Source organism: Camelus ferus, chromosome 11 (assembly GCF_009834535.1).
Source record: "Camelus ferus isolate YT-003-E chromosome 11, BCGSAC_Cfer_1.0, whole genome shotgun sequence".
In the NCBI taxonomy this organism is placed as follows: domain Eukaryota; kingdom Metazoa; phylum Chordata; class Mammalia; order Artiodactyla; family Camelidae; genus Camelus; species Camelus ferus.
Genome location: NC_045706.1, coordinates 87,007 through 139,721, shown reverse-complemented (window position 1 = coordinate 139,721; position 52,715 = coordinate 87,007). Strand labels below are relative to the sequence as shown.

Below are 52,715 nucleotides of genomic sequence, written 5' to 3'. Positions count from 1 at the left end.
GCTGGAGAGGCTGTGGAGAAAAGGGAACCCTCCTGCACTGCTGGTGGGAATGCAGTTTGGTGCAGCCACTGTGGAAAACAGTATAGAGATTCCTCAAAAGACTAGGAATAGACTTACCATATGACCCAGGAATCCCGCTCCTGGGCATATATCCAGAAGGAACCCTACTTCAGAATGACACCTGCACCCCAATGTTCATAGCAGCACTATTTACAATAGCCAAGACGTGGAAACAGCCTAAATGTCCATCAACAGATGACTGGATAAAGAAGAGGTGGTATATTTATACAATGGAATACTACTCAGCCATAAAAACTGACAACATAACGCCATTTGCAGCAACATGGATGTTCCTGGAGAATGTCATTCTAAGTGAAGTAAGCCAGAAAGAGAAAGAAAAATACCATATGAGATCACTCATATGTGGAATTAAAAAAAAAAGAACATAAATACAAAACAGAAACAGACTCATTGACACAGAATACAAACTTGTGGTTGCCAAGGGGGCAGGGGGTGGGAAGGGACAGACTGGGATTTCAAAATGTAGAATAGGTAAACAAGATTAAACTGTATAGCACAGGGAAATAGATACAAGATCTTATGGTAGCTCACAGTGAAAAAAAATGTGACAATGAATATATATATGTTCATGTATAACTGAAAAATTGTGCTCTACACTGGAATTTGACACAACATTGTAAAATGACTATAACTCAATAAAAAATGTTAAGAAAGAAAGAAAGAAAATTCCAGGCTAATATCCTTGATGAACTTAAAGGCAAAAATCTCAACAAAATACTAATAAACCAAACTTGACAGCACATTAAAAGGTTCATACACCATGATCAAGTGATATTTATCCTTTGATGCAAGGCTAGTCCAACACATACAAATCAGTCAATGTGGTATACCATGTTAACAGAATAAAGGATAAAACCATATGACCATCTCAATAGATGCAGAAAGAAATGTGCCAAATAAAGTATCCTTTCACAGCGAAAGCTCTCAGCTGTTAGATACAGAGGAGAGGCACCTCCGCACGAGCACCACACATGACAAGCCCGCAGGTAGCATCACCCTCAGTGGTGATGAGCTGAAAGCGTTACCTCTAAGATGAGGAACAAGACAAGGATGCCCACTCTCACCACTTCTATTCAACACAGTACTGCAGGTCCTAGCCAGGGCAAGCAGGCAAGAAAAAGAAAGAAAAGGCAACTAAATTGGAAAGGAAAAAGTAAAACCGGCTATGTTTGCAGATGGCATGATCTTGTATAGAGAAAGCAGTAAAGACTCCATTAATCAGCTCCACAAAAATCACCCTGGCATTTGCTGCAGCACAGGTGAACCTGGAGAACACATGACAAGTGAGATACGCCAGACAAAAATGGCCAGCACTGCACATTATGACTAATATGTGGCATCTAAACAGATGTTTCATCACACAGAAACAGAGCGGAATGGTGCCTGCCAGGAGCTTGGGGTGTGGGAAATCGAGAGATGCTGATCTAAGGGGACAAACACACAGTTATAAGGTGAGTAGATTCTGAGGATGGAAGACACTACCTGGAGACTGGAGTTAATGACACTGTATTGTGTGCTTGGTATTTGCTAAGAGAGTAAGTATTAAGCATTCTCACCAATAAAAGAGTAACTTTGTGAGACGGATGAATATGTTTTTCAACTTTATTGTGGTAACTATTTTACAGTGTGTGCATATATCAAATCATCATGTTGTACACGCTAAAAAACCTTTGTTGTGCAAACAAAGTGTATATACTTACATTTATCAATTTCCTAAATAAAAGTAGGTGAAAACACCTGGCTCCATCTCAACTCTCAATGAGCACCCCAAGTGAGAAGCTGACCCCTTTTCTGATAAAAAAGGATGGAGGATTAAGACATAAAACCCCTATGCTGAGTCAGGGTGAGTGGACCCTTGCTTAGATGCAAACTGGTAGGTGCCCTGGCCAGGAATGGAAGATGTCCAGGCAAGGTCAGCAGGATGGGTCTCAGAAGACCAGGCAACCAGCCCACATTGATTCCACATTTAATGTCCCAGAGGACGGAAAAGTCCCCAGCTGTAAGATTAATGTTTCCAGGAGGGGGCAGCCTGCAGCCATTGGTTAGCACTGGCCTGGGTGTGTGGTTTGCCCAGGGCAGGGTGGCTTCCATTCCTCCCCATTTGTTAAGCACTTGTTAAGAGGAGTTGTGATGATCGGATGAAGTCTGCACTTGCTCGCTGTGTGAGGAAGGTAACAGTGAAAGAGAGCGATGTCACCAGGGGCCACGGACACAAGGCCATTAGCACTCCAAGGTGCTGAAATCTGGTGATGTCCAGTAACAGCCTTTGGCCAACGACCAACTAATAGGGGTTACCCTTGACTTGCGTGTGCTTCCTTTTGGGAAGGAAAGGCAGTGTCTGCCCTGAGCAGAGATGATGGGTGAGTTTGTTCACTGGCTGGGTGCCATGACAACCTCATTGTCTGACATGTCAGCTCTGCACATCCCACAGTGGTCCGTGCTGCTGCTGCTGGTCAGCCAGTCCCTGGCGGTCACTTCTAAGCACCAGCCCCTATTCCAGCAGGTGCCAAGGGCGTCCTCAGTCCTTACTTGGTCGTGTTTAGATCTGTCCCCTAGATGCTGGTCATCTTCTCCAGAGAGTCCTGAACTCATGGGCTGGTTCTGCTTAATTAGGGAGAGCAGGTTCTGTGCTAATTGGTCCCTGAGGGCCCTGAGCACCAACTGTGAGCCATGTCTCTGCTGACTTCAGGTGGTATAGAGCTTCTCTGGCCCTGGTCACGGATCTCTGGCTGACCTCCTCTCGACAGCAGATGCACTCACTATACTTCAAAAAAAATCAACACTATCTCCTAATGGCTGCTGATAATTCTCCAAAGTTTTTCCTTTGGACTGAGAAGGAAGTTTCTTGAGAAGATACCAGGAATTCCAGACAGAGTTTTCCATCTTTTGTAAGCACCTGCTATAACTGAATGTGCGTTCTGTATATTGTGTGTGTTTTATGTATGAAAACAATACTTAGATTTGAGTAGATGATTATATTCTGCCCTGTGACTAAGAGCCATGAACCCACTTTGGCTGTCATGTTTAAGAATGGAAGTTCTGTAGTTATATTTAAAAATGGAAAATGAGTAATGTGCACAAAATGTGCTATGAAATCACTGTCTCCATCTCTCTCTTTGTGTGTCTCTGTGTCTCTCTGTTTCTCTCCCAGTGTAAGAGACTGTTGGTTGAAAAGTGTCAGCACTTTCCACACCAGTGAGCACATTCCAGTTGGTGGTCTGGGTGTCAGTCATGGACCACCCTTCACAGGAACACGTCTCTGTAATATTTAGTCAAAGTCCTAATGTCTGAGATGCTGCCTCTAAAGGCTCAGGGCACAGAGACCAGGTCTAAGTCAACATCATGAAGTAGTTTGCTGGCCCCCAGCTTTATGCAGACATGCGACAATCTTCTTTGTTAATTAAGGTGCTATGATCTAAGTGGTGAAATGCTTTCAGGAAGCATTCATTGAAATCAGCACAGTGCCCTACACAGGGTCGCAGTCTGTAACAAGCCCAGACATGCGCACTTCCATCTCTGTTTGGAAGCTGGCATGCTTGAGCCCGAGTACACCTATTTCAGGTTTGTCTTGGGGGGTCTTTTTGATTCAGCTGAAGAGTTTTGTGGTGATTTGTCCCAGATTTTGAGGGGCCTGCTGTGGGCTGTGCTGGGGGCAGGCAGCAGCAGGATCTGGGGGACCCTGTTGTGGGCTGTGGTGGGGGCAGGCAGCAGCAGGATTGGGGGGCCCTGTTGTGGGCTGTGGTGGGGGCAGGCAGCAACAGGATCTGAAGCTGAGTCAGGGTTCAGTCCCATCCTGGCCCCTGGCTGTCCAGAGACCAGGGGTGTGAGGACCCTTGGCTCACCTCAGTCAGTGCTGGCTGGATATGGTCAGTGTAGGAGGAGACACTGAGATTTTGGAAACAGGTTCTTTCCCATTTAGTATGTTACCTTTTCCCCTGGTTCCTCCTCTGATCCCTGACACTGTCGGAGTGTGTGAGTGGGCTGTAAACACAGATTTTCAAATAGGAGACAGAGCTCAGGACCTTCCTTCCTGGGGCTCCCAGGAAGCCCACCCAACCCCACCCGACATGTGCTCGGTGCTCCAGGAGGGCTGGGGAAGGACATGCTATGCACACTGACCAGGACTCAGAGTCTGGAGACCTTTGAGTGGCCATCGCAGTCACTGGCAGAGACGGGGTGGGGCTTGGAGCTCCTCCACATCTCCAGGCAGCAGCTCATGGCAATTTCCCAGGTGTCCAAAATTATCAGGGGCACAAAGCCCCATTTTTATCACCGAAATAGGATTTGAAATTCTTTCTAGTGTGTCACACACATGTTTGCAAGAGGCAGTGTTCAGAACAAGTTCAAACCGTGAGCCCTTTCTCTACAGCCAGTGTCAGAGCTGCCCCTGTGCTCCTGCAGGGACCTGGCCTGGTGCCCACTGGGGCTGTGATGAACGAGACTCTGGTCACTGAGTTCCTCATTCAGGGGCTCTCAGAAACACCTGGGCTGCGAATGCTGCTCTTTCCCGCCTTCCTTCTCCTGTACACGGCGGCCCTCTTGGGAAACCTGCTCATCGTGGTGCTCATCAACTCCAGCCCAGCCCTGCACACACCCATGTACTTCTTCCTGGTCAACCTGGCCGTGGTGGACATTCTCTGCACCTCCACGATCCTACCTAAGCTGCTGGCCGGCATGGTGGCCAGCAAGACCATCTCCTACGGGGGCTGCACGGCCCAACTCTTCTTCTTCACGTGGTCCATGGGGGCCGAGCCTGCTGCTCTTCTCCGCCATGGCCTATGACCACTACATGGCCATCTGCCGGCCCCTGCACTACTGTGCCCTGATGGGCCCCCAGGCGTGTGCGCTCCTGGTGGCGGCAGTGTGGATGGTCAGCCTGACCAACACCAGCGTGAACACGGGCCTCACCCTGAGCCTGCCCTTCTGCCACTCCAACGTGGTTGAGCACTTCTTCTGCGAGATCCCACCTATGCTGAAGCTCTCCTGCGCCCCGTCCGGCCTGAACAAGGCCATGACCTTCACAGCAGATGTGGTCCTGGCCATAGGGAACTTCTCCGTGATCCTGCTCTCCTACGGCTGCATCATCGCCTGCATCCTGTGCATCCGCTCGGCCGCGGGCAGGCGGCGGGCCTTCTCCACCTGCTCCGCCCACCCCCTGGTGGTCTCCACGTACTACTCCACCATCATCCACACCTACATCTGCCCCACGTCCAGCTACTCGCTGGACAAGGACAAGCTGGTGTCGGTGACCTACACGTCTGTGGCGCCATCCTTGAACCCCCTCATCTACTCGCTGAGAAACACAGAGGTCAAAGCTGCGCTCAGGAGGCTGCTCTCCTGCCGCTGAGGCCGCGCCCCACGCTCCACCCCTCAGCTCCCGCCTGGAGGGGCTGCCCAGCACAGATCTCTCTAAGGTAGGGCTTGTTTGAAATTATGGAATCAGACACTTAAAATGGGTGCTTTTGTGGTAAATAAATTATACTCACTAAGGTTGTTTTTAACAAGAAAGAGGGAAAAGAAATAAGTAGTTGAAGGCAACTTTTCAGAGCTTGCCATCCTGTCCCTGGCACTCACCTAGCACTTGGGTAGCTGTGGTTCAATTTCCGCTGCTGCCTAGACATTTCAGTGGTTTCCCGGCCAGTCTTCAAGCCCCACCGTGAACAGACCCATCTTTCTAGCACTAGCAACTATGAAGCGTTGCTTCACCCAGCCCCATCTGAGACACAATTTGTTCAGGCAAATTTGCAGCTCCAGTGAGGGGGGTCACCTAAAGAGGGTCCCCATGTTTCTTCTCAGCGTGTTCCAAGCAGGTTCTTCAGTTTGGGCTTGGGAAAACCAGAGTTTTAGTTGAAAATAATCAAAACAAGACAGGTTATGTAGCTTCACTAAACATGCCACAAGGGCAGAAACAACAGATCTTGTGAGGGTCACGCAAGGTCATGTCACCTGTGAACTAGGCTGCCCTTCTGACTGGCAGCATTCCTCTGGGAAAGGGGTCCCTGGGACCCTCTTCATGGTTTTCCCAGTCTTCTTGAGTCCATGGGATTGCAAGAGATCAGCTTCCTTGACAAGAAGCATAATGTTCAATTGTATCAAAATCTGTACCTGAATTGTAAAGGCATCTCTCTGATCCTGTTCCCCAAATGATGACCTCATTTCTGTCAGCCTGTGTGTCCCTGAGCTCTTGCACAAGTGTCTCTACATGCCAGACTCTTGACTATGAGGAACAGGGTGAGGTGTCAACAGTGAAAGGTCCCCTATACACACGAGATAGAGAATCATCTGTCACTTGTATACTGAGTGCTCAGTCTTGAGGGCCGTGGGGGTCAAAGAGGAGAACCCTCTGGGCCGTCAGCAGCATCATCCTGTAGGAGAGGAAGGCCTTAGAGCAGACAGGTAATCTCTCTCTCTCTCTGTCTCTCTCCCTGTCTCTGTCTCCCACCCCCCAGATTAGTCTTAACAAAGAACCAGAGTTTGACTTTGTTGATCTTTTCTTTTTATGTTTTTTAAAATTTCATTAATTTCTTCTTTTATGTATATTGTTTTCTTTCTGTACCTTTTTTTTGTGTTTAATCTGCTCTTCTTTTTATAGCTTGTTGAGTGTGTTCTTTTGATCACTGATTTTCTGCCTTGTCTTTTTTCCTAATATGTGCATTAATGCTTTTAAGTTTCCACCTTAAACATGGTTTTAGCTGCTTCCCACTAATTTTGATGAAAATTTCATTGAAGTTCACTTCATTTTATAATTTAATTATAACTCAGGTCATTTACATTATAATTTAGTTCCAAGCATTTTCTGATTCTCATGGAGATTTCTTATTTGATCTGTGGATTATTCATATGTGTTTTCTTCAATTTCCAAACTGGTGGAGATTTTCAGTTCTCTTTTTGTACTGATTCCAACTATATTCCAATGTGATTAGAGACACTGTATTTTATGTTGTCAGTGCTCTGAAGTATGTTGAGATTTGTTTGATAACTCAGCATCTGGTCGACTTTGATAAATCATGCACGCTTGAAAACTATGTGTGCTCTGTAGTTGAGGGTTGTACTGTTCTTTTTACAACACGTATGTTCACTTAAAATTTTGACGTTCAAATCTTCTCTAGATAGTATGTTTTTTAATCTGTTTCTTTTGCTAGCTGCTGAGAACGTGTTACAAATCTCTCATTATTACTGTTGATTCATTATTTCTGTTGTAAATTATATCTTTTTAATTTGTATATTTTGAGGTTATGTTATCAAGCACATTCAAATTGAAAATGGTTTCATTTTCCTGGTGGATCAAGCCTTTTGTCATGATTAATTTTTTCTTTGTCTCATATAATGATTCTTGCCCTAAAGTCTGAAGTTTTGAGTGTAGCCCACCAGCTTTCTTTGGGTTAAATTTATGTAGCATAACGTTCCCTTCCTTTTTGTAGTCCTTACATTTATGTCTCCTGTTACCATCACACAGCTGATTTTTCTTAATACAGAGATGTAGGCTCTTGTATTTAGTGTGTTTGTATTTATAGAATTGCGGTGTGTTTATCCTGATGGTTTACAATGCACTCTCTAACTTCCTTTTTGTCTCTTTTGCTTTCATTTAAATCAATAAGTATGCTTCATTATTTCATTTCCTTAAAAGACAGCAAGCCTTTTGTCTTCCAGCTGGCCCTCGGACTTCCTCCGCACTGCCGCTGTTTCACTAGGACGTCGGCGGTGCCTCCATGATCTGCATTTTTGACAAGCTTTGAAATTTCCTAGTCTTAACTCTTCAAATATTACCCTTCCTCCGTTATCCTTTTTGGATGCCTGTTGGATTATGTCCCACACTTAATTTCATGCTCATCTCGCTGTTTCCATCCTGCTGTCTTTCGTTTTTTTCAGTTTGGACACTAACCTCTGAACTGTCTTCAGTTTACTGCTTCTCTTTTGAGGTGTAGCCAGTGTTTTTTGTTTTTTTACATTATTTTACTGAATTGTGTTTTACATACCATAAGCTGGAACAGAAGTCTTATCCAGAGAGCCCAGCACTTTCTATGTACTTCTGTGCACTTGTGTCTCCACGTGACCACACCCACCCCAGTATAAAGGGCACTTTGATCACCCGACACTTCCCTCTGCCATCTTCCTGTCAACTTTCTCACCCCACGTGTAAACAGCTCTTGACTCCCAAAACGTGGCTCGGCTTTGCCTATTCTTGAGCTGCATGTAAGTGGCATTACAAAGCAGCACACTTGGTGTCTGACTTCCTTGCTGTGTAATGTTTCTGAGGTCCATCTGTGCTGCCCCTGATCGAATGGTTCATTCTCTTTTCATTGCAAAATAGTAACTCATTATTTGAGTAAAGGAGACAATAGGTCTGATCTTTGGAAACCCAGGGAGATCTCCCGGGAGGGGCCCTTCAGGGCTCACTGGATGCACACCCTGAAAAACCGCCCTGAGCCCTGTCCAAAGGGCTCTGTAGGTAGTGAAAGTCACTGTACTTTATTTAATACCTGACTTTTTAATCTTAAAAGATTTACTAAGCCCTTAAGCATTGCTTACACAACTAGTAAAACATACATTTTGTACATTCAGTTCTCTTAAACATGAAAACTTTTCTTAGACTCAATCAAATCCCATTGAGCTAAATCACAAACATAGGTTTATTTAAATGTCTACTCATTTAAATGCCTCAGACCCCGTGGGTCATCGTACTTGGCCAAACAGTCACAGTGGTGAAGAGCATGTCACACCATGCCTGAGCCGACTGCAGAGCCCTTCAGGTCACAGGCTTGGCCGTGTTTTCATCTTTTTGACTTTTATTCCCTATTTTCCTGGGCTTCACTCATTGACTGGGCCTGAAAAGGGAAGGAGTACCATCTGAGATTAGAAGACCACAGGTCCGAGCTGTCCCGCTCGATTCCCAGAGACTCGGCCCAGTGGCAGCACCGGGAGCTTCAGACGGCAGGAGGCCTCTCGGCACCAAAGCTTCCCTATCTCACTCTGGCTTGGGCTCCCCGACTTCCCTGGGCGTGATGTGTTTTGTGTCTCGTGACCACCCCATGTAGTGCTGTCCACATGCACCGCTGCGTGTTCTGTGATGTTACATGGGTCCTGGCGCATCCCTCTGTTCCACGTGATGTTACGTGGGTCCTGGCATGTCCCGCCATTCTGAGTGATGTTATGTGGGTCCTGGAGTGTCCCTCTGTCCCATGTGATGTTGTGTGGGTCTGGCGTGTCTCGCTCCTACCAGGGCTGGCTGGTGTCTGCATCACTGCTAACATAAGCAGGTGAGGGGGCCACTCTAACTCATGGGGTCTCTCTTCTTAATACATTTATGAATAGAAACCCATTTTATTAAAATCCTTATGAAATGAGGCTAATTTAAAAATCACGTCTCACTTGAGTCGCCGTTTCTACTGTGATTATCCTCTGTGCACCTCGTATAATGTTTTCCTTTTTGAGCCTCATGACGAATGAAATGCTGGGTCAGTCAGTATTTCCACAGACTCAGCTTGTTCCGATCAACCAGAATTGACTTTTGAATACTCAGATGATTACAATTTGGTCGGTAAATTGAGCACAGTAGTGGGCTTTTTCACATGAATTTTACAATCAGTTGGTCAGTTTCTACCAAAAAGCTTGCTGGGTTCATCAGAATTGCACTGAATCTATAAATTGACTTGGGGAGAATTGGTGTCTTGACAACAGAGTCTCCTGACACATGAACACAATGCATCTCCATTTATTTAGATTTTCTTTAATTTTTTCACAATATTTTGTAGGTTTTAGTGGTTTTTACAGCTTTTGTCAGAAATATCCCTAAGTTAGTATTTCATATTCTTAAAAACTTTCATCGAGTACATTCGACACGTGACAGTGTGTGCATTTAAGGTGTGCAACGTTACTCTGACGCATTTGTGTAGTGCAGTGTGATTGCTGTTGCAGCAATGGTTATCACATTATGTGTTTCTGATGCTGTTGTAAATGATACTGCTTTTTAAATTTCACTTTCCAGTTGCTTGTTGCTGGTTGTGGAAATGCAGTCGGTCTATGTGAACTGACCTCATCTGCCACTTTGCTGAACTCGCTTCTCCTGGTTCTCCGCTGTCATCATTCCCACAGAACGTTCCACGTGAGGACAGGCCTGCTCCCTGCTCTCCAGGTGGGTCTGCGTCTCCCTCTCGCCCTGCCATCCTGGCCAAGGTCTCTAGGACAACAAGGGACACAAACGGTGAGAAGGGTCTTGTTGGCCCTTCCTAGATCTTAGGCAACCACCGGGCGTTTCATGTTGAGTGGGACGGGAGCTGCTGCGTTTCAGAGGCACCCTGAAGTGGCTGAGGGTGTCCCCTGTTCCCTAGTTTGCTGAGCTCTTACTGGCAATGGATGTTGAGTGTTGTCAAATCCTTTCTCTGTATTTAGATGATCATATTTTGTCTTTATTGATTTTTTTAGTATGATGAAATAAGCTTATTGATTTTCAAATGTTAAACTAATCTTGCATTCCTGGGAACCCCCCCCCCCAGTCACCATGTTTATCCTGTTACTACGTTCAGTTTATGAAAACTGGGTTTAGGGTTTTCCTCTCTTCAAGAGGGACTGCTCTGCGGTTTACTTCTCTAGTAATGGCTTTGTTTTTAATCAGGGTTATGTTGGCCTCATAAAATTAGTTGGGAGATATTCACTCCTCTTAAATTTTATGAAAGAGTTTATGTAGAATTAGTGTATTTTCCCCTTAAACTGGTTGAATACACCAGTGAAGTCATCCTGGCCTGGAGTTTTCTTCGTGGGAAGGTTTTAAACTACAGATTCAATTTCATCATTAAATATAGGCCGATTCAGTTTACCTATGTCATCGTGTTTGGGCTTTGGTAGTTTGGTCTTTTGAGGAATTTTTTCATTTCACCTAATTGTTGAATCCTTGGCATGAAATTGCCCATCACATTCACTCACCATCTCGGTATCTGCAGAATCTGAGGTGACGTCACCTCCCTTATCCCTGGCGCTGTTGTAAGTGTCTCCTGCCTTCTTCCTGGCCACCTGTGGGGGGCGGTCCTCTCAGACAAGCAGCTTTTGGTTTTGCCGGGTCCTCGGTTGCTCTGCTAGCTCTGGGCTCTGCTCTGCTTTTTGGCGTCTTTCCTGGCTCACTTTGCCTTTTTACTCACCGGGCTCTTTAGGCAGAGCTGTGGTCCTCACGTTGAGATTTTCAAATTATCCTTTAGTAATACTCTTTAGTGCCGTAAATTTCTCGTAAATTCTCTTTCATCAACATTCCTCGAGTTTTGATATGTTGTATTTTCATTTTCGTTCTGTTCAAATACTGACGTTCCTTCTCCTACGTTTCAGCCTGGAAGCCACGGGGCTCCGCTCTCACCCTCCGTCTCCCGGTCTCACTGTCCTTCGCTGGCTGGTGTCCAGGGCCTTGGAAACCCTTTTTCATGTATATTGTCTACTTTTTGTTGTTTAAGCCTCTGGGTAAATCTATTTCTTAGTACCCATAGGGGTTATTTATAGCGTCTTCATTGTTGTTTCACTAAAAAAGTCAGCCAGTAAATGGAATCAGTGAAACATTTGTCCACTTAGTCCTCATCAGGCACTCAGGGGAGCAAACTGTTCCAACCGAGGGGCCCAAGCACCCCCTCCTCACGTCTGCATCCTGCTCCAGGCGGCTCCTGCCCGCGGCCCCCTTCATGACCCTTCCTCCCATCTCTGCTCTCCTGGTCTTGGCCTGTCTCCCGCGCTGTGCACAACGCTCCCTCAGACACAGCCCTGCAGCCAGCCTGAATGCTCTGGGCTTAGAGCCGTGCAGTGTCCGGGGAAACAACAGTCAGGAAAGCCATGCTCATTCCACCCAAACCCCACCTTGTTTCTTTTTCCCTCTTGGGGTTAGGTGAGTCCTCTGCCTCCTCAAGAACCCAGGGCTTCCTGCATTTCTCTGCAGCTACATTACAAGGCACCCAAGTCCATCACACTGAGTTTAAATGGCAGATCCAGAAGGGTGACAGAAAAGGATGCTGTCTTCCCATGTGAACTTTGGAGCCAGGAGACCAGGCCCAGCTCTCGTTTCTACCGCTCACTAGTGGTGACTTTAGGAAGATCATTTCTCTTCTTTGGGCATATAAGCATATGTAAGAGGCGTCTCTGCATCTCCACTTCCTCACGGTGGAGTCATGCTGAGCGTGCTGCCTCCCTCAGGGAGCTGCTGGGAGAATTAGGTGCTGTGATACACGTAGCCATTAGCACATGGTAGGCACTTGGTGTAAGTGTCATCCGGAAGCGAAAGTGAGCTTTGAGTGGTAGCCCCAGAAAGGGCAGACTCCAGCTCAAACTCCTTTTTCGGATTAATACATTTTTTTCAAAGAAGGTGATGATGCTTTGACTTGGAGTCTTTGGATAAAAAATAAAATACTTCACTCTTTGGTCAAGGCGTAATTATGATGTAACAGTTTTTTGTTTTGGTATGAACATGGAATTATTTTTCAAACGTGTCGTGACCTGACGGAACCTCGGGAACTTAGTCATTATTCCAGACGCCCTACACGCACTGTCGAGTTTCCGGAGGGTGGTTTACTTTCATTTTTTCCTTTTTTACTTTTCACGTCAGATTTATGTTTGCATAGCTCACCAGTCTCAATGAACTGAAGGTCATTGCTGAGAAAAAGTGAACCCCGACACGTTTCGGTGTCCTGAAATCTCCTACATGGTAGTGATCCGACCAGTAACAGGGGAAGGTGCCAGCGGCACCTCCGATGTTCCCTGACACATGTGTCCACGGTCAGCACATCTCCTGATACTTTTAACTTCAGTTTTGAAAGGATTTCCTTTGAGGTTTCCCCCCAAGTTAAATAGGGACAAAATGGCTCAAAAACTGAAAATTCAGCTAAATCCCTGCTATTCTCCTCCTCTTCCTCCTCCTCCTCCTCTTCCTCCTCCTCCTTCTTCTCATGGAAGAAGTGGTATAAAAGGATGTTGCAAGGAAGATGTAGGAATTCTCACTGTGTGAGGTGGGTGGTTTTGAAGGGGCCAGGCTGTGCTTAGGCCAGAGTTCCCACTCCCCTCTCATTACACAGTTTATTGGTCACTGGTCCAAGTGGCATGTTGTATGCTGTAATGCATGTGTGTGCAAGGACATGTGTGCTGTCATGTGTGGGGAGCGTGTGCCTCTGTGTGAGTCTGTATGCTTGTGTATTCCATTGTGTGTGCACACACATATTGATATCATGGGCTAGGTGGAGTATTCCAGGTGCTGGGCATGGAGCAGTGAAAACTGGCAAAATTCTAGGTAACAGATTCTAATGAGATAAGCATTGCTGTGTCTACTGTAAGCACGTCATCATTGAAAGACACCTGCTCTGCCATTCCCATTAAGTGAATTTAGTTCAGTTGGAGGTTCTTCCCTTGGTTTCAGAGGCTGAAATACCCTGTTGCCATGGCTGTCCCCCCCAGTCCTCATGCTCCCCACCCAAAGAAGGACCAAGACCTCAGGTGCGTGTGTGTGGTGTGTGCATTTGAGTGGTGTATGTGGTGTGTATGCATGTGTGTGGCATGTGCACATGTGTGTGGTGTGTGCAGGTGTGGTGTGTGTGTGCATTTCAGGCACTGTGCTCGGTGCTGGGTGCACAGAGCTGAGCAGAACAGTCTTTGAAGCTTACATTATAGTTGGGCATTGATGTAAAAGAAATGTCACACAGACGTGACTACAAGATGAGGTGACTGGTATGAAAGGAAACAAGCAAAGTGGGGATGTGGCAACAAGTTAGAGGATCTGGGTTACATTAGGAGGAGGACTGGAGGTCCTCTCTGTGGGGGAGGCGTTTGCACTGAGATTTGGAGAATTAACTAGATGAATGAGTCGGGGGGCAGACAAGATGGCCGGTTGTTCTGGCATCACCTGTAGAAAACACCCTCCTTCTTCTGCTGAATGGTCTCTGCACCACTTCCCGTGCCAAGGCCACGGAGGCTTATTCCTATGGCTTCTCCTCCTCCACTGCCTCCTCATTCTAAGAGTTTTATAGTTTCAGCTCTTTCATTTAGGTCAATTTCTGTATTTGGTGTGAGGACGGAGTTCAAATTTATTCTCCTGCATCAAGTCATCATAAAACCATTTGTTGGCTTTCTTACTACTTCAGTTCTGTCTTTTGTTGTTTTCACGTATTTTGAAGGTGTCTGGTTAGGTACATTTATGTTTATAATTGTTAAGTTTTCCTGATAAATTGTCCCCTTTCTTATCATAAGAGGTCCCCATTTGTTTCCAGTAACTCCCTGTCTTACGTCTGCGCTTTGTGGTACGAGTGTAAGCCCTTGAGCTCTCCTTTGGTGGCTATTTGGATGGTGTATTATTTTCTCATCCTTTTATTTTCAACCTGTTTGTATCTTTGAATCTAAAGTGTGTTTCCTAGACAGCATATAAGTTGTTGGATCTTGGGGTCTTTTTTCTGTTTCTACATTAAGTTTTTAGAAATTTCCTCAGTTTTATTGAGATACAATTGTATGACATTCTGTTAGTTAAAGGTGTACCACATAATGATTTGATGTCTATATGTTGTGAAATGATTATCACAATAAGTTTAATTAACATCCATCACGTCATAGTTATAATTTTTTTCTTTTAGTGAGAACCCTTAAGACCCACTGTCTCAGAAGCCTTCAAATACACAACACAGTGTTGTTAACTATAGTCACCATGCTATACTTTACATCCGCAGAACGCACTCATCCTACGACTAGAAGTTTGTACCATTTGACCACCTTTGCTCATTCCCCCTGCCTACACTCCCTGCTTCTAGCAAACACCAACCTGTTCTCTGTTTCCATGAGTTCAGGTATTTTTAGGTCCCACGTGTAAGTGAGATCATGCAGTATTTGTCCTCTCTCTGACTTATTTCACTTAGAATAATACCGTTACGGTCCATCTATGTTGTCACAAGTGGCAGGATTTCCTTCTTTTTTATGGCTGAATAATATTCGATTACATATGAATAATTATGTTATATGTATAATTTTGTATATCATAGAAATTCCTCACATTTCCTTTATCCATCATCCACTGGTGGATACTCAGGTTGCTTCTGTATCTTGGCTATGGTCAACAAGGCTGCAATGGACAAGGGAATGCCACTGTCTCTCTGAAAGACTAACTTTATTTCCTTTGGATATATACCCAGTAGTGTGGTTATTGGATCTTATTATAGTTCTAGTTATGATTTTTTGAGGACCCTCCGTACTGTTTCCCTATAGTAGATGCAACCAAGAGTGCACAAGGGTCCTTTTTCTCCTCATCATCACCAACAGTTGTGACCGCTTGTCTTTTTGATAATAGTCAAGCTAACAGGTGTGAGGTGCCATCTCACTGTGGCTTTGACCTGCGCTTCTCTGGTGACTGGTGATGTTGATCACCTTCTCATGTGCCTGTTGAGCATTTGGATGTTTATTTTTGGGAAAATGTCTGTTCAGTTCTTCTGCCCATTTTTCGATCAGATTTTTTTTTTTTTTTGCTATTGAATCGTATGAGTTCTTTATATGTTTTGGGGATTAACCCCTTATCAGATATATGACTTGCACATATTTTCTCCCACTCCATAGGTTTTCATTTTGTTGATGGTTTCATTTGCTGTCCAGAACTTTTTAGTTGATACAGTCCCATTTGTTTATTTTTGGTTTTGTTACATTTTTAAAAATTGAAGTACAGCTAGTTACAATGTGTCAGTTTCTGGTGTGCAGCACAGTGTCCCAGTCATGCATATACAAACAGATATTCATTTTCATATTCTTTTTCATTAAAGGTTATTACAAGATATAGAATATAGTTCCCTGTGCTCTACAGAAGAATTCCTCAGAAGACCAAAAGTAGACTTACCACCTGATCCAGCAATCCCATTCCTGATGCATTTGTGTTTGATGTTGAAATCAATTGCTGTTATTGTTTTCAATCTAGTCTGACCGCCTCTGCCTTTTGATTATTTTGTTTAATCCATTCAGATTTAATGTTGCTATTGACGTGGTTGGGTTTTTATCTGCTGTTTTGTGTTTTGTTTTCTGTATGTCTCATGGAATTGCTCTTCATTCCTTTATCCCTCCTTCATCACCCCTTTTCATGAAATGAACATTTCCTAGTGTAGTATTTTAATTCCTTTAATGATTTTTACTAAATTTTGTGGTTACTTTCTTGGTGACTGCTTTAGAGCTTATAACATGCATCTTATCAGAATCTATGTCATATACACTGACAATTACAGTGAGATACAGAAACTTTACTTATATATATATATATATATATATATATATATATATATATAAACTTTCTCCTTTTTCTTCTTTATTTTTATACCTAATACATCCTTTTGTTTTAAAACCTCAACCATACATTGTCATATTTATTTTATATAATTTTATGTTTTTAAAGAATCTGTGGAGAGAAAAGGAAGCAAGTACATATTTATAGATTTTTAAAATATTAGCTGTGGTGTTTATCATTTCTGACTCTCCTCAGTTCCTCCTGTGGATCTGAATTACCATCTGGTTTCATTTTCTGACTACAATGCAGTTGTGTTGTCACACACCGCTTTGTGCTGTTACTGTCAAATATATTGCATGTCTAACAATAGAAGTATTTACATGTTGTTTTATGCTACTGCTTTTAAAATCAGTTAAGAGGAAAAGGAAAAGAAACATGCAGTTATATGGTCTTTTACAACTGCCTACCTAGTTACCTTTACCAGTACTTTCCCTTTGTGTGTGGATTTAGTATCACTAGCTTTCAGCCTGACCAACTTCCTTTAGTATTTCCTGCAAGGCAAATTTGCCAACATTGAATTCTCTCAGTTTTAGTTTACCCAGGAATATTTTTATTTCTCCTTCAGTTCTGAAAGATAGTTTTGGTGGATATAGTATTTTAGTTGACAGGGTTTTATGGGTTTTTTCCCCCAGTACCTTCAAAACATCTCCTCACTGTATTCTGGCATCTGTTGTTTCTGATAAAATGTCAGCTGTTGATCTTACTGTGGTGCCTCCTGCATGATGAGCTGTTTTTGTCTTGCTTCTCCCAAGATTTTCTCTGTGTTTTTGGCTTTCAGTAGTTTGACTACGAGGCATCTGGGTATAGCTCTCTTCATGCTTATCCTACTTGGATTTTGTTGAGCTCCTCAGATATGTAGATGAATGGTTTTCATTTTTAAATCAAATTTGAGTTGTTTTGGAATTGGTTCTTCAAAATATTTGTATGGCCTTTCTCTCCCTCTTCTTCTTCTGGCATTCCTATTATGGACATCCTGGCGTGCTAAGGGCTGTTCCGTGTTCCCCTGTGGCTCTGTTCACTTTTTGTCATTCTTTTTACTCTCTGCTCCAGATTGCATAACCTGAACCAGTCTATCTGCCAGTTCACAAATTGCTTCTGCTGCCAGCTCATATCTGTTGTTGAGTCATTTCTTGTGCATTTTATATTTCAGTTATTGTACTTTTTAACTAAAATATTTCCATTTGATTATTTTAAAAATAATTTCTATCTTCCTATATATATTCTGTATCTGATGTGACATTGTCAAGTCTCCTTTATTCCAACATGGTTTCCCTTAGTTCTTTGAATGTATTTATAGCTGTTGCTTTGAAGTCTTTGTCTGCCAAGCTAGATCCCACAGTCAGTTTCTAACATGTTCTTATTTTTCCGTGTATGGGTCAAGAGTTCCTATTTCTTTCACATCTCAAACATTTTTGTTGAAAATGACATTTGACATAGTATGTTGTAGCAACTCTGGATCCTGACCCCTCCCTCGGGCTGTTGTTTTCCTTTGCCTGCTGTTTGATGACTTGTATATGCTAGTTTAGGAAGATCTGTCTCACCTACACCATGTGGCCTCTAATGTCAATCCTTGGAGGGCACAAGGCTCAGGCCTGTACACGGCCTCCTGCCCACCAGCTGTAATTCTGGTTTTAGCTGGATGCTCTTTGGTTGCTCTCCTGGCTGGTCTGCCTTTACCGGTGTCACACCCAGCTCTTAGCCTCGCCTAGTTGATGAGCTCTGTGGTTACTTGTTATTGAGGTAAAATACACATTACATAAAAGTTTCTATTTTAACAATTTTTAAGCATGCAACTCAGTGGCATTAAGTACACTCACATTGTTGTGCAACTATCTCCACACTCCATCTCCATAATTTTTGTTTTTTTCAAACTGAAACTCTGTACTCATTGTGCTCTACTGTTGTTGACAATGCCAGTAAGATTCAATTTAAGTCAGACCCCTTTCTTTGCAAAGGAATGAGGCTGCCAGTCTTCAAGGCTTGCTCTAACCCCAGGGGACCTCTTGCTACCTGTCTCTTCGCCTGGTTTCCCCTTTTAAATTTCTGGCTGATCTCCCATTTTGCTTGTTAGGGCTAGTGCCAGGACCTGACAGCCTCCTTTTAATTGCCCACCATTAAAATCTCCATTATTTTTGACAATATCCTTAGGCATGAACTTTTCCACAACTTTTTCCAAACAGAATCAGTTGCCTTATGGAGAGCTATGGAGCTGTCTGTTCTTGTCCTACTCTGTCCCCTGGGCAGAATCTGCACCAGTGCACTGGAGCTGGGAGTGAATACAGTGGCTCATGTCTTCTGGAGTGACACCCCTTCTCTTTAAGTGGCACTGGATAGGAATGGTAACCCCTGGGTTTTTTTTTTTTTTTTTTTTGCTGGCTTTTCCTAGCATGGAACTCCTACCCTATGAGTGAGCTGGTCTGGAAGCAACTGGGTACTAGTACTTCTGTCCGGCTATAGCATGACTAGAGCTTCCTCTCTGTGGAAGGGTGCTGTGAATACAGGCTGGTTAGTCTGCTCATCTGTGCCTGCTTGGAATAGAGCTTCTGCAACACAGAGCTGGAGGATGATGAAAAATGTTAAAGGGTTTCTCTTCCTTGGATGAATCCATGGCTATAGGAGGGTGAGCTGGATGTAGGGGGAGAGGAAGCCCACGTTCTTGGCCATACCTGCCCAGAGTAGACCTTCCATCACACTGAGCTGGTTGGGGAGGGGAGAGGATCATGACTCAAATGCCACACACTTTCACTGTTCTTATCAAGATTTAATAGATTTTCCTGAGGAAATTTTTCTCCATTTCCATGTGCCCTTAAGACAATTTCCAGAGACTTTAAATGTTTGTTTTTCTAACTTCCACCAATTAAATTTTCCTAACATCATCATTCCAGAAATCTCATCCCCAAAAGAAATCTAGTTTCTTGAATTGATGTTTTCCTTGGTTTTGAAAAATTCTTGATTATGTCTTTGCTTATGTCCCCCTCCCCCTCTGTTTTCCTCTCCTCTTCTTTTGGGATTCTAATTACACATGCATTATTCATTTTCACCTTGTCCCACATAGCTTCTTGGGTGTGGCTGATGCTGGAGGAACTGAGGCTGGAGGGAGCAGTCAAGCAGAGAATCCATCAATACCCTTTGTTTTGTGTCAGTCTCAGTCTATGGATAGTGACTCTGTCAGCTAGGAGTGCCTGGGGCACTCACCTGGGCACGTACTAATTGTGGCAGACCCACAAGGCATTTCCCTGACCAGGCCCAATGCTGTGGCTGGACCAGCCCTTGTGCTTCTTACTATGATCCAAGATGCACCTCCACAATACCATTAGAGAACTTCGAGAAGACAAGGTTTATTACTCTCAGATCCCAGAGGTGCCCAGCAAGTCTGGGCTGTAGTGAGTTCATAGGTAGTTCATAGGCACATATCTTGGGTTCTGCCTTTATAGGGGCTGGGAGGGTGATGTGTTTCACAGGTTCACTCTTTATTGGTGAATTTAAAATATAAGAGTGAGAATTAAAGTACAAGAAGGGAAAAGCAAGGTCACTCAAGTGAATAATTACCTAGGGCCACAGGGGAACTTCGCGAGTGTGATGCCTGGCTCTTTATGTAGGTGTGTAGTTGGCCATGTGTTTATTCAAGATAGATGTCTTTGACACTGATCCCTCAGCAATCAGAAACTTAATGTCAGGCACTGACAGTATAATTTTAAGATCTAATTACCGGTCCCTTACACTATACCTTTTTATTTTAAAATATCCATATTTCATGAGAGAACTACCAGGGAGAGGAAATGGAGCTGGCCTCATATACGGCTTTACCGATGAGGAGAAAGGAAGCCCACGGTCCACCTTTCACCAACTAACAAAGTGCTACTTCATTATGAGTTTCATGGGTCCCATGCATGGTTCTCTTGCAAGATCATGGGGAGAGATGGTGAGCATCTGGGGCCAGATTCAGGCTTTCCTGAATCTCTGGCCACACCCTCATTTTCTCACCCGAATTTCCAAGACATGAAAATTGTACTGAAGATGTACAGAAGCTTAGATTTGGGTGCAGTTCTATACCTCTTGTGGAAAGATTGATTGTTTAGAAATCAGGCGACCAGAGGTGGGGTGTGGCAGGTGGGCAAGATGGCTGAAAGTGGCCACAAGGTTCAGACTCCCTGTTATAAGATAAATAAGCCATGGGGATGCAGTGTACAGCATGGCGACTAGAACGAATAATACTGTCCTGTGTATTTTAAAGCTGCTAAGAGAGGAAAATCTTAAAAGTTCTCATCACAAGAAAAAAACCCTGTGTAACTGTGTGTGGTAATGGATGCTTAGGAGACTAATTGTGGTGATCATTTCACAATATATACAAATATCGAATCATTATGTTGTATACTTGAAACTAATATAATGTTGTATGTCAGTTATACCTCAATAAAAACAAAAAGTCACTGCAAGAGAAACAAAGTGTGAAGGAAAAGCCGGGCTGGGCTAACAAGCTAACTCACAAAATCCAAGTGTAACAAGTCTCAGATCACTGATCTGAGTTCTGCTGGGCTAACTCGTAAATCTAAGTTAATTAGTGTTGGTTTCCTGATTCCCTGTTCATGTTTTTTGGTTTTTTTTTGTTTTTTTTTTTTTGTTTTTGTTTTTTTTGCTAGCCAGCTGGATTTTCAAAGAGCTATATCTGGCTTTGGAATGTTAGCTTGCTGCCTCCCTGCCTCCACTTTTGTGATAATGATGCTGCTAAAGCTGTTCCATGCCTGTTGGCCGAATACCCCAAGCTTGTACTTTACCCTGTAAAACCTCACGTGCACGTCTTGGAGGTGCTCAGAGCTTTGGAGCAGAAGCCCCGTCTGAGCCTGCCAGCGGCATCTGAGTACTCCAACCCTCCAAGTGGTGTTTGTTTCTTGGCTGGCCTGTCATTTCCATAACAAAAGAAGGCTGCAAGCAAGTTTGGTGCACGACCTCATGCCTGTAGCAGCAGGATTCTCTATCCATGGAAACAGGCTCTTTAAGAGGCAGAGGAGGCTGGTTTGCAGTGTCAGCTCCACGGTAGCCAAATAAGAAGAGATGTCTTGAGTGACTCTTTGGACTCTAGATTCTAAGTGCCAAACAGGGGTAGTAACACTGTTGGCTTCCCCAAATTTTTTTTTTTTTTTTCATTCCAACTTTAACTGTGCCTGAGCTCAAGGTAGTTGTGGGAACTTATTCTCTGAGAACTATACCCCAGGAGACAGACTTTGCTTTAGAAATGGCTGTCAGAGGTCTGAGGAGGTATCAGGAAAAAACAAAGAGGAAAAATGGAGATCTTAAAGGCCAAAGAAAATAATTCTTAATCCCAAAATGTGTACACAAAATCAAGTTCACAGCTTTTGAGATGTGCCTAGATCAGAGGGGAAATATTCTAATTGTTACCGAGTCAGGGAGATTATCTGTGAGACAAAGATAGTTGACAAAGGAGAAGAGAAAAGTCTAACAAGGGGAATAGGCCTGCCTCCCCAAGATGAAGGCTCCCAGACACTGCAGACAGGGAGTTGACAGCAAGATCCACAGAACTTCTGCTCGGTGACCAAAGCAATTCCTCAAGAGGGTGTCAGACAACTTGAACAGACATGAAAGGGCAAGACTTGCAAGGTCAGCATAAGATGCTACAGGCGTCATTCTTTGACGACGAGTCAATTAGTCACCAACGATTTACTCAGGACCCCCTGCAGAGTAGCCATGGATGTGGTGGTGGCCTTTGGTACTGGCCGTGGTGCTGAGAGCTGTGCTGGCCGTGGTGCTGAAATTGGTGCCGGGCGTAGAATTGTCCCTGCATTGTTCAAGAATCAACTGTATATCTCAAGAAGGTTGGTTTAAAATCCTCACCAAACAGGAAAGAATGCTGAATAATATGCACATTTGGCTGAAACACAAACATATTGAAGACAATTATGGGATTTGGGCTAAAATCCAGTAAGGATAAACAGCAAATCTTATCTACAGATTTTCAAAACTAGAAGATAAAATGGAAGTGTAAAAGGAACGTTTTATAGGAAATTTAAGCAACTTATTAACTTGCTCAAATGTGCAAAAAGTAATAATACATGTAAAAGGATACAAAAATACTTTAGGAAAAGATCCATATTATCACGAATAAGTTTAATATGATGTATTATTAGTAGATTAGATTAGTAGATTAGTAGATTATTTGTAGATTATTTGATTAGTAGATTAGCATAATTAAGACAAAAGAACCTCAGTTGAATTGGTCTGAACATAGGAAAACTTCCACACAGGTGTGAGGCTGTAATGGCTTTGCATTGAAGGAGAATGTGGCGGTGGGGGTGCTGCTGGAGAGACAGTCTTCAGGGAATGGCTGACCTTGCCCTTACAGTGGGAAGCTCTTGTTGCTTGAGTATCTCTGCAACATGTAATTGGTAGGAAGCTTTGCCCATGAGCCCTTGAGCCACATTTAATTGTCCCTGAGGGCTTTCTCTTTGAGTTTGCCGCCCTAGCGTCCCCAGGACTGAACACCTGCCCTTGATCTTGGAAGCACAGAGGTTTACTTGAAGGTCAGTTGAACCTCAGCCCAGAGGTGTAGTCAGGAGACTCACCTCATGCAGGACAGAGGGCATTGTGGTCACTGCAGTGCTTCTTTTGTCTCAAGCTGCCTTCCAAGTATCCACCAAGGCTGCTGTGAGCAGACAAAGGTGAGTTAAGCATGGCCATTCCACCCTCTGAATCGTTAGGAGAACAAATATTTATTTCACAATGAAAATGGAGTTTTGCCACAGTTCTTGAAACATAGTGTGGAGTTATGGAACCACATTCTAAGTGAGTTAATACTTCTTCAAGTGTTTTTGGAAGTGATTAATCAAAGATAAGGATATGTTGCAGAAAGATCGGCCCCCGTGCCTGATGAGGGGAACTGAAAGTCAGAGACAGGATCTTAGAGTTTAGAAGAAAGAGGCAGCTTTACTGCTTTGCCAGGCAGAGGGGACTGATGGCTGGCTAGTGCCTTCAAGACTGTGAGCCCACCTTGGGGATGGGGCAGGGTGGCTATGTAGCCACAGCTCAAACAATAAAGCATCCACAATCATCAACAGAATTATTTTCTTCTTCTAAGACTCAGAGTGGCGTCACGGTGTCTCCAGGTGGCCGATTCTATAGAGGCCAGTGGTTGTCACTCTATCCCTTTATCTTAAAAGCGCCCAAGGCAGGGTCTTGGTAATTCAGGCAATTTTGTAAGGTTACAGTCCCATGACCTTCTCTCTGGAGAACGATTCAGAGGCCAAGCATGATTATTACTTTTGATTATAGGAATAAAGTAGAAACAGTAAAATTAATAGCTTTATTTTAACAGTGGGCCTGGATCTGTGAGTAGCAACCAACTAAACGGTGGTTAGTTGACCACCGTTTTAAGGGCAAGCATGAGAATAAGCGATCTGTTAGCCTAAGTGCGCCGGTTTATTAATTCTCCTTCAGATACATTGGAAAAGTCTGGTGTTATGTTCATTATGTAAAAAGCATAAGTCAATCTTTATCTTCATGACTAGTGAATTTATTTGTATATGTTATTTTCACCCTATGTCCAAAACCTGATTTTCTCACTTGCCTGCTTTGCTGATAATACTGCTTTTGAAATGAAACAAAGAAACTTTGAAGAATCTAACATCCAAATCCATGACTAGACAAGCCTTTGGCATCCTCTCATTCAGCCACAGCCTCCAGAGAGAACCATGAGAAACTGTCACAGACAGCAGCCCCTGCCCCTGCATCAACAGACCAGCATTTGAGGCCTCCCAATTAGGGGAAAATATTGACCCAGTCACACCAGTGCTGGCCAAGCCCCCTGCAGCAGAGTCAGCACTTGGATGACTGAAAGCCACCTAAATAAATTATCGCTGCCCTTTGACCTTAAAATCAGTCAAGAGAGAAAGTTCAGAGGGGCTAGACGTGTGATAATAGGGCCATGGTTGTAGAGTGGGGCACGGAGCTTCCACACTGGGGCTGATGAGGCCCTGGAGGCATCTCAGCCTGGGACACAACGCAGCTCGAAGGCAGCAAATTCTGGCTGGGTCTCAGCTCTCACGGGTGTGGAAGTCGAGCCTGCCAAAATCGTTTTCCTTCTCACTGCCTGTGGGCTGTTGTGAGGCTGCTCCAAGCCCTCATGAAAACACTGCCTCATTGATGCAGGAAAAACGGACGTGGGGCACAAGAAGGGCCATGTCCCAGGCTTCGGTTGAGTTGCTGGGACGTGCCCTGCCAAGTGTGGGTCCTTGGCTTCGCTCAGGAAAGAAGTCAAGAGCGAGCCACAGTTGAGTGAAGGTAGATTTATTCAGAGAGATACACTGAAAGGCAAGAGAAAGGCCACGAGGTGTGGGGGTGGGTGCTCAGATTAAAAGTAGGTGCACACCCCACGAACAGAGTGCGGGCCGGCTCCAAATGGTGGTGCGGGGTAGAGAGAGAGAGGGGTGGCCCTGAGGGGCAGTGTTGCCCTTTTTTATGGCCTTTAGAAGCTTCATATGCAAATAAGTGGAAGGACCAGTCTAAGTGGTCTGGGGAGGGGGCTGGGGTTCCCAGGAAGTTGGCCATTTCCCACTCTTTGACCTTTTGCACTAGCCTTGGGACTGCCGTGGTGCCTGTGGGCATATTATTCACCATGCTTATATTACAGTGGGCGTGTAATGCAGCTCAAGATCTGCTGGAAGTCAAGTCTCCCACCATCCTGAGCCTCAAGGCCTGCTGGGGGCTGAACCTTTCACCGTGTTGATGTTAGTTGCTGTGGCGCTCCCTGAGTGGCTGTGCCCTGCCCCTTCCTGTCTTATCATTTCTGCACCTTCAGCATCCTCTCTTACGTGGGGCAGCCTCACAAGCCCAGCTCTGCCCTTCTCTGGATGGGCATTTCAGAGCCCTGGCCCTGCTCCCGGAGAACAGCCTGGATGCGTGGGAAGGGCCCTCAGTGTGGAGCCAGGGAACGCTTTGCCTGGTCCTGCGTGTGCTGTGGGGGGGGGGAGCACATGACTTATCCCCTCTGGATGTCAGTTCCCATATCTGAAATAAAGGGATAAAATACCTCTCATGCCAGCAGGCAAGAAAGGCATCAAAGTAGTCTTTGTTCAGGCCAGTGGACAGGAATCTGACCGATTATTGAATTTTTTTTAAAAGAGCCATTCTAGTCTTCCCTACAGGGTATATGAAGTATCACACAGAGAACACATGGATTTCAGCAGGTGGGTCGACCAGAGCAAGGCAGCCTCACAGGCCAGGTTCAGGCAGGGGTGGCCAGTGTCCACTGGGGTGAAGTTCCCGGTAGATCCCTTACAACCTGTGATGCGGCTTCCACAGCGATCCCTAGAGAAAACTGGGACACACTCCTTAGTACGCATCAGGGCTGGAAGTTTCCCCCACGTCAGCGGACTCAGCCATGACCACTCGGTGCAGATAATCAGAGGAAAGTCACTGTTTTTCCCTCTGCAATTAGCAAGTAATCCATGCGGAAGACTTAGAGACTTTGTAAAAGCCCTTTGTCTGGTCCAGCTTTTCCTCACCCACCGATTTTCAGCAGTGACTGGTGATGCGTGTGTCCCTTTCCCCTGATACTCACTACTGCATTTCTCTTCTCCCAGATTTATTAATGCAGATACAGATTCATGGAATTCACTCAGTGGAGTTTAGTCCTTTACTATCATTCTCAAATTGGCTCATATTTTACCAGCTGGAACCCTGCCAGGCTGGTTCTGCCTTCTTGTGATATATTGTGAGCAATTCCTTAAGCAGTTGCCTAGTTTTTGGCCCCCCAAAAAAGCTATTCTGAGCCCATCTTGTAGTTTCTTCGCCCTAGTCCTGGAACTGGCCCCGGCCCTTTTACTGGGGACTGTTCTTTAGGAACAGATGTTTGGATGCTCACGGCTCCTCTGCTGTCCTTGTCTCAAGTTTTCTCAGTGGACGCAGGTAGGAAGGTGTGTGTGGGTGTCACATATAAACAGTCACACTTACTCCTATACTTGTCTATCCAGTAAAATGTGAATTCACATGACAGTGGTGATGGTTTCACAGGTATAAACACAGGTGAAAACTTCTCAAATTATACGTCAAAGAGCTACTTCTTAAACATGAGTTCACTGTGATGTTTCCAACTCTAACAGCACACTGCTCAAGGCCTCCTAGTTGGACGACTTTTCCCAACAGTGGCTCCCATCACACTCAATAGACTTACACATTTGCTGAGGCCTGGGACACACAGAAAGTAGTTTCAGGGTGGATAACCTATGTCATCGTTCAAAGCAAAGGTAATAACTGAATTTAGACTTTCTTTGCAGTTGTTAAGGCAAATTTACGTAGAATGAAACGCATGCATCCACATTAACCTTTTGACTGTTTTGACGATTGCTTGTGCTACGTAACCCAACTCTGTCAAACGCAGGACTTTCCTTGACCCAGGAGTTCTGCACTGCTCCTTCGTGGTCAGCCCCATCCAGGCCCTCAAGGGCAAGCACAGACCTCATTTTTTCTGTCATAGATCAACTTTGCCTGTTCTAGAATGTCTTACAAATAGAGTCACATATTATATTTTCTTTGAGACCAGCCTGTCCTTCGTTCCCTTTGGTTTTGAGATTCAACAGTGTTGTGTATTTAGTTCAATCCTTTCTGTGGCAATGTTCAAATTTACGAATATACCTCGGTTTGTCAATCCATTTTCTTGTTGATGTTCCAGATTTGGGCTATTATGAATAAAGGTGCCTTGAATATTCTCAATCAAAAGTTCTCAAGCGCATAGCTTTTCATTTTTCTCTGGTAGATACCTGGGAACAACATCACTGTGGCATAAGGTTCGTGTACATTTAGTTCCTGAGAAACTGTTTCCCAGAGTGGTGTATAATGTGACGTCGTTCCTAGCAACATGAATCCTGATCGTTCCGGGTCCTCACCAGCCTTCATCTGTGTTGTGGGTCTCTGAATCGCACTGTGATTTTAATTTGCATTCCCCTGATGACTGACGCTGTTGAGAACACTTTTAGGTACTACCCGCCATCCACATGTCTTGTTTTGTGTATTGAGCTTTGTGACTTTATTTTTCAGTTGTAGGAGGTTTCGATAGTCTGTAGAAGTTTTAAGTCGGCTATATGTTTCCTTCCAGCTGTGGTTTTCTCTGCACTTTTTAGTAGTGCTTTTTGATGAGCAGAAGGCGTTGACTCTGATGAAGTCCAATTTATCAATGAACTGTTTATTGTTAGTGTTTTCTGTGTCTTGTGTGAGACATTTTGCCTAGTCCCAGGTGACAAAACTTTTATCCAAGGTTTACGTATGAAAACTTTATAATTTTACCTTTTCTTAGGCCTGTGAGTAATCTTGGATCCACTGTTATGTACAGTGTAAGGAGGGGTTGCTGTCTGTCTTTTAAATTTGCAATTCCAGTACTCCCAGCATCATTTGTTGAAAAGCCTTTCCTTTTGCCATTACACCTTTAGCAACTAATTAAAACATCATTTGACTGCACGTATGTGTGTGTGTCTACTTTTTGATACTCATTCTATTGATTTGTTTCATTGATTTGTCTATCCTAATGCGAAAGTCAAACTATTTTAATGAGAGTAGCTTGTTAAGTGCTGAGGTTAGAAAGTGTAAGTCCTCCAAATCTGGTCTTTTCAAGACTATTTTGGCTGTTCTATGTCCTTTTCGTTTCCATATAAATTTTAGAATTAGCTTGTCAATTTCTGTTTAAAAAAAGGCTGCTGAGATTATGACTGAGATTACGTTAAACCTGTAGATCACATAAAGGGAAACTGGCGTCTCAGTTAATGTATCTCTTCATTCATTACAATTATATTTTTCTTTAGTCATTGTATATACTTATAAAAGCAGTTTTAAAGTTCTTATCAACTAAGTGCAAAATCCTGGGGTCAGTTTATATTGATTACTTTTTACTTGTGTATAGACTACATTTTCCTGGTTTGGTTTTTTCCCCCAGCATGTAGCAGTATTATTTTCAGTGTATTCGATGTCATGGACAGTACCTTGTAGAGATCATGAGTTCCAATGGCTGACTTTTGTTCTACACACTTGGTTGGAATGAAACCCATGCTCGTTCTGCTCTCGGCTGCAGCTGGAGTCTCTGTTCCGTTCTTTCTGTTTCCCAGCTGTTGCTTTCCTGGAGTCTTAAACACACACACACACACACACACACATTTCAGGGCCAGGATCTTTATGTGCAGATTTGGGGCACTACACTTCGTGGCTCCCTCCTTTCCAGACTTCCCACCTCATTTCCAGCCAGGTTGGGGTTCCTGAAGTCCCTGTGCAGCTCAGACTTCAGCTTGCCTTCTACAGGACCCACATCTTCACGGGCTTGGGAGTAGCCTCAGGTGAGAAGCCGTAAAACAGAAATGTCCAGAAAGACCCCCCTCCCAAAGTGGACCCCAGCCCGACATCCACCTCCGTTTAAGTGCTCTTCGATGCCTTCAAATGGCTGTTTGAACATTTTGACTAAGGATTATGATTGTTAGCTGCAGAATGGCCAGTGTGACCACTGCACTGTCGCTGCTGGAGGCAGAACCTGCCTGCCCACTTCTGTGCCTGTACCCTATGGACTGTGATGCAGACACTGGAGTTCCTAGATTTCCTTTGGTTAGGGTTCTTGTTGTGACTTAGATTTTGCTGGTGAGAGGTGCTGCTGTGAGATTTCCCAGTAGTGACGAGACGGAAGCATCTTTCTATTTCTGTGACGGCAAGGAAGCACGGTCAGATGGGCATGCTGCCTGCGTGGGCCAGAGCCGGCATCCATGCACCTTCAGCGCAGATGGGGCGGGGGGTGGCAGTGAGGTGGCAGCAGCAGCAGAACCCTGCCTTCTGTGTTGAAGCCACCACGGTGTGGTCTCCAGAGGTGCCAGGGATCTGCCTCCATCGGTTCCAATGATTTCATAGTTCCCGATGCCCTTGGTTGAAACTCTCTAGTTAAATCCCTTGACTAGTAAGGATGGCATTTGGGGTCAGTGAAGAGCCCAGGCTGGTCAGGAAAGTCACTTGTTCATTCATTATTCAAACCTTGAGTGAGAAGCACTCTTTGTTGTTTGAACTCAGGTCGGCACTGAGATAGGAAGAAAAATGGGCTGTGGCCCCTACTGTGGAGAATCCTTTCGAGAAGAGAGTCAGTCCTTGAAAGCACACTGGAGCATTTCAAGGGCTGTGATGGAAACTGAGCAGCAAAACTCCTGTGCAGCAAGCGGGGAGGAGGTGGGCTTCCCCGAGCGGGTCCTGCTGTGATACACCTTGAAGGCTGAGCTCCCTTTTGCCTTGAGCAGTGGATGAGGTGGAAACCAAATGGCATTTCCATGGAAGGAGCCAAGTGAAGGGCCGGCACATGCCAGGGTCCCGGGGTCCCGGATTAGCAGGGTACCGATGACTCATGAGAAACCCTGCAAGGGGGCCCCTGGGGCTGTCTCTAGACGATGAGCACCAGACTCACTTGGGGGCTCTGGTACGTATCAGTCAGCTTCAGGGAGGGCAATGAAGTGCCAGGATCAGGTTTTCTTCCTAGGGCATCACCGTGGATCAGTGGGGAGCATATGGAAGGGTGTTGGAGGAGAAAATTGGCCATCCAGGAGGTAAATACATAACTATGGATGGGAGGCGGGAGTGTCTGTGAGCATTGTGCAGACAGCTTTGCCAGCAGGCCTCGGGGACCAGTGGATGAAAGGTAGGAAGACCATCACTGGTTCACTGAACAAATGTATTCTCACAGCCTCCTATGGCCAGGAGCTAAAGCTTGACTTGGCCCAGGGAGGCCCCACAGCCACAGAGCCTAGACTCAGGACTCTGGGTAGCTGGGTGACTGGGAGGGTGGGTGAGTTACCCTGTGCTGATGTAAAAACCACAAGACAGACACGTTTGGGGCAAGGGCCTATGGTTCAGGTTTGGGTGTTGAGTTTGAAAGGACTGTAGCTCAAGGCAGAGCTTGGGGTTCACAGGTCTGGGGTTTGGAGGGGGTCTCTGGAGTGGTAGATACGAGTGATGTCAGAGAGAGGGCAGTATCAACCACAGGAGTAACCCTGGAGCACAGGGAGAGTGGGTGCAGAAAAGATGCGGAATGACCAGCCACAAGGAATCGCATACATTGGAGGGGAGAGGAGAATTGGGCCCACTTGGAACAGCTGAAAAGGAGCAGTGTGTCCACCAGAGATGGGGCTGGAGGGGGGAGCACTTGGGGTGGGGGAGAGGCACAGCCACGTTGCCATGGTAACTGGAACCGGCTCCACGTGGCTCACCTGTAGGGAAGGCAAGGATGGGGCTGGTCCCCACAGCACACATCTAGAGGGTAGAGCTTCTCAAGGTGGGAAATAAAAGAAGTAAATGAAGATACGTGGCTTTCAGTAGAGTGTTGGGGTGGAGGGGAAGGAAAAACTCGGGCTCCCGTGTGGAGTCGGGTCCCTCCTTCCCCGTCCAAGAGCAGGCTGTGTTCCACTAGGTCACCTGGGAGAAGTCTGATGCCAGCTTCACATAATCTCTTGTCAGAGGGCTGTGCACACATGGAGAAGGGCCTGGGAGCTGCTCCCAGCCAGGCCGCAAAGTCCAGTCAGACGCTGGTGACAGAGCGTGTGCTTCAGGGCTTCTCGTCGCATCCAGGGCTGCAGCTGCTCCTTTTCGGCTGCTGCTTTTCCCTGTATGCCGTGGCGCTCGCGGGCAACGCTGTGACCATCACTGTGGTCAGCTACAGTGCCAGCCTCCGCTGCCCCATGTACTTTTTCCTGTGCAATCTGGCCACCATGGACTTTGTCTGCATCTCGTCTGTGCTGCCCAAGGCACAGGCAAGCCTGGCTTCCGAGGAAGACACCATCTCCTTCCCGGGCTGCACGACCCAGCTCTTCTTCCTGGTCTGGTCCACGACTTCCGAGCTGCTGCTGCTGACAGCCATGGCCTATGACGGCTATGTGGCTGCCTGCCACCCACTGCCCCACGGCTCCAGGGTGAGCCCGCAGCTGTGCCGGACGCTGGCCACGGCACGTGGGTCGTCTGCGCCCTCAGTGCCTCTGTGCACACTGGGCTGATGGCACGGCTGTCCGTCTGAGGCCCCGATGTCCTCACACACTTCTGCGAGATCCCCTGCTCCTGCTGCTCTCCTGCAGCCCCACACTCATGAACAGCATCATGGCCGACGCCTTCTACAGAGTCGCGAGCTTCCTGCTCACCCTGGCGTCCTGCGGCTGCATCACCACCAGCGCCCTGCACATCCGCTTGGCCGCGGGCAGGCAGCGGGCGTTCTCCACCTGTTCCGCCCACCTCCTGGTGGTCCCCGTGCACTACTCGGCCGTGCTCTGTACCTGCATCAGCCTGGCCTCCAGCGACAACCCCAAGAGAAGCAAAGTGCCAGGAGTGCTCTGCACGGCGCTGAGCCCCACCCTGAATCCCCGAATCTACTCTCTGAGGAACACAGAGGTCAAGCACGCCCTGGGGAGACTCATCCCCCTTTCTAGACGTTAATGGTGACGTGCAAACCCTGCTCAGCCTGCAGTCCCCAGCTTTGCCCTGAGACCAGCTTGGAGGAGGGAGAGCTGACTGTCTCCTTGTGGAGCAGTTACCCTGGGGCTGGGGCCCTGTGTACCCGATAAGGCCTCAGCTGCAGAACAGTGGTCCCAGGTCCTGGGAGGGGCTCTTCCTGCTTCCAGGTAAATGACTCACCACCCCTGCTGACCCCCAGGAACCTGACCCTAAGACTGCCTCGAGGCCTTTCTCAACTCAGCTCTCCCTAGTGTCCCAACCTGGCATACACTGACTGGGTCTGTTTCACTGCCCCCACCACTGCCTTCACCTTCTGTGGTCTGTGCACAGGCCCTCTATCATTACATGGCCGGGCCCTGGTCTTCAAGCCAGCTAACCTGCCACTTTCCTCAGCTTCCTTCATCTTGACCCAAAAGACCCCTCCCTCTGCCTCCTGCAGCTGGTTGGCTGGCATCACATGGCCTGTCTCCTGATCTGCGTGGACCTCACGCGACCTGTCCACATTCCACCTGGCCTCATACAGCCTGTGACCATCATCCTAGGCCTCTCACAACCTGCCTTTCATGAGTAGGACACAATTTTGATGAATAATTCTCTACTTTCAGGATCAGAGAAATGCAAATTGGCACCAGAATTAAATGCCATTTTACGCCCATTCGGTGGGCAAAGATTTAGAAACCCACTAGTAGTAAGCGTTCTGACTCAACAGGACCAGGTGGACAGGCTGGTGAGAGTTAAATGGGTTCAAAGGTAAGAAGTGAAGTGTTGTCATGGATCCCGTCGCCCCTGCACGCGCCTGGCCTGGAGGTGTTCTGCATGGTGCTCCAGGCAGCACTTGTGAGAAAAGCCTCTGAGCAGCAAAACCATGGGACTCATCTGATGGGTGGTGGACAAGCCGTGAAGTCAGCGACCGGCAGCCACAGCCCACAGGACTCAGAGGGGTAGCAACAGAATCACTTCCAGAAATTTGAAAATAAGAAAAATGAAACAATATGAAAACACAAGAAAGAAAACTGCAGTGAATATGGAAGGCAGACTTGGGACAGTGGCCAGGGCAGGATGGAGGTGGGCAGACGCAGGCGGAGGGGAGGTGGCAGTCCTGGGTCAGCATTGGGCTGGACCTTATGATGTAGACATGGAACCCTCATACTTTCTTTTCAACGTGTGAAATACGATACTGAAGATGAAAAGGGACAACGTTGCTTTAGGCTTTTTCCTCTTTCTTCCTCTCTGGCGCCCTCTGGTGGGCCCCACAGAGGCCGGTCCTCCCTCTGGGTCCGTCCATCCTCCGCAGGCACCACTGCCCTCGCTGCCAAGCACCCCCACCACCGCGGCACGCTGGCATCTCTTTTGGAGTCTTGCTAAGCCGAAGCCACCTGCACCGAATTTAGGAGGGCTCCTTCCTCCACCCAGCAGGGCTGACACGTTGGCAGGCAGGAAAGCAGTGCTGCTTGCTCCCCGAGAAACAGCAGCTCAGAGATAAGAGCAGAGCCAACTGGCAGATAAGAGAACATGTGTGTGGTCCCCAGTCCCCTTGATGTGACACCTTTGTTCCTGGGCCAAGCCGGCTGGCCCTTTGGACGCCAGAGGGTTGTGTGTTCTCTGCTGCTGTTTTACTTGGAAGAGACTTTGGCTTTTGTCAAGGTCTTTCTTTTTAGCCCAGAGATCATTAAAGGTTACATACTTGTCTGCCTGCATATCCATTCGGGTGTTCTCAAACCTTTTACCGTAAAGTAGGGGAATTTCCAGATGGCTTCCTTTAAATCAACTCTTCTGAGCATATTTCAACTCCATCTCTACTCCAGTCACTCCTTGCTTGTCCACAGCCTTTTGGGTGCCCCAAGAAGTAATATTCTTCTACTTGTTACTTTTCTGGTACAAGGAGTCATGGCTACCAACTTGCCTTTTAAGGAGCTTGTGGGATGTATGAATCCTTCTTGTGAGCAGAACGGAAGGGAGAGTCAGCACACTAAGCAGCCTGACCAGAAACACTGTGATCACACAACCGACCACTAAGGAGAGCTCGGCCCCGTGGAGGGGGTCACGGAGCCTGTGCGGCGCTACAGCCCAGCAAGCATCTTGAGGGGAAAAGGCTCCGGGGAATTCCAAACATGTGGCCCATCCTTTCCCTGTAACACCACGAGGGTAGGAGACTTTACCCATTTAGAAGCAGGAATCCAAGAAAGGTAAGATACGATGTTGAATTAACAGGCAGAGACCAGCAAAGGGTTTATTTGAATGCAAATAATCACCTATTAGGATGGGTTTAAGTATTAATGCAATCGCAAAGGTAGACTCACAAAAATAGGGGAAAATATTTTTGAACAAACTTAAAACTAATATTATAAAACTAAAATTCCTGGAAGTTAGGGTGGGGTGGTATACTGCATGGATGTAGAGAAGATAAATATGTGAAGGGTCTCTTTTTATTCAGATCAAGAGGTACTGATTAACTCTGTAAGCGAATATGTCTAAGTGTACTTTCACACTTGACGGTGATCACCAGTAGAATAACCAGAGGACAGAGGGACGCCAAAGCATCAAGGAGGAAAGGAAGGGACAGAACAGGGCAAGTCCAGGAAACCACAGGGAAAGGACGCTTTGTTTCATAAAGCCGCACTTAGCGACAGTCAGAGTAAGTGTGACCGATAATTCTCCTGCTGAAAAGGAGGTTTAGTCTATGTCAGAACTATAGGGTGTAGACAAGGCGTTTCTCAAGAACAAAATGGCATTGAGGTGCTTGAAATGCTAGGATGGACAGCCACCAAAAAACACGTGGCAACAGCTGTCAGAGGGCACAAGCTATGTTGACGCTGCTAAAAGGTACAACTCAGCAGAAGATAAATCACAAGTGTGAGGAGGGGCATCGAGACGGTGAAACAAGCACATGGAGCCCACCCGCACCCACGGACACATCAAAATGCATCTATGTGTGGAGCAGTCCTCACAGGAGACCTGCTCAGCTTTGGCAGAAGACCTTGTGCCACTGGAACTCCACGGGAAGCGTTCACAAAACCAGGCAGGAGAAGAGGAAAAGAGCAAGGACGTCAGGCCAGGACCTGCCCCTGCCCCCACCCTGGGGAGACAGCCACAGGAGGACAGGCACCCTCACCCTGGGAAGCCCCCCTCCAGCCGGGAGGTCAGCCAGGCAGAGGGGGCTGCAGAGGCTGGAGGAGGGAGCAGCAGCCGCTTGGTGGGCAGAGATGAGAGAAGTCAGCACAGCTGGTCCACACGGTCCCCGGCCCAAGGCGTGAGCCAGCTGGTGTGGGCTGGGACGGGGTGCCGGAGCTCGGGCTTCGAGGTCGGACCTGGGGGGAGGACTGGGGCTGACCACGCAGGGGCAGCCTCAGGGCTTGGAGTGTGGTGCAGGCTGAGGCTGGGAGTGTGTGCAAAAGAGTCTGGGTCCCCCAAAGAAAGCTCCCCGTATGGGGCACACAGAGGAAGGCACACAATTTAGCTGGCCATAGCAGACTTCTCTGCTAGCCCAGAGGGCTGCTGCTCGGCTGCACCAGTGACAAAGCGCTCTCGTGAAGGGAGAGGCAGGACCCAGATGTGGTGGTCTTCTCGGCTTGCCGTGGAGGGGCACAGTCACTGGGAGATGTGGTCAGCAGAGCGTCGCACCCGGTGACAGCCACACCCTGACCCCAGAACCAGTGAATACATCACCTTGCATGGTCGATGTGACTCTGTGTGTGTGATAAAGTTAAGGATCCTAGGAAGGGGACAGTAACCTGGGCTATCTGGGCGAGCTCACTGTGACCGAGGGTCCACATAACGGAGCTGCAGGAGGCTCGGTCTGTGAGAGGTTGGAAGACGCTGCACTGCTGGCCGTGAAGCTACTCATTTCATTAAGAAACACGTGCAAGGGACTTTTGGGGCTTTTGCACAGTGTACGGAAGCTCTGCACAGCTGGCCCGCTCAGCCCTCATCCTCTGCTGTGGGGAGCGGCTTCCAGCACTCTGACCTTACTGACTGAGAAGTAGGCACAAAGGGTGGGTTTCCTGGTGTTTGCCCACTTGTTCCAAATTCCCCTTCTGTTTCACAACATTGAGGTTTATTCCACGTACTGACCGATGATTCCCCGTTTCTGCCTCATCCCACACAACGTCCCCATGTGCTTAGGGCTTCCCCCTCCAGATACAAAATCTCACTTTAATGTTAAAGATAATAACAGATGCCTGTGTTGACTTTTCAGACACAATTCAACCAATGCAGTGCGGGATGACGCTCTTGGGGAGCCAAAGGGACCACTTCCTGTTGCAGGGAAACTCGCAGGGAACATGTTTGGCTGGCTAACAAACCCTCCAAAGGTATATTATAATTTTTTTCCAGACTACAAAACAGCACCGGTATTCCTTTTGTGAATGCTTTGTAAGAGATGCTGACTTGGTGACTGGGTGGTTCTACTTTTCAGAAGAGTTTAGTTGAACCCACAGTGACATGGTCTTAACTCATCATGGCTTCCAGGAACTCCCACACAGACTGAAATGAAGTCACAGTTCACTTTATTCAGTTTAATTAGTTTGACACAATTTTTTTTGGATTTTGCTTTCAAATTCTGTCTGAAGAATGTGACTCGGAAGCAGCCTCCCTGGCCCAGCTGATCCCCTGTGGAGCCCTGGCTGCCCACCGGAGGGGACGGTGTGGGGCAGGAAGCCGCCAGGCAGCATCAAGTGCCCGGGGGTCTTCAGAGCGCGTGTGCCTCACGCTTGAGAGCGGGGAATGACACAGAATTTGTAACGGGGGGGAATCTTGGCAAACCCAGTCGCAATGGGGCTGAGGTCAATATCCTTGGGGTCAACGAGAGACTTCAAGTTAAAATGCTGCAAGATGGCGGCCAAGAACAGAAACAATTCCATGCGCGCCAGGCCTTCTCCAACGCACACTCGCTTTCCTGGAGGGCAAGAGCACTGCTGAGACCCTGCCAGGTGGACAGCAGGGGAGATGGGGTGGGGGGATGCTGGGGCAAGCTGCCCCCTCAAGCAGAATTAACCCTGCCTGCCTGTTGAAGGGGAGCCCAGAATGGATTCCAGTGCAACAGTAACAGTGCCAGCTGTGATCAGGGAGCACCTTCACACAGCCTCCTGGCTAAGGTGGGAGAGTGGTCCCCACCCAGTGCCCAGCCCGACGTCCTACAGGGAGGAAGTGGGGCCCCGGGTGGAAGCTGATGCTCTAGTGTTGGGGGTTAAAGATACCGAGCTGGTTGCATGGTCTTCCCCACACCCACGCCCGAAGGAAGGCCCCAGGAAGGCGGCCAAGGGCCTGGCGGTGGGGGGACACTGAATCACAGGTCAGGGGAGGCTGGATGGTCCTATGATGAGTCCAGGGAAGCAAATGTTATACTATGTTTAGTAGCCCTTTTTTAGTATTATGGAGAATTAGGTAACGTTGTTTGGAAAGATTTTCACTAAGTTCTATTAAATAGATAGTTCCAGCATGAAGCATTCTGCAGAAAAAATAACTAATAACTCATCCTCAGCTCACTTCCAGGACGTCTGGTGAGCAGATGCCACATAGCCTCTCTGAAAGGGGACGAACGCATGGGTCACCGGGACAGAAATCAGGGACCGATGCAGACGACAGGTGGAACACAGGACAGGGACTGGGGACAAGTCCCCGGGGGAGGTGCCACCTCCGAGCGCGCCTCACCTGCGGAAAATGGCTTGAAATAGTCACTGTACTTGAACTTCCCATGTTCGTTCAGAAAGTGCTCCGGCTTAAACTTCTCTGGCTCGGGGAATTCTTGGTTGTCATACAAGACGGAGTCCAGTGTCGGAATCACGAGCGTGCCCTGGGAGGAAGTAAGGCCATCTTGGTCGGTCAGGCTAACACAGCACAGGCTTTCATCCGGAAGCCCCCATGGAGAAGGCTGTTTCTCATTAGACAAGACAGCATGTTTCCAGCTGGGGAAGCTTTTTGCCTGAGAGCAGGCAGAATCAGTCAGCTGCGAGAGCGCTCCTCTCTCGTCTTCCTGGAGGAGCGACCCCCAAGTCACCCATCCGGGGCTGGGTGTAACTGTTGCTTTTGTCTCTGGTGTTGGGGTGTGTGGCCACCCCCAGCATTGACTGAGGAGCCCCTTTTCCAGAGTGCCTCCGCTTCTGCGGTCTCACCAGGGCCCCGTGAGGACTGCGGGGGCGTGGCACTCTGCAGGGCAGGAAGGCTGGCCCAGTCCCCCATCCTGCTCCCTGGCAGCCCAGCTGACAAGCGCGTAGGCTGGGGCTCAGGGCGCGCACTTGCCCACATCTGACCTTGGGGATGACGTATCCTCTGAACACTGTGTCCTGGGTGGCTTCGTGGAGCAGGTTGGAGGGCAAGAGGTCGATGAATCGCTGAATCTCGTGCACCACGGCATCCAGGTAGGGCATGTCTAGCCTGTCCTTGATAGCAGGGACTCGGCTCGGCCCGATCACCCTGTCAATTTCTTCATGAAGCTTCTCTGCCAACATATGCATGGAATAGACGCAGTAACTCCAGGCTAGCTCCACTTCTACACCCCAACCCACCCACCCAGCAGGTGCTTGTGGGTGTCAGTTACTGGGTAAGTCACCTGCACACGTCAGGAAGAGCTAAGCTCCACGAGGCTGTGTACAGTCCACAGCATTGACCTCATGATTTATCTGTGGCCTCACTGTCTTGACTGGTCACAGCTAATCCATTTCTGGGCTTTATGCCAGGAGGAGACAATAAAAAAGGGTCTTGGGGATTTCTAGTTGGAGGGAGATCTCTGTATGGATTTGGGCCCCAGGCTGGTTGGTTGCATGCTTCTGAAGAGGATGGAGGCAAATGGAAACACATGCACCGTGAGCTGCTTGGAGTGCTATGGGAGACAGGAGTCTGGAGGCCCTTGGGCAGCCCCGGGCAGCCACGTGGCCTCTCTGGGTTTGAGACATGTTGAGAGAACTGCAAAGCCATGTTCACTATGGTAACTGAGTAAAAATTTAAGCACATATAACAATACGGATTTCTGCTGGTACTTGGTGAATGGTGGATGTAAGGGTCATACCCCAGAGTGCTATGCAGCCGTCTGGGGACACTGCTGAGTTTGGGGGGTGGGTGGGGAAGGCAGGGAGGCAAGGGGGTTCTGCAACCTGCTTTCTGTTCAAGAGCTCTGAAGCCAGCGCTGCAAAGCACTGACACACACTAAGTTTGGCAGCCGACTGGGGACACTGCTGAGTCTGGGGGTGGGGGAAGGCAGGGAGGCAGGGGGGGCCTCGCTGGTTCTGCAGCCTGCTTTCTGTTCAAGAGCTCTGAAGCCAGCACTGCGAAGTGCTGACACACACTAAGTTTGGCAATGGGTGTGTGGGTGTCAGTCATATTTATTTTCTGTCTTTTCCTCTGTATTGGAATTCCCTCATAATTAATCATGTAAAGCAATCTCTGAGTCTAGCTCCCATGGTACAGAGTGGTCAGAAGCTCCCTTAGAGCTGCCACAGACCCGTGGAGGCTTCGCCCCATGGTCTTTGGCTCCTTTACCCTTCCCTTTCCAGCTGATAAAAAAGGCAGAGGCTTTGGAGTCGATGCACCAGGTCTGACCCTGCATCTGTGTTCCTGTGGACACGACCTCACGCCCTTTAATGTCAGCCCTCAAGAATGCCGTGTATTGAAGGGTCCATCCCCAAGCCTGGCCAGAGGGGCCAAATCATTACCGGCAGCAGCAAGCAAGGTGAGGAGAAGCTCCTTGGAGCAGGGACCCTCCCAGCTCTGCCCAGGCCAGTGAAGGGGGGCGCTGCAGGCCAGGGCTCTGGTGCGGGGGGCACCCTGGCCCAGTGAAGGGGGGCTCTAGGCTGGGACTCTGGTGCAGGGGGCACTCTTTTCCCTCTTTCCTTGGCCTGTTGGCATAGGTGCCCTCACATCCCCTCCACTGGGCCCAGTTGGTGCTTCCGGTGCCTGAGGCTCTGCACATGGGGCCCCAGAAGCCAGACCTGACCCCCTGCAGGGCACCCTGACTGCACATGGCCCAGGTGCTGGGGAGGGGCCCTGGGAGGGAAGTGGCAGCCCCGCGGTGCTTTTCCCTGGGGTTCCTCCTTCTGCTTCCCACTCTTCCAGTCGGGTGAGACATGCCAGGAGGCCTTGCCCCGGCCCTCCTCCCTCCCTGCTCTGCCTGGAAGACCAGGTCCTACTCTGGGGCGACTGTGGAAGTTTTTCCTGTCATGCACAGGTCGTCATGGAGCGGATGCAGACGGCATTGCACTTCTCCACTCTTGATAAGCCTGCCTTCCTGCCGGCAGGGTGTGTCAGTGGGTGTGGGCGGGCTGAGAGCCCGGGGCCTGCTGTGTAGGAGAGCACGTCCCCAAAGCCTTCGCCCAGTGGTCCCGTGTCCCCCCTGCCGCAGACACGCAGTGCCAGCCCCGCGTCCCTGTGCTGCAGGCGGGAAGCTGAGGCCTAAGTTCTCCAGGCTGGCGGCCGGGCGGCCCCTGCCCGCTCCACGTCCTACCTTCGACCTCCGGGTGTTTCATGAGAATCAGGAGCCCATATCTCAGGGTGGTGCTGGTGGTCTCCGTCCCTGCGAAGAGCAGGTCAGCGACGGTCACGGAGATGCCCTCCGAGGTGTGCACAGGCTGTGCACTGTGCTTTCCCTGCAGACGTCAGAGACACGCGGGGGCTCAGCAAGGAGACGCCTTCAGGTGGAGGAGAAAGGGGCCCTGTGTCCCTCAGCAGAAGGGAACCTGGTGGCCCTGCCAGCTCCACAGGGAGCCCATCCTGTGCAGACACGATCATCTGCACCACACAGTTGGGGAACTAAGGCCCCCAGAAAACCGGCCATGGGCAGGACTGTGCCCCCGGCCCGGCTGCGGGGTCCGTGCTCCTTCTATGGCACTGACAGCCACCCTAGGGGGCAGGACTCTCCCTGGCCCTGGGCCACGACCTCCAGCAGCCCAGGGCTGAGCTCTGGGACCTCTGCAGGGGCTGCCCTTGACCTCTCTCCACCCACACAGCTGGTGCCTTTAGGTCCCAGGAGGCAGGGAAATCACTGGGAAGCTGGACATGGTGGACGGGCAGCAGAGGGGGCCCAACTGATGGAGAAGAGTCTCAGACAACCCGGGGCAGTGACCCAGGGAAACCAGGTGTGGAGCTCACGTGCGGGTCTGGAGACACACGTGATGCCAAGGAAAGAGGAGACGCCTGCCCCTCCAGGTGGGGGTCCAAAGGGGGCTGCAGGGAGGTGGTGCTAGGAAGGCCTGGCCCCCTTGAAGTCATGCACAAAGTGGGGGTGATGTGCTAACAAGGAACACCGAGGGCCTCTCCCTAGAGGAGACACAGTCAAGAGTCAGCTGATCAGAAATGGTTAAGAAGCATGGCCTGGCAGGAGCCAGTGGGAGGGTCCTCCATCCCACAGCCCCCTGACGGCCCCCTCAAGAGAGACCACCTGGCTGGCCAGGGCAGTGGACGGCACAGTGGTGTGAGGGCGGGTAGGTAGGCTGGCTGTGTCTAGACATGCGTGGAAGATGGTATGGTGACCGCGCTGAAGCCAGTGGATTTGTGTAAAACTAAGAGCTTCAGAATATGCCCCACATAGGCAGGATGGACACCAGCAGTGCATGTCATAAGATAAATCTGAAATGTGCACCCTCAGACGCAAACGTCTCGCGTAACAGCCAAGCGCTCAGCCTCGCCTGGTCGGGAAGTTGTGTGTCAGAATGGTACCTTCTCCATTTCCACCAGCAGGCTGTCTATGAAGTCTTGGGGGCAGCTGGGGTCCAGTGACTCCTGGTGTTCCTTCACTCTTGCTGAAGCATAATCTTTTATTTCGGACACATTTTTTAATAGTTTTCTATGGCTTCCTGGCAGGTATTGTAGACAGCTTGAGAAATTATTATAAAGCTAGAGGGGGAGAGAGAGAATTTTCTGACTATAAATTTTTCTCTGGCTGCAACAGCATTTTGTGTACCTGGCTGATAACATTCTCCAAACCTGATTTATGGCTGTCATGATTGTACTATTAAGAGTATTTTGGCTGACAGTATCTTTTGGGCACCACTCATGAGGCCGAGCAGGTTCTGTGGTGGGAGCATGAACACACAGGCACAGGTCCTACCATGTATCTGGTGGGGACCAATTTTCAAGAGTGAAACAGTAGAGGGGAGGGTATAGCTCATGCAGTAGAGTGCACGCTTAGCATACATGAGGTCCTGGGTTCAATTCCCAGTACCTCCTCTAAAAATAAGTAAACCTAATTACCTACCCCCACCAAAAATAATTAATTAATTAATTAATTAAAGACATAGAGTCTTATTTTTTTTTAAAGTGAAACAGTAAGTGTTCTGAGGTTAGCAAAGGGGCGCAGCGGACCCCATGGAAGACTCCGGAAGGAGCGTTCCGGCTGCCTAGTCTTGCGTGCCTGTCTGTTCCTACGACCCAGTGTTGCTTCTCATCCTTGTCCTGCAGTGAACCATGGACGGGTGCCGACGGGAGGGAGGGAGGAGGAAGGCACCTCACCTGGATCCAGGGCGTGCTGAGCAGGTAGAAGTTCTCGTTGAACAGATACATCAGCCTCAGGCCCGTCTTATCACTGTAGTCAGAGTGCTTGTGGAAGAGGATGTCGGAGATGACATTGTAGGGCGCGAAGCCAATGACGAAGGTGGGGTCAAAGGGCTGGCCTGGAAAACAGGAGTGCCATCAGAGTGACCAGCTCCTGAGTGTGGCAGGAGGGATGTTTCCAATGCCTGTGGGGATGCCCTAGCCCTGCAGTGCTTCATGGGAGGTGGTGACTGTGGGTGGAAAATTTCTACTTTTCGGGTGATCAGGACACGCCCGCTCCCTGAGACTGGGGAGGAACCGACTTGTGCAATGGCACCTGTGGGGAACACAGCCTCCCCATGTGCCTGGAGCTGCCCTGGTTGTCAGGTGCCCGGGGGCCCAGGCCGGGCTGCCCGTGGGCAGCTGTACGTACCCTGGGTCTTCCTGAGTGCCTCCAGCAGGAAGGGGACCTCCCTCTGGATCCGCTCCTCGTTGCCCCGTTTCCCCATCCCGAGGTCACGGAGGACGGTCAGGGAAAGCCTCCGGGTGTCCCTCCAGGTCGGTCCATTGTTGAAAATGATTCCTAAGCAAGAAAATGATTCTAAGCAGAGCCATCACTGCCAGCACTCCTCAGGGGAGAGAGGGGCAGGCGCGCTGGGCACCCTGCGCTCTGCGGGGAGGGACTGTGGGCCCACCCCGACCGGCCCAGGGACAGAACCGGGTTCGGGCTCTGGAGGGCCTTCCTCGGCGTTAGGCGCCTCCTAACCTCCTGCCTTGCTCCGGTCTACTGGCCAATTTCCTCAGAGCCTCTCTGTTTTCAACGATATTTGACCCTCACATGATAAACACCTCAACTCGCACTCTGGGGCTTCAAGGAAGTGTCCTCTCTAAAATCTGAGGTCACAGGGCTCCCAGACCATGCAGACCTGGGGATCTGGGAAGACCTGAGCTTGGTGCCCTTCTGCGTGTTTGCAGAGACCTGAGGAAGGAAGCCTGGCCAGGCCTGAGCGGTGAGGCGGAGGAGGCCTTCATTCTACCCCTGAAGGGGGCCTGGACGGCTTGCGGGGCAGGTGCGAAGCAGAGGTGGGAGGAGAGGATGTGAGCCAAGGTGGCTGCCATGGGGGGGTACCGGCAGGCAGGCAGCGTGACACTGATGGGTGGGTGGGCGCGAGGAGGGTATCAGCGAGGAGGCCCATTTACCGGGGCCGTTCGCTAGGCTGGATGCTCAGGCGGGACTGAGTTTGGGGTCTTGGGTCAGGAGGATTCCTGAGGACACTGCATCACCGGCTGAGTAGACACTGGGTACGTGCATGGCAGCCCTTGGGGAACTCAGGGGAGAGACGCTCATCAGCCTGGCCAAGCCTCAGGCAGCTCCAACCTCCCAAGTTGCTGACCTGGGACACAGGGCAGACAAGCAGGGGTGGAAGGGGCCAGGGAGTGTGCACTGAGGAGACCAGAGGGCAGAGCTGCGGGGAACAAAGCCTCACGGGGAAACAGGGCCCACCGTAGGTGAGGGGACCTCAGTGCATGGAGCCCCAACACCCAGGAGAGACTGAAGGCCTGGAGAAGCGGGAAGGTCTGCCGAGGGGAGGCACAGCCCATCTGTCAGAAGCGGCTCCCTCTGCCCTATTTCTCTGTAAGCATGTCTGTCCTGCTGCTCAGAGGGTGGGTGCTCCAGGTCTTGTTCACTCTGGGCACAAGCCTCACAAGTCCCTTTCACCCAAACGCACGGAGCAATGGCTGACTGCGAGATCCCCCCAACCGTGATCTGAGTTGCCTGAGGATCGCCTCGCCTTTCTCTTTAGTGCGCTGTTACTGCCATTCGAGTAACTGCCCCTCCGTTCACCAGCCCAGCTAAGTAGGACGCACCTTTGTTCTTGTGCACCTGGAATGCCGGGTTATCTCCTCTGCCAGAAAACTCGTTCTTGTAGTCCAGCAGGACCTCCTTGACGGCCTTGTAGCCATGCAGGACCACGATGCGCCGCGAGCCCAGGTACAGCGTGAACACTGGCCCGAACCGCTCTGCCAGCTGCGGAGACCAGTGGGCTGCCAGTGAGGCCACCGCGGCCTTGGCGGGGAAACTCGTGCTTTAAACTGAACTTCAAGGTCACTGTTGTCTACCCGGGGACCCAGAGGGATCTGGGGAAGATCCTCCCCACAGAGGCTGCTTCTGCAGGAAGCGCGATCCCAGCGCATGCACACCGGGGACCCGTAAGTCCCCTACCACCCAACGCGAGGAACTGGGCAGGCCGGTTCCTCCCGTCTGCCCTGAGGCCTTTGGGACAGGGTAAAACTTCGGAAATGCACACGTCCGCCGCATCACCCCCGCTCTCTGCTGTCCCCAGCCAAGGTTCTGGACCCTAGGGCGGTGTAGGAGGTCCTGCAGCTGGACCAACCCGAGGTCTGTGAGCTGGTCCGCCTCCACGCTGCACGAAGCTCACACCTTCCTAGGGGCTCTGTGCCCTATGGCATTCTTTTATTAGCTCATTTAATAGATTCATCAACTCATTTAGTCTTTAGATTTGTTAGTTCAGTCACTGTTCACAGCAGTCCAGTGGGAGGTACCAGTCTGGCTGGTCAAACACTTCATTTTTCACCCTGTCCTTTGGCATCTGCAGAGAGCTCCAGGTTGACATCCAGCCCGTGTGCACCTGCTTGCATCGTAGTGGCAAAAGCACCAGCCCCAGCCACACTGGCCTGATGACATTCAACAACAAGGCAATTAAGCCTCTGCTCAAGCAGGGGCCTCTGAGGCCAGCCACGGCCAAGGCCCCCTGAGCTCCGTGCCCAAGTTGTACCACAGGCTGAATACGCCGAGTATCACTCTTGGATGCTACTGTTAATTCAATTAACTCATAACAAGCTGCTGTTGAATAGCAACTTGTCTGAGAGTGAGTTGAATGCATACATGTTGTATCCTAATTCCCGAATTCATATCAACAGCATTTCTCTTACCCTGGTTAAGGATTTGGGAATATCCTTAATATCCAGCTGGAAAAGATTCCCAATGATGGGCAGTGGGAAAGGGCCAGGGGGCAGTTTCCAGCTGCTGTAGATGTGCTTCCAGATGGAGATGAGCAGCAGGGTGGCCATCCACACCAGCAGAGCGATCGTGATGCCCAAGACAGCCATGGTGCCTTCTGAGTGTCTGCTGACTCGTGGGCATGGCCCTGTGGAGGGGCCAAGCTCTTATACTGCACCCTTGAGAAGGAGGGTGACCAGCCAACGAATGCCACCTTCCTTTTTCTCTGGTCCAAGGTATTAGTTTATTATTAGCTGCTGTTGGCTGTCATTTCAAAGGCTGATCCCTGCAGTGGAACTCCATCCAGGCACCCACCCACCTGGCCATGCCTGGGCTCTGCAAACATGGGCTGCTGACACCTGCATCAATGTCAGTAAACAGGGCATCCAAGGCACTTCAGCAGCCCACAGGTCAGAACATAAGGTGGGGGACTGTCCTCCCTTGACACTAGGTGGACAAGGAAGAGTAAGGTCATGTTTACATGGGTTTGTTTGGGCTCGGGCTTATGTAAGGCAGCATCAGCTATGTGCTGACGGTCTCCATGGCAGATCTCCTGGGGCAAGTCTCAACCTCTGAGCAGCCCCAGCAGTACTCAGTCACCATCAGCCAAACTTACAGCCACAGAAAGACAACTCAGCATCTGAGTTTCATTCCACTTTGTCAAATCAACTGGCAAATTCAGTGGAGGAGAAAAGAAGAAAGAGTTGACCAATTTTGAAAAGATGAGTCTCTGGTTATAAAAAAATATATCTTTCTTGTATCAAATTAGAGGATAACTGTTTAGAATAATTTTGTCAAATTCTAAAAAAAAATACACTAATATTTGTATTGTTTGTTTAAATCAATAAGCTAATTTGGGTAGACTTCATGTTTTAAAATGTCTTACCTTAGGTTGTCCAGGGCACCACAGAGCTCCAAGCTGTTTACGTCTCCCTCACACACCCTTGCATCCACTTTCTGTTGGGATGTTTCTGGGCATTTTACAGAGTTTTTTGTGTGTGTGGTTAAACAAAGAGAATGCTTTTCGTTCTGTCTTCTACCTGGTGACGTAGGGAAGGTCTTAATTTATAGTTTCTAATTTCATACTTTTATAAAACTAATCTCTGTGTATAATAGAAAATATGAAGGAAAGTGAAAAGAACAAAAGTCACCTTCTGTATTTTGACTTATATAAAAACAAGGCTACCCTCCACACCCTGAACTTTAACCCACTTTCCCTCCGAGTTTACTGGCAACACGGCAGGCCCCTGACTAACTGAAATGCAGCCCTGTTACTGGTGTTCGACTTGTTAGCTCGCCTGTGCTAACCACTGACCTCGGCAGGAGTTGGGGGGTCCTTCCTCCCTTGTGGTGTATTGTGCCCCATGAGCTGGTGGGCTGCAGGCTCTGCCAAGCTGCATGTGCTCTTGACTTCCCCTTCCAGGGGCTGGTGTGGGTTGCAGGGCCCATCCCCCAGGATGCAGACTGAACCAAATTGACCCTCTGCCCCCTTCTGCCCTGCCAGGCCTGCCAGACAGACAGCGGGGCCCACACAGCATCTCTCTTGCTGCTCTGTACCCCTGCTGCTGCTGGAGGGACAGGCAGGGTCGGCCTTCCCTGGGGCTCCGGTTCAAGCCTTGACTGGTGGGGCGAGGGCAGGACATGAGAGGCAGAGCAGGCCCTGAGGCTCCCATTGGCTCAGAATGACTACCCCGGCAGCTTCTCTGAGCAGGTGCGTCCTGGGGAGGGGCCTGGGGGCAGGTGCATGTAAGCCTGGACCTCCCAGGTACAGCTGTGCTCTGGGTCCAGGTCCCACTATTCTAGGTCCTCTGTCAAAATGCTGTTGGATGTCCAAACAGCATCAAATTCTAAATGCAGGAACAGACATCTTTTGAAAATAATGACACTTTTGAGTACTTCCTTTCTGAAGCAAGGCCTTTTTATTTGCCTGGCATCATATTCAGTTGCTTGGACCTTCTTGCATAATGTTGACTAGTTGGGATGACAGAGGTGGCCTGGTCTTGTGCCTGGCAGGAATGGGGTACCTCTCCATCAAGTCTGTTGCTGGTGGTTGTGGCAAAGAGACAATCATATTGGGGCAGTTTTCTTCTTTCAGTAGTTAACAGAGAGTATTAAGCAGAGATGAGTGTTAAGATAATGAAGTATCTTGTAACTGAGACAATCCTAGGATTTTTCTCCTCAAATCTGCTGGCATGATGCTGGATGAAAACACTGTTTCGTATAAGAGCAGTGTTACAGCTCCATGTCACAGCCAAGATTTTCACAGAGTGATGCTCTTTTTATGCTGTTGGGTCCAACCTATTAATTATAGTTTTAGTTTTGCATCTATATCCATAGATTAAATTGGGCTTCAGATTCTTGTGTTTTTATTGTGTTCCTCTATAAGAATTGTACTAACTCTAGCAACAATTGAAATTTTCTCCATTTTTTCTATTGTCTGGGATACTTTAAATTGTCAGGGAATTGTCTGGATTTTGAAATTTTGATAGAACTCACTAGTTAAACAATATGGAGAGGACTTATTGAAGTTAAATAATTGTTCATAAAGGTTAGAAAGATAATCTCAATTTGGAAAGTAAGGCATGCTCCTTGTAACAAATCAAACAACGCAGAACTGGATGAAGCAAGAAGTGGGGCCCAGACTCTACCTGCAGCAATAGTTTCCCTATTTTAAGTCCCATTAAGAAAGACAAAATGCTGCCAATTCCTTTTTTATTATTTCTGATTTTGTTTTATACCTAATAAAGGATTTCTTTTGCACTTACTTTGATTCTGTGCATCAGTCTTTCGCATACATTTAAAAGCAAATGCAAACAAGTGTCTTGGTTGGAATGTACCTGAAACAACTTCCCGTGCCCTGGGGAGAAGCCACACCTCCAACACTGGCAGAATTGCTGGCAGCAACTCGAGATAAAGCCCTGGGAGAAGAGTAGAAACCCCTTTTTAAAAGCTGCAGAGCAATGCTTCTAATGGCACAGAGGGCGCATTGTGGAGGAAAACCATGGACAGTGACAACTCGGAGGAAATGTGTTTCAGAGAAGCTGCACCCAGACGGTTTACTCTGGTTACAAGGCCCTGTCAGATACAGAATCTGCAAGTATTTTTGCCATTTGGTGGTTGGTCTTTTTACTTCCCTGTTGATGTCCTCTGAGGCACAAAAGGTTGCAATTTTGATGGAGTCCAATTGATCTATTTTTTCTTTTGTCATTGTTCTTTTGGTTTGCATGTAGGAAATCACTGCCTAATCTCAGGTCACAAAGATTTTCTCTCAGGTTTTCTTCTAAGTCTATGATCCATTTTGAGTTAAGTTTTGTATGCAGTATGAGATGGGGTCCAATATAATTCTTCTGCACGTGGATACCCTGTTGTCCCAACACCATTTGCTGAAAAGACTATTTCAGCAATGCAGAAAGCCCCAGGAGTGCCAGCAGTCTTGGACTTCTGCTGAAGATGAATTGACCACAGATATGAGGGTTTATTTCTGGACTCTCAACTCTATTCCATTGCTCTATATGTCTGTCCTTAGACCAGTCCACATGTCTTGACAACTGTAGCTTTGTATTAAGCTTTTAATTCAAGAAGTGAGTCCTTCAAGTTAGTTCTTCTTTTTAAACATTTTTTTTAAAAGCTATTCTGAATTCCTTTCATTTCTGTATGAATTTTAGTATTAGCTTCTCAATATCTGCAAAAAAAGACAACTGGGATTCTGATAGGGATTGAAATAAATCTGTCTGTCAGTCTGGGATCATGGGCATCTGTAACAGTTTGCTAAGGCTGCCACAGCAAAGCACCATGGACTGGTGGCATGAACAACAGAAATTTATTTCTCGGGCTCTGGAGGTTAAGTCTAAGATCAAGATGTCAGCAGATTTGGCTTCTTCTGAGGTCTTTCTCCTTGGCTTTCAGACAGCCGCCCTTTTGCTGCCTCTTCACATGGCCTTTCCTCTGTGCACTGGCACCCCTGGTGTCTCTGTGTGCCCCAATCTCCTTTTCTTGTAAGGACACCGGTGAGATTACATTAGGAACCACCCTAATGCCTACTTTTAACTTAATTACCTCTTTAAAGGCCCTATCTCCAAGTACAGTCACATTCTGAGGTTCTGAGGGTTAGGATTTGGAGGGGGTGTTGACACACCATAACATCAACGTAACAATATTACAGTATTAAGTCTTCTGATCCACAAAGGTGGATTTCCATTTATTTAGATCTTTAATTTACTTCAATGGTGTGTTAAAGTTTTCAGTGTTCAAATTTTATACTTCTTTTGTTAATACTTATTCCTAAGTATTTCTTGATGATAATGTAAACGTAATTATGCTCTTAATTTCACTTTTGGATAGCTCTTTGGTAGTATAGAGAAATACACTGAATTTTGTGTATTGACCTTGCATCTGGCAACCTTGTGAACTCATTTAGTTCTATTAGTTTTTGTAGATCCCTTAGGAGTTTTACATACAAGATCACATCATCCACCAATAGACATAGTTTTACTTCTTTGTTTCCAATCTGAATGTCTTTCATTTCTTTTTCTTGCCTAAATGCTCTGGTACCTCCAGGACTATGTTGAGCAGAAGAGGCGAGAGTTGGCATTCCTGTCTTGCCCTGATCTTAGGGACAAGGTGTTCAGCCTTTCACCTTGACTATAATGTTACCTGTGAGTTTTTCATGTTGCCCTTTAACAGTTTGAGGAAGTTGCCACATATTCTTAATTTGTTTAGTGCTTTTATTATAAAAAGGTGTTGAATTTTGTCAAAAGCTATTTTTGCATCTATTGAGATGATCATACTGCTTTGGTCTTTCATTTTATAAATACTGTGCTTTAGATTGATTGATTTTTGTATGTTACGTCAGCTTAATATTCCTGGGCTAAATCTTATTTGATCATGGCATATAACTCTTTTTAAATGTGTTGCTGGATTTGGTTAGCTAGTATTTGGTTGAGAATTTTTGAGTGTGTATGCTTAAGACATGTTTTTCTCACGTTATCTGTATCTGGTTCTGGTATCAGGGTAATACAGCCTCTTAAAATGAACTGGGAAGTGTTTGTGAAGGATTGGTATTAATTTTTCTTTAAACATTTAATTGAATTCACCATTGAAGTCATGTGACCTTGGAACGCTCCTTGCTGGCAGGCTTGGTTACTAATTCAGTCTCTTAACTTGTCATGGGTATGTTAAGATTTTCTATCTCTTTTTAAGTCTGTTTTGGTAGTTGATCTGGAAATTAGCTTCTTTCCTAAGAATTTGTCCCTTTCTTCTAGGCTATATATTTTGTTGGCATACAGGTGATTTTGGTATAATCTGTATAATAAGGTCATTAATGATGCTCCCACTTTCATTCCTGATTTTAGGGATTTGAATCATCTTTCTTTTTTTCCTGGTCATTCTAGCCATATTCAGTTTAAAAATGTTCTCCAAGAATGAATTTTGGCTTAAATTTTTTTCTATTGTTTTTCTTTTCCTATTTGATTGATTTCTACTCTAGTGTTTATTATACTTGCCTTCTGCTTGCTTTGGGTTTGCTTTGCTCTTTTTTCCTACTTTATTATGGTGGAAGATTAGATTATTGATTTGCTATCTTTCTTCTTTTTTATTATAGGCATTTATAGGTATAAACGGTATAAACATTATAGGTATAAATTTTCCTCTAAGCAGTACTTTAGCTGCATCTCATATGTTTTCATATGTTGTGTTTTCAATCTCATTTACTAAAAAGCATTTTCTAATTTGCTTCATGATTTCTTCTTTGATCCACTGGTTATTTAGAATTGTATTGTTTAAGTCTCACAGATTTTTTTTACTTTTCAAAATTTCCTTCTGTTACTGATATTCAGTTTCATTCTACTGTGGTCAGAGAATATACCTTGTATGAATTCAACCCCTTTACATTTACTGAGACCATAGGTTACGGCCTAATCCACAGTCTATCCTGGAGAGCGTTCCACGTGCCCTTGAGAAGAATGTGCGTGCAGCTGCGATGGGTAACGTGGCCTTCAGATGACTGTTAAACCTGATTGGGTTTCGGTGTTGGTCAAGTCTTCTATTTCCTTGTTGATGTTTTGCCTGGTTGTTCTGTACACACTTCAAGGAAAGAGGAGAACTGAAGTCTCTAGCTAGCATTGTCAAATTGTCTATTTCTCTTTTAATTCTCTGAGTTTCTGATTAATCTAAATTTTGAGACTACTGTTAGATACCTGTATATTCATAATTGTTGTAGCTTCCTGATGGATTGGTTCTTTCATCATAACAAAATGCCTTTTCATCTCCAGCAATACTTTTTGGCATAGAGTCTATTTTGTCTGATATTACTATAGCACTCCACTTCTTTTTGGTTTTACTGTTTGCATAGTGTCTTTTTCTACCTTTTTACTTTCAACCTTCTGGTGTCTTTGGATCTAAAATGAATGTCTTATAGATAGCATGAGTAAGTCATTAAAAAAATCCATTCTGCCAATCTCTGCCTTTGATTTGAGTGTGTAGTCCATTTACATTTAATAAAATTGCTGGTAAAGTAGGATTTACATCTACCATTTTGCTATTAGTTTTCTGTGTGTCATGTCTTTTTTGGTCCTCCATTCCTCTATTTGTGTGTGTGTGTGTGTGTGAAACAGATATTTTCAAGTGTGCTGTTTTAATTGCATTCTTTTTTAAGCTATATATTCATATAGATTATATCACTTTATAATATAACTAATGTATTATAATATAACATAAGTTTTATATTATTATAGTATATTAATTATGAGTTATTTTCTTCTTGGTTGCCCTAGAGATTATAATGAACATCTTAACTTAAAATGATTTAGTCTATATTAATACTGACTTAATTTCAGTAGTATACAAAGTTTACCCCAATATAGCTTTGTTTTCTCTCCCTCTTTTGTGTAATTTTTGTCATGTAAATGACATCTTTATATATTATAAGCCTATTGACACTTTTGTAATTATTGATTTATGCAGCTGTGTATTAAACTAGATAGAATGAGCTACAAGTGAAAATACACTTACGCTGCCTTTTGTGTTTATTTATGTAGTTGCTTTTAGTCTTGTGCTCTATTTTGTCATGTGAATTTGAATTACCTGAATCAGGACTCCCTTTAGTATTTCTTTAAGACAAGACTGCTAGTGGTAAATTCTCTCAATTTGTATTTATCTGAGAATGTCTTAATCTCAGGGAAGATTGCCTTTCTGGATATAGAATTCTTGGTCGAAGAACAGTTGACCCTTGAACACCATGGATTTAATTTTTAAAAATAGCAAATATAGTAGTGCTACAAGATGTGCAGTTGGTTGAGTTCTCAAATGTGGAGCTGCTGATATGGAGGAACCAAGTGTACCTTATAGGCAAACTATAAGTTATACCTGAATTTTTGACTGCTTGGAGGGTCAACTGTATTTTTTCTTTATGTGCTTTGAATATGTCATCTCACTGCC

General features: G+C 47.1%; 2 protein-coding genes across 2 annotated transcripts; one reads left to right on the top strand and one right to left on the bottom strand.

The window, feature by feature from the left end:
* The first annotated feature begins 30,831 nt into the window (after positions 1–30,831).
* On the top strand, positions 30,832–31,783 carry LOC102514960 (olfactory receptor 13A1). The gene is given in 3 exon segments (XM_032492043.1): positions 30,832–31,297; positions 31,300–31,404; positions 31,407–31,783. Coding segments are annotated over 3 exon segments (948 nt in total).
* A 4,506-nt stretch (positions 31,784–36,289) lies between these two features.
* LOC102510124 (cytochrome P450 2E1) lies at positions 36,290–45,516 on the bottom strand. The gene is made up of 9 exons (XM_006178829.3): positions 45,215–45,516; positions 44,129–44,288; positions 42,693–42,842; positions 42,239–42,399; positions 41,447–41,623; positions 40,236–40,377; positions 38,050–38,237; positions 37,451–37,592; positions 36,290–36,695 (listed from the first exon to the last, which is right to left on the bottom strand). Exons 1-9 carry the CDS (start codon positions 45,389–45,391, stop codon positions 36,505–36,507), a joined length of 1,488 nt encoding a protein of 495 aa, XP_006178891.1. The 5' UTR covers positions 45,392–45,516; the 3' UTR covers positions 36,290–36,504.
* Between the last annotated feature and the right edge of the window lie 7,199 nt (positions 45,517–52,715).

Excerpts from the sequence above, each read along its gene's own strand:
- LOC102510124 (XM_006178829.3), bottom strand. The coding sequence starts at position 45,391 with ATGGCTGTCTTGGGCATCACGATCGCTCTGCTGGTGTGGATGGCCACC. Across the intron at positions 42,843-44,128 it reads CCAGGTGCACAAGAACAAAG|GAATCATTTTCAACAATGGA; the intron begins GTGCGTCCTACT and ends TTTCTTGCTTAG. Across the intron at positions 40,378-41,446 it reads TGCTGGTGGAAATGGAGAAG|GGAAAGCACAGTGCACAGCC; the intron begins GTACCATTCTGA and ends TGACGTCTGCAG.